This window comes from Pristis pectinata, chromosome 3 (genome assembly GCF_009764475.1).
Source record: "Pristis pectinata isolate sPriPec2 chromosome 3, sPriPec2.1.pri, whole genome shotgun sequence".
Lineage (NCBI taxonomy): Eukaryota > Metazoa > Chordata > Chondrichthyes > Rhinopristiformes > Pristidae > Pristis > Pristis pectinata.
The window spans coordinates 142,914,535-142,985,250 of record NC_067407.1 but is presented as its reverse complement, the minus strand read 5'-3'; the positions used below and the strand labels follow the sequence as shown (position 1 = coordinate 142,985,250).

Here is a 70,716-nt window from a genome sequence, read left to right as displayed (position 1 = left end):
TTCTGAGCCACAGAGCCAGACTCAGTGCCAGAGACCCAGCCGCTGTGGCTTTCCCCTGGTAGGTTCTTCCCCCACCCCCCACCCAATGGTATCCAAAAGGATATACTTGTTACTGAGGAAAACAGCCACAGGGGTGCCCTGCACTGTCTGCCTATCCCCTTGCCCTTCTCTGACAGTCACCCAGCTACCTGCATCCTGCAACCTGGGTGGGACCACCTTCCTGTAACTCCTGTCTATCATCTGTTTCCCAAATTATCTGGAGTTTATGCAGCTCCAGCTCCTTTATGTGGTCTCTAAGGATCTGCAGTCAGATATGCTTCTTGCTGGTGTAGTCATCAGGGACACTGGAGATCTCCCTGACCTCCCACATCCTACAAGAGAAGCAGACCACTGCCCTGACTGCCATTGCACTGCTCTACTGTGGAATAAGAGGAAGTAAAAAAAAGACCTTACCTGAACCTCACCTTGGCCTCTGCTCATCGAGGCCTCCTGAACCAAAGCCGAGTCAATGATGATAACCTGTTCTTGCCTCTGCCTTCTCTCTGAAGCCTTTTTCCCTGGAGAGCTGCTCTCACTCTCCAGACTTGGGCCACTTACTCCTCCACTTTGCACTGAAGCCTTTTGAGCCAAAGCCTCAGTCCCCCACTCTAACACTGACCCACTCCAACAATAACCTCTCTGCTTAACCCTTGCGTCTTCGATCTGGAGATCGACCACGTCCTTGGTTATCAAGAAGACCATCAATCTGCTTGAATCATTTGGCCATTAGGAGGCGTGCCTGTCCCACAGTTGTATGGAGCAGGTCCTTAACACCATCTGGACAAGACGACCCCAGTATTTGCCCACTCATTGCACTGCCCGCAAAGAAGAGTCAAATTCTGTGATTGATGTGACGACAGCTCCAGGAAAAAGTCAGCACCACACACTGGTCCACTGTCATCTGTTGAAGAGCTTTTAGAAACTTCCTATGGTATGTTTCTTATGGACACTTGCATGGGATTTGGGTGTTTATCTGGTAAACCCAGGCTAGCTGGTGCACTTCATTACTAAAGCTGGTAGACAGGAGTCTTTCTGGTGGGCGTCCACGTGAAAAACGGTGATCTTCACTCGGGCTGCCTCCCAGATCTGTTCCCAGAGTGCTTGACCCCACGGGGGCTTTCCCTGTGTCTGCTAGTTTCACCTCTGCCACCCTGTCATCCACACGGCCATCCCACTCGCCACTGCCCCAGACCCTGTGTGTCTGTGCAGCTGATGTGTTCCGTGCTGCAGCAACAGGGCGACTGCCACCAGCTCAGCCGGCGGGCTGGAACCGCCTTCTCCCTGCTGCGGGACTATCCCTGTGACTGGGTTCAGAGCAGCAGCTCTCCACCCCGAACACACCGGCAGCGGCTTTCCTGCGGCTGGAGCCATCCGTGAACCAGGCGTGGTGTCGGTCTGCTTTGGGCTACTGTTCCTACAGCATGCCCCAGGTAACAAGAGAAGGAGGTGCCGGGATGGGAGGGTTGAGGGTCCCCGTGCTATGGCTCAGGTGTGTGGGCTACATGTTCGTGCAACTTACCGACTCCCTCCGGACCATGACTTGCTCGTTCTGCAATGTCCCAATTCCACTTCACAGCAGAGGCTGGCTCTGCCCTCCCCACCCTGTGGGCAGAGCCCTCCCCCAGCACCCACATCACAATGGGGAGGTCAGGTCTCATGGTGACCTGGCTCACCTCTGGAGGATTTTGTCTCCACTGTTGCCCAGTAGCAGGCTAACAGTTGTCTTTTGAAGGGTGTGTACTCTTCAGCTGCATCGGGGAGGGTGCGGGACCAGAATCCCAGTGGAGTGTTCACCCGATTCTGTTTCTGCCACAAACTCCATCCAGCGGTGTTGTGGTGTATGGAACCTGTAACTCAAACAGCAGCCCAGGTAAACGAGGGGCAGGGCCTGGGCCCCAAACGAGGGGCTGCTCTGGGCCCCATTCAACAGCTGCCTTTACCCTTGTTACTGTGAGGTTGTAGCAGGACAGTTAGGTGTGATATGTGCTGCCTCCAGTAGCCCAATAGCCCCACAAACCCGTGTGTCTCTTGCTTATTGGTGGGGGTAGACATTTCAGCTGTCTTGTTTTGTCCTTTATCCGGGATCACTCAATTCCTGAGACCCCCCAGATACCCAGAAACGGGACTGTCTGACCTGGCCCCTGATCCTTCTGTGGGCTGACCACCCATCCTCTGTTCCTCATGTGGCTGACCGGCACGTCCAGGGCTGCACCTGCCCCCTCTTCTGTGGGTCCTCTTGGTAAGATGTCGTCAATACAGTGGGCTACCTGTATACTCTCTCACCTGGTACATACATCGAGGTCCCAGGCTATCGGTCCGTGACACAGGGTGGGGCTATGTACGTACCCCTGAGGTAACCTGGTGAAGGTGTACTGCCTGCCTTCCCATGTGAAGGCAAGTTGATCCTGTGACTGGCAACAGGGGAATTGAAGAGAATGCATTGGCCAGATCTATTGGTGTACCAACTTGCCTCCCTGCGACATTCGTTCCACTGAAGTCACCGTGTCCAGGACAACAGCAGTTGTGAAGGGGTGAGTTTATTTGGCTGCCGTCTGCTTTCCTCACTGGCCAAACAAGACTGTCGTACCCTGAGGCTGTGTGCTGATCACACCTTGTTTACATACCTCCGCTACGGTGTCTGGGAGCTCAGCATGCTCCTGGTATCCGACACTGCTTCACGCAGACCATGGCACTCGGTGGTGGTATCGTGAGAGGTTCCCCTTCACTAGTCCCACTACAACAGTTGCCTTTGGAATGCCAAATGTGAATTTTCCCAATTCAGTCTGCACTGCTTGTCCCTGCAGCACATTTATCCCAATAGTTTCCAGGTAACACAGCTATCAGGCTTCCATGGGTGGTCCCTCCCCAGTAGCCAGTCAGACCGATGTTTCTCCTGCCTCTGTTGTAGATCCCCCGAGCCCCTCTCTCCGCACCAGGGGCCCCTGACACTGGTCACTTGTAACTCAGTGTTCAGCGCCTGTATCTGACAGGATTAACTCTGTTACAACATATTGCACTTCACACCTGTACTGTTGTGAGCACCTCTGCGGGGTCAGTGTTTGCCCGGAGCAAGACCCATCCGGCATTGCAACCCGTCGAGACAGCTGGGTGATACTGTACCCATCAAGGTGATCGGGTCACAGGAATTCTTGTTTTGAGGGGTGCTGCCGCCAACACTGCCTCATCCAGGTTCATACTAGTGACTTTAGTACCATGTGGGGTGGTGGGGTGATCCAGTGGGGCCAGTGTGGAGGCGTGGCTCACCGTGGACCAGCACCATGGAGAGATCCACAGCTACTGTAACGACCTCCAATGTTACCTTTAGTGGCTGAGTGACAGAACCACTAAGAGTCATAGTTACTCCCTTACTCAATGGGATCTGGATCCTGATCCCTCAGCCTTTTCCAATCTTCCTGGCGTGCTTTTATCAGTTCACAGGCTCTGGTGGTTTGCTGGGCTTTGGCTTTGTCGGCCTGTTCCTGGGCTGACTCGGCCGATTCAGTGAAGGTGACATTTTGCTGTTCTCGGGTTGCCACTCGTGGGTCCACTGCCAGTCATGACCCAGCCCAAGGGAAGATTTTGATTTGCACCAAAGTTGCCCCTCTCTTTATACCCTTAAAACCTAACACAACTTTTCCATCCCTTGTGGTACCAGCCTGCACCACCTTATCGCTCGCCACCTTCAGCCTAGGCACATAACTTAGAAACAGAGACAGCAGGTCTGAAGGAAGACATGTTTGTCACCCTTATCTGCTCTCAAGGATGTGCATTTGTACTCCCGTGAGTTCTTAAAACATTCCCACAGTCCGAGCTGACACCGGTTTGTGTTACACACTGAGGAGGAATCAGAAATTACTTTTGGCTAATTTAACTCTTTCCTTGCAATGCACCAAATATCTTTCAAATGTAACTGTACCCACCTCTACCACTTCCTCTGGCAGTTCATTCCACATACCCACCACCCTCTGTGTGGAAAAACCTGCTCCTAAGGTCCCCTTTCCCCTCACACCTTAAACCAGTGCCCTCTACTTTAAGACTCCACTATCTGGGGAAAAGACTGTGATCATCTGTTTTATCTTCGCCCCTCATGATTTTATAAACCTCCATAAGGTCACCCTTCAGCTTCCTTCGCTCCAGGGAAATCAGTCGCGGCCCGTCCAGTCTCTCCTTATAACTCAAGCCCTCCAGTCCCGGTAACATCCTGTGAATCTTTTCTGCCCCCTCTGCAGCTTAATCACATCCTTGCTATAACTTAGTGACCAGAACTGCACACAATACTCCAAACGTGGTCTCACCAATGTTATGTACAACTGTAGCATGACATCTCAACTCTTGTACTCAGTGCCAAGGTCGATGAAGGCACACCTGCCATATGTGGCTTTCACCAATCTGTCTACTTGTGTCACTACTTTCAGGGAACTATGTACCATGTGTCTCTCTGTTCTACAATACTGCCCAGGGACCTGCCATTCACTGCAGATGTCCTGGCCTGGTGTAAGTAACTTCCCCAAAGGTATCACTTCAGACTTGTCTGAGTTAAGTTCCATCTGTCCTTCCTTCCATTCACTTTCTGACTTGATCAATATCTCACTGTAACCTTGGACAACCTTCACTGTCCTCCACACTGCCAATGTTGGTGTCATCTGCACACTTGCTAACCACACCGCCTACATTCTCATCCAAATTGTTAATACATGTGACAAACTACAGGGGTCCGAGATGATCAAAACATCATTATTCCCTCGGCTGAATACCCTAGATTCCATGACCTTCACGGTAAATACAGATGAGAAGTACTCATTTAAGACCTCACCCACCTCCTGTGGCTCCGCACATGGATGACCTATTCTTGACCTAGTTATCCATTTGCTCTTAATGTAGTTATGGGATCTCTTATTTTCTCTGATTTTCTTGGTCACTGCAGAATTCCCTTGAATTGTCACACTGGATTTGACAAGGCCCATCTTTGTAGGAGCTTCAAACCTCTGTGTATTGGCTGATCATGTCACAGCTACTTCCTTACGTTCTAGTCATTGACCAAGCCACTTGTAATCAGCAGTGGGAGGTAGTGATTTCAGTTGGCAGTGTTCAGTGACTCTCCTGGTTTCATTGCTTTGACCAGAGCTGCAGTTAAACCATCAACATGGAACAGGTCTTGAGCAGGTCCCAGAACTTCAGGCTCAGCCTGCCTCCTGTGTGACTGGTGGAGCTTTGGCCACTGGAGGCTGCTCATCCTCCTCAGTGAGTGGAGGCAGTCACCCAACATGGCAGCTCATGTTGGAGGGTACAGTTTGCGAACAGTTGATCCCTGTGACACCCACTGGTTACGGCCCCCAGCCATAACAATCTCTTTATCCCTGCTGTGTGTTCTGCTCGTTAGCCACACCGGTATGTTATCCCCAATACAGTTTGCTCATTGCTATTTTAGTTACAGTTAGCTCATAGTTATTTAGTCATAGTGAGCTTCTGTGTGGCATCAATTGGTTTGCTGTCATCTAGGTTGTAGTGAGATACAACATTAAAACATTTCTTCGGCCCTCGATGTCCGTACTGATCATCACCGACCCGTTGTCTTTCCTACTGGTTATAATCTCAAAGTGTGACAGATCTGTAAACCTGATCTCCCTCTCAGGAATCCACATCGATGCTGCTTGTTCCTATTTTTCTTCCAAGAATCTTGGAAATCAGGGCACCAATGCTCAGTACAAGAGGACATGGCTTTAAAGTAATGGGTGGGAAGTTCAAAGGAGATATCAGCGGGAGGTTTTTTACCCAGAGAGTGGTTGGGGCATGGAATGCACTGCCTGGGGTGGTGGTGGAGGCAGGTACACTGGTCAAATTCAAGAGATTACTAGATAAGCACATGGAGGAATTTAAAATAGAGGGATATGTGGGAGGAAGGGGTTAGATAGTCTTCGGCAAGGTTTAAAGGTCGACACAACATTGTGGGCCGAAGGGCCTGTATTGTGCTGTACTGGTCTATGTTATTATCACTTCTTTCGTAACTTCCAGCATCCTGACGTCAGGCTATAGTTCCTTGGTTCCTCTGTCTGCTTTTATTACATAGTGGTGTTACATATGTCACTTTCCGATCTGTGGGATCTGGTCTGGAGTTTTGGAAGATATCCACCGATCCATCCATTATCTCCATAGCCACCTCAAAACCCCAGGAAACAAACAGAACAGTACAGCACAAGAACAGGCCTTTCAGCCCATGATATCCCTCTACCATGATACTACTTCGAACTAATCCCAACTCCCTGCTTGTGGTCCGTATTCCTCCACTCCCTGCCTGTTCATGGGCTGTCCAAATGTCTCCTAAACGTTGCTGTGGTATCTGCTTCCATGCAGCGTGTTCCAGGCACCTACCACCCTCTGTGTAAAGCAAAAGCACCCGATTTGCACCATGCCCCACATTACCTCCAATACTTTGTCCCTCCCTGCCTGCCTTTTCTCCAGCCAGACTGATACAGCTGAACTCTTGCTTTTAATGTGCATGTAAATCCTCCTTGGGTTGACTCTGACTTTACTTTCTGGTGTGACCTTCGCCTTCCTGATTTTTTTTTTTCCTTCACCTTCAGTCCTGAACTTTCTGTACCCCTGCAGTCTGTTCACTGTATCCAGAGCTCAGTGCCTCACATAATGTTCCCTTTATGCCTTTACGTCCCCTCTGCCCAACTCATCATCTCGCCCAGTTCTGGGATCATTTGATGGGAAGTTTTACACTGTATTTAATTATGTTATTTCTGACCTGGGAATGTTGGACAGGGTGGTGCAGAGAGAGATTTATTCTGTGGTTAACTTGTGTTGTCTCTGCCCTGCTGTTATGTGGTTGGACAATGTAGGGGGAACTTCACTCTGATTCGAGCCCATGCCCAAGGAGTGTGGTAGGACTGTGTGGGGGGACCTTTACAATGTATCTAATGCATACTGACCCTGCCCTGGGAGTGCGTGATGGCACAGCACAGGGCGAACTTTCTGTTTAACCCACGCTGTAATTATAATGGATTAATGTTCTGAAATTGGCTTCTCGTATCTCTAAAATGAATGCACAAGTTGATGTGGATGGATGATGTTTGAAAAAGTACGCTGATCCATTTTTCATTTGAATTTTAATTTCTGTGATATTATCTTCAGCTGACAGTTGTTTTGGGGGAATTTCCTGTCGATGACGACGCTGGGAACAGGCCTACAGCATGGCCCACCATCAGTGGAGCACGTCCCACTGCTGAGAGAAGTGTCATCCTTCACTTTGAACCAACCTACTGAGGTTTATTTGTTCACTTTCCATTGAGTCGTCGAAGGGTCAGAGTCTAGGTTCCAGGTCCTGGGAAGCTCTCGGAGCAGAGATAGTTGGTTTGTGTCACCGGGGTTTCCAGGGAGAAACGGAGATGCTGTGGGAGGAAGGTTGGGGGTTTATAGGATTTGATATTGTGCTATGTGTGGAGGGAGGGGCAGTGTGTGGATCTGATCTGTGATGGGGAGAGGCCATGAGCTGTGAGAGGAGAAGCGGTAATGGAGTGTGCCTGTGGCCAGCGGGAGGGGATTTGGTGGTTGGGGAGCGGTGGGGGGGGTGGTGTGCCCGTGGGCCAAGATTCAGTGGGGAGGCAGCGATGGGGGAGCGCACCTGTGGACGGTGATCCAGTGGGGGGGGGGGGTGTGCCCATGGGTGGCGATCCAGTGGGTGGACAGTGGTGGGGTGGGTGTGTCTGTGGGCTGGGATTTGGTGGGCGGCACCCAGGGGGGAGCGTGCCTGTGGGAGGGGATTCAATGAGTTTGTGATGGGAGCAGGAATCCATGGGCTATGGGAGGGAGCTGTGGTAGAGGCCAATGTGGGCTTCGAGCCAGTGGGTGGGCAGGGTCGGTGATGAGCTCAAAAAATGTGAACCATTTTGGAGTTTGTTCATCTTTTGGGACAGCATTGGCTTGAATTCTCACAAATATTCAGAGTCACAGCACTACAGCACAGAAACAGGCCCTTTGGCCCATCTAGACCATGCCGACCTGATATTCTGCCTAGTCCCATCTACCTGAACCCGGACCATATCCCTCCAAACCCCTCCCGTCCATGCACCTATCCAAACTTCTCTTAAATGTTACAATTGAACCCACATCCACCACTTCCGCTGGCAGCTCATTCCACAGTCGCACCACCCTCTGAGTGAAGAAGTTTCCCCCTCAGATTCCCCTTAAATATTTCACCTTTCACCCTAAACCTATGACCTCTAGTTCTAGTCTCACCTAACCTTGGGGCAAAAAGCTTGCATGCATTCACCCTGTCTATACCCTTCATCACTTTGTATAAGATCTACCCTCATTCTCCTGCACTCCAGAGGACATCCTCAAGAGACGGTGTCTCAAGAAGGTGACATCCATCATTAAGAACTCTCACCACCCGGGACATGCCCTCTTCACGTTACTACCATTGGGGAGGAGGTACAGGAGCCTGAAGACCCACACTCAATGATTCAGGAACAGCTGCTTCTCCTCTGCCATCAGATTTCTGAACAGTCCGTGAACACTACCAGTTTCCTGAATGATCTGGAGATCATCCAGCTCCAGTTCCCTAATGTGGTCAGTCAGGAGCTGCAGTTGGATACACTTCTTGCTGGTGTAGTCATCGGTGACACTGGAGGTCTCCCTGACTTCCCACATCCTACAAGAGGAGCACACCACTGCCCTGACTGCCACTTCACTGCTCTACTGTGGAATAAGAGAAAAACAAAGACCTCACCTCAACCTCGCCGAGGTCTCTGGAACCAAAGCCGAGTCAATGATAACAATAAAATAAAAACCTTGCCTGTTCACCGGATCTGGGTGAGGGAATGTCAAATGTCGTGGGACTGAGCATAAGAACGAAAGTAGTAGACCATTCGGCCCTTCACGCCTGCTCTGCCGTTTAGGGTATCTCCTGCGGTAACCCCTTATTCCTTGATTCCCCCAATAGATGAACATATCTGTCTTGGCCGCACTCTGTGCTATAATCATCCCAGCCCTCATGAGTGAAGAATTCTAAAGATGCAACATATCCTGGGTGAAAGTATTTCTTCTCTCGGTCTGGTGTCTTTTCCGAAGGGCGGTGGGAGCTGAGTCTTTGAGTGTTTTTAAGGCAGAGGTCGATGGATTCTTGGCAGGCAGGGTGTGAAAGGTTGCGGTGGGCATACAAACATGCTGCAGGCACTCTCAGTCTGCTGGAGGAACTCAGCGGCTCGAGCAGCATGGTGACATCTCGGGTCGACACCCTGCATCAGGATGGATACCTCCTCATACCAACCCCTGGACCATGACCCCACCAAGGAACATCAGGCTGCCATCTCCTGCATTGTCACAGATCCCATCACATCAGGGATCTCCCCTCCGTACCAGTTCCTCCAGCAGATTGTGTGTTGCTCCCCATCCCCATCTCATGTGTCCCCCAGTGACAATGCAGAGTTGAGTTTTGGTAAGATCAGCCATGTTCTCATCCAATGACAGTACAGGATTGAGGGGCTGAGTGGCCAGCTCCCACTACAAGTTCTTTGCTCACATGTTTGCAGGCCAGCACACAGGACTGTGACTCCAGGTTCTGAGTATGTGGCCACAGAAAGCATCAACTCTGCCACTACCAAGTTTGGCCCCAGAGGAATGTTGCGTGTTTCAATGAGCACTTCTCATTTCTCTCGAGTACGAGCCAGAGTGGCTTAACTTCTCCCCATAGGGTGAATCACAAATCCCAGGAATCAATGTTTCATCATGAAAACAGACCCTTTGTCTCAACTCTTCCACGTTGATCAGGATGTCTCTCTGTGTTTGGCCCATATCCCTCTAAACCTTTCCTATCCATGTACCTGTCCAAGTAACATTTAAACATTGTAACTGTACCCACCTCTACCGCTTCCGCTGGCAGTTTGTCCCACACATCCACCACACTCTGTGTGAAAAACCTGCCCCTCAGGTCCCCTTTAAATCACTCCTCTTGCACCTTAAACCTGTGCCCTCTAGTTTTAGACTCCCTTACCTTGGGGAAAAGTCTGTGACCATCCACCTTATCTACACCCCTTATGATTTTATAAACCTCTGTAAGGTCACCCCTCAGCCTCTTATGCTGCAGGTCCCAGCCGATCCAGTCTCTCCTTGTAACTCAAGCCCTCCAGTCCTGGTAACATCCTAGTGAATCTTGACTGCCCCCTCTCCAGCTTAGTGACATCCCTCTTGTAGTATGGCGAGCAGAACTGCACACAGTAGTCCAAGTGCGGCCCAACCAATGGCTTGTACAACTTAACATGAAGTCGCAGCTCCTGTACTCAATCCCTCAGCCACTGAAGATGAGCATGCCCTCCACCTCTTTCACCTCACCATCACCATCCTATAGTTCTCTGGCCTGTTCTTGCAGCACTTCTTAAAAGCAAAATTTTACCCATGCTCCAGTCTTCTGGTACCTCACCCGTGGCTAATGAAGATACGGTTAACTTTGCCAGATCCCCAGAAATCTTCTCCTTTGCTTCCCATAATATCCTAGGATACACCTGGTCAGGCCCCAGGGATTTCTCCACCGTTAGGTGGTTCAAGACTACTGACCCCTTATAGAATCATAGAACACTACAGCACAGAAACAGGCCCTTCGGCCCATCGAGTCTGTGCCGGCCCGGTTTTCTGCCTAGTCCCATCTGCCTGGACCAAGAACATCGCCCTCTAAACCCCTCTCATCCATGTATCTATCCAAACCTCTCTTAAATGTTACAGTTGAACCCACATCCACCACTTCTGCTGGCAGCTCGTTCCACACTCATACCACCCTCTGAGTGAAGAAGTTCCCCCTCAGATTCCCCTTAAATATTTCACCTTTCACCCTAAACCTATGACCTCTAGTTCTAGTCTCACCTAACCTTAGGGTGAATGCATGCAGGCTTTTTCCCCTGTCTATACCCCTCATAATTTGTATACCTCTATAAGATCTCCCCTCATTCTCCTGCACTCCAGGGAATAAAGTCCCAACCTATTCAACCTTTCCATATAACTCAGGTCCTTAAGTCCCGGCAACGTCCGTGTAAATTTTCTCTGCACTCTTTCAAGCTCATTGATATCTTCCCTGTAGGTAGGTGACTAGAAATGCACACAATGCTCTAAATACGGCCTCACCAATGTCTTGTACAATATGCCAACTCCTGTACTCAATGCCCTGATTTATGAAGGCCAAACAGTACCAAAAGTTCTCTTTACAATCCTATTTACCTGTGACGCCACTTTCAAGGAATTATGGATCTCACAAGGTCAGAGGGGACAACTTGTAAAGCCCTGAGGATTTATCCACTTTAATGCACCTCAAGACAACCAGCACCTCCTCTTCCATAATTCGATACGGTCCATGAACTCACTACTCTTTTGCCTCAGTTCTATAGTCTCTGTGTCTGTCTCCAGAGTAAATACAGTTGCAAAACATTCATTTAAGATCTCCTCCATCTCTTTCGGCTCCACACGTAGATGACCACGCTGATCTTCAAGTGGACCAATTTTGTCCCTTGCTATCCTTTTGCTCTTAATGTTGCTATAGAAACCTTTGAGATTCTCTTTCACCCTGTCTGCTAGAGCAACCTCATCCCCTTTTTGCCCTCCTGATTTCTCTCTCCAGTGCTCTCTTGCATTTCTTATACTCCTCAAGCGCCTCATTTGATCCTAACTGCCTGTACCTGATATGCACCTCCTTCTATTTCTTTACCAGGGCCTCAATATCCCTCGATAACCAAGGTTCCCTAAACCTGTTAGCCTTGCCTTTTATTCTACCAGGAACATACAGATTCTGTACTCTCAGTATTTCACTTTTGAAAGCCTCCCACTTACCAAGCATCTCTTTGCTGGAAAACAGCCTATTCCAATCCACACCTGCCAGATCCCTTCTGATGCCTTCAAAGCTGGCCTTACTCCAATTTAGAATCTCAACCCGAGGACCAGTCCTATCCTTAGAACCATAGAACACTACAGCACAGAAAATAGGCCATTTGGCCCTTCTAGTCTGTGCTGAAATGTTATTCCGCTAGTCCCATTGACCTGCACCCAGTCCATAACCCTCCAGACCTCTCCCGTCCATGTATCTATCCAATTTATTCTTAAAACTCGAGTGAGCCTGCATTTACCACGTCAGATGGCAGCCCGTTCCACACTCCCACCACTCTCTGAATGAAGAAGTTCCCCCTAATGTTCCCCCTAAACCTTTCCCCTTTCACCCTAAAGCCATGTCCTCTCGTACTTGAGAGCCTACTCGCATTTACTCTGTCTATACCCCTCATAATTTTGTAAACCTCTATCAAATCTCCCCTCATTCTTCTGCGCTCCAAGGAATAAAGTCCTAACCTGTTCAATCTTTCCCTGTAACTCAACTCCTGAAGACCCGGCAACATTCTAGTAAATCTCCTCTGCACTCTTTCAATCTTACTGATATCCTTCCTATAGTTAGGTGACCAGAAGTGCACACAACACTCCAATTTTGGCCTCACCAATGTCTTATACAACCTCACCATAACATCCCAACTCCTATACTCAATACTTTGATTTATAAATGCCAGGATGCCAAAAGCCTTCTTTACAGCCCTGTCTACCTGTGACGCCACTTTCATGGAATTATGTATCTGAACTCCCAGATCCCTTTGTTCCTCCGCACTCCTCAGTGCCCTACCATTTACTGTGTATGTCCTCCCTTGATTTGTCCTTCCAAAATGCAACACCTCACACTTGTCTGCATTAAATTCCATCTGCCATTTTCTGGCCCATTCTTCCAGTTGGTCCAGATCCCTCTGCAAGCTCTGAAAGCCTTCCTCGCTGTCCACCACACCTCCAATCTTAGTGTCATCAGCAAACTTACTGATCCAATTTACCACGTTATCATCTAGATCATTGATATAGACAACAAACAACACTGGCCCCAGCACCGATCCCTGAGGCACACCACTAGTCACAGGCCTCCAGTCTGAGAAACAATCATCCACAACCACTCTCTGTCTTCTCCCACACAGCCAATTTCAAATCCAGTTTACAACCTTTCCATGGATACCTAGTGTCTGAACCTTATGAACTAACTTCCCATGTGGGACCTTGTCAAAGGTCTTACTGAAGTCCATGTAGACAACATCCACAGCCTTTCCTTCATCTACTTTCTTGGTAACCTCCTTGAAAAATTCTACAAGATTTGCTAAACATGATCCAGCACGCACAAAGCCATGCTGACTACACTTAATCAGCCCTTGGTTGTCCAAATACTTGTATATCTGATCTCTCAGAACACCTTCCAATAATTTACCCACTACTGATGTCAGGCTCACTGGCCTGTAATTACCTAGTTTACTTTCAGATCCTTTTTTAAACAATTGAACAATATGAGCTACCCTCCAGTCCTCCAGCACCGCACCCGTGGCTAAGGACATTTTAAAGTACATTTTAATCCTTCTCCCTGATTATCTTGAAACTAATGGAATTATGATCACTAGATCCAAAGTGTTCCCCTACACACACTTCTGTCACCTGCCCTGTTTCGTTCCCTAAGAGGAGATCCAGTATCGTGCTCTCTCTAGTTGGGACGGCTACATATTGATTAAGGAAACTTTCCTGAACACATTTGACACACTCTATCCCATCCAATCCCTTTACAGTATGGGAATCCTGGTCAATATGTGGAAAGTTAAAATCACCTACTATCATAACCTTATGTTTCTTACAACTGTCTGCTCTCTATAACCGTCTTCTATCTCTCCCCCTTATCCTGGGTAATATGGATATGTTTCAGGATAACACTGTTCCCTCTCTTAAACTCACCACCTTGCATGTGCTTCTCTATGGTAAATACTGACAAAGTATTCATTGAAGAACCCACCTATTTCCCATGTCTCCAGTGTAAATTACAACACTGAATCTGGTGAACTTGGTATTGGTTTATTATTGTCACTTGTACCGAGGTACAGTGAAAAGCTTGTCTTGCATCCTGATCGTACAGGTCAATTCATTACACAGTGCATTGTGGTAGTACACGGTAAAAACCATAACAGAATACAGAGTAAAGTGTCACAGCTGCAGAGGAAGTGCAGTGCAGGCAGACAATAAGGTGAAGGTCACAACAAGACCTTCATCCATTTCCAGTGTATCCATCCCGAGATATGGATACAGAATAGTCAAGCTACAGTCTCACCCACAGTAAGATGTCTTCACCTGTGGACTCAAATACCGTTGCAATAAAAGTCAACGTCCCCTTTACCTTACTAATTGCTTGCTGTACCTGGGTGCTCACTTTCAATAATTGCTGTACAAACATACCAAGGTTCCCCTGAAGATCAGCACCTTCCATAGAACCATAGAACAATACAGCACAATACAAGCCCTTCGGCCCACCATGTTGTGCCAACCTTTAAACCTCACCTAAGACCAACTAACCCCTTCCTCCCACATATCCCTCATTTTAAATTCCTCCATATGCTTATCTAACAATCTCCTGAACTTGACCAACGTATCAGCCTCCACCACCACCCCAGGCAGCGCATTCCATGCCCCAACCACTCTCTGGGTAAAAAACCTCCCTCTGATTTCTCCCTCAAACTTCCCACCCATTACTTTAAAGCCATGCCCTCTTGTATTGAGCATTGGTGCCCTGGGAAAGAGGCGCTGGCTGTCCACTCTATCTATTCGTCTTAATATTTTATACACCTCTATCATGTCTCCCCTCATCCTCCTTCTCTCTAATGAGTAAAGCCCTAGCTCCTTTAGTGTCTCCTCATAATCCATACTCTCTAATCCAGGCAGAATCCTGGTAAATCTCCTCTGCACCCTTTCCAACGCCTCCACATCCTTCCTATAATGAGGCGACCAGAACTGGACACAGTACTCTAAGTGTGGTCTAACCAGAGTTTTGTAAAGCTGCATCATTACCTCTCATTTTTTTTCTTTTTTTAAATAAAAGTTATTTATTTCAATTCATACAGAGACATACTATTTCGAAGGGTAAATTTTTTCTTTTAAAACAAAGTAACATGAATGGACAGTAGAAGTATCAAAACAACAAATGAGTTCTCAAAAATGCCTTTGGTTGCCAGAGGTTGACTCTGTGGTTAAGAAGGCATATGGTGTATTGTCCTTCATCAATTGGGGAATTGAATTTAGGAGCCGTGAGGTATGGCTGCAGCTATATAGGTCCCTGGTCAGACCCCACTTGGAGAACCATGCTCAGTTCTGGTCACCTCACTACAGGAAGGATGTGGAAGCCATAGAGAGGGTGCAGAGGAGATTTACAAGGATGCTGCCTGGAATGCGGAGCATGCCTTATGAAAGCAGGTTGAGGGAACTTGGCCTTTTCTCCCTGGAGCGACAGAGGATGAGGGGGGACCTGATAGAGGTGTATAAGATGATGAGATGCATTGATTGTGTGGATGGTCAGAGGCTTTTTCCCAGGGCTGAAATTGTTGCCACAAGAGGACACAGGTTTAAGGTGCTGGGAAGTAGGTACAGAGGAGATGTCAGGGGTAAGTTCTTTACTCAGAAAGTGGTGAGTGCGTGGAACGGGCTGCCGGCAACGGTGGTGGAGACGGATACGATAGGGTCTTTCAAGAGACTGTTAGATAGGTACATGGAGCTGAGTAAAATAGAGGGCTATGGGTAAGAAAGGTAATTTCTAAGGTGGGGACACGTTTGGCACAGCTTTATGGGCCGAAGGACCTGAATTGTGCTGTAGGTTTTCTATGTTTCTAAAAACAAAGTTCCAACACCAAAAAGTCTTCAATGGGAATTTTACAAAAATGCACAAGGGAAAAATAATACAAATTTCCAGATATATCACAAAAAGCCAATGTGAAGGAAATTCAATAATTAAATGGGTTCAGTTCCAATGAATCCAAAAAACGGCAGATTCCAGAATCGCATCCCAGATATCTCCCTTTTAGGAGTATTGTTTGGCCTTTCTCAAAAGGCATTACTGGATCAAGACGGGAGTAACGGGGAGAGCAAAGATAGACTGGGAAGAGACAGGTAAGGACCGATGGGCAGACATCTCCTAAACAAGTGGAATTATGTTTTTTTTTCATTAAAAAGGTGCATGTTGGCGAATTATATGGTGAAAGTTGTGGAACACTTTAATAAAAACATCTGCAACAATAGAACACTAAATATTCTGTGATTTCCATTACTTACAAAAATGATAAGACATTCTCTCTTCTCTCCTCTTCCATCGGGTAGAAGATACAGGAGCCTGAGGGCACGTCCCACCAGACTTAAGGACAGCTTCTACCCCACTGTGATAAGACTATTGAACGGTTCCCTTATACAATGAGATGGACTCTGACCTCACGATCTACCTTGTTGTGACCTTGCACCTTATTGCACTGCACTTTCTCTGTAGCTGTGACACTTTACTCTGTACTGCTGTTGTTTTTACCTGTACTACCTCAATGCACTCTGTACTAACTCAATGTAACTGCACTGTGTAACGAATTGACCTGTACGATCAGTTCGCAAGACAAGTTTTTCACTGAATCTCGGTACAAGTGACAATAATAAACCAACACCAACACCAGTAAGGCCAGCACCAACATTTTAAATAGATAACTCTTCAAACTCCAACACCCTTCCCAAATCTGAATTATGTCAACAAATAGATTAAAACTATATTTTTTTACAGTATGTCCCACAGCATTATTGAAGGCCTGGATGTCTTCCCTGCCCACGGTACTACATCATGTTCTAGTGGATGAATTAAGGGAGACTTAGCTGCAACCCTCCAAGTCAAGTGGTTTCATGAGCAGACAGGACACTTGGTGAGTCTTATATATAAAGAAATTGTGCTGGGCACATAATTTGACAAGTTGCCAGTGTAGCAATACTTGGGTACTGGCTGAATCTGTAACAGGTTATCCTCCTGATACCCTATTTAAATAGGCAATAATTGACAATATTGTTCCCTTCCTACGTAATATGCATCCTGACTGGAACATAGAACATAGAACATAGAACAATTACAGCACAATTCAGGCCCTTCAGCCCACAAAGCTGTGCCGAATATGTCCCTACCCTAGAAATTACTAGGCTTACCCATAGCCCTCTATTTTACTCAGCTCCATATATCGATCTAACAGTCTCTTGAAAGACCCTATCGTATCCGCCTCCACCACCGTTGCCAGCAGCCCGTTCCATGCACTCACCACTCTCTGAGTAAAAAACTTACCCCTGACATCTCCTCTATATCTACACCCCAGCACCTTAAACCTATGTCCTCTTGTGGCCACCATTTCAGCCCTGGGGAAAAGCCTCTGACTATCTACCCTATCAATACCTCTCATCATCTTATACACCTCTATCAGGTCCCCCCTCATCCTCCGTCTCTCCAAGGAGAAAAGGCCGAGTTCCCTCAACCTGCTTTCATAAGGCATGCTCCACATTCCAGGCAGCATCCTTGTAAATCTCCTCTGCACCCTCTCTATGGCTTCCACACCTTTCTTGTAGTGAGGCGACCAGAACTGAGCACAATAAAAATTACTTTCTCCTGCCGTGTTCATGAATTATGTGTACAGCACAGTTCTGACTTGAGAGTGAAACCACTTCTGTCTATACTAGAATGTGGATTCAATTTATTTATTTCAAGTAAGCTAACTTGCTGCTGTGTACAGGGAGCTGCTCTGTTACCTGAGATCACCTTGATTTCTTATTTTCTCACTGGGATGCACAACTTAAAAAAGATGCATTTGAAGAATGTACATTTTCTCTTTCCTAAAAAGGGGGAATGACTTTGCACGTCCTCATTCCGCAATGATCCAAGTGTCATAATAAATTAGTCAGGCAGTACTGGATCGGGACACCCAGCAGCATTTTACTGGCAATTTGCTTCATAACATTTGCTAATGAAGCCACAGCAGGTGCTCATATCCAGGAATATTAACCAGCAATCCTTAAGGGAGTAACATGCCTTTACTGAGAGAGGAACTCTGACTCCCATTTACTTTTTACAACTCTGTACTGTAGTCCTGTTAGGGTCAAGACACACCGGATTCAAAGCATAGAATATAAATGCATGGGTAGATATCTATGTGGCAATGATGTTTAACAAAAAGTGGACATCAAGCTATACTGCTGCAGCAGAAATATCTTGTCATTTCTCTGTTTATGTAACAAGCATTCCACAGTCTGAGCATTCAGTCCCCGAACACACACACTCCTCAGGGTCACAATGGATATCAACAGTCTGAAAACTGCATACAACTGTCTCTCATTTCAAAAGCCAGGCACGGACAATGTGGCATTTACATTTCCTCGGAATCCCCTCCACCACCCAGTCTCCAAAAGCACAATCAGTTTTTCTAAAAAGACAAAGCTCGCTGGTATAAGCAGTTAGGAAAATAGCTCTGAGTTACCAAAAGAGGCAACCTGTTTGCCTGTAAACATTGGTATTGGTATTGGTTTGTTATTGTCACTTGTACCGAGGTACAGTGAAAAACTTGTCTTACAAACCAATCGTACAAGTCAATTCATTACACAGTGCAGTTACATTGGGTTAGTACAGAAAGCATTGATGTAGTACAGGTAAAAACAATAACAGTACAGAGTGAAGTGCTACAGCTACAGAGAAAGTGCAGTGCAATAAGGTGCAAGGTCACAACAAGGTAGATCGTGAGGTCAGAGTCCATCTCATTGTATAAGGGAACTGTTCTATAGTCTTATCACAGTGGGGTAGAAGCTGTCCTTAAGTCTGGTGGTCCATGTCTTCAGGCTCCTGTATCTTCTACCCGATGGAAGAGGAGAGAAGAGAGAATGTCCCGGGTGGGTGGGGTCTTTGATTATGCTGGCTGCTTCGCCAAGACAATGAGAGGTAAAGACAGAGTCCAAGGAGGGGAGGCTGGTGTCCGTAATGTGCTGGGCTGTGTCCACAGCTCTCTGCAGTTTCTTGCTGTCCTGGGCAGAGCAATTGCCGTACCAAGCTGTGATACATCCAGATAGGATGCTTTCTATGGTGCATCGATAAAAGTTGTTGCGATTCAAAGAGGACAAACCAAATTTCTTTAGCCTCCTGAGGAAGTAGAGGCATTGGTGAGCTTTCTTGGCTGTGGCGTCTACGTGATTTGACCAGGACAGGCTGTTGGTGAGGTTCACTCCCAGGAACTTGAAGCTCTCGACCCTCTCGACCTCAGCACCATTGATGTAGACAGGTGCATGTACACCGCCCCCTTCCCTGAAGTCAATGACCAGCTCTTTAGTTTTGTTGACATTGAGGGAAAGGTTGTTGTCATGACACCATTCCACTAAGCTCTCTATCTCCTTCCTGTAGTCGACTCATCACTGTTTGAGATACGGCCTACAATGGTGGTATCATCTGCAAACTTGTAGATGGAGTTAGAGCAGAATCTGGCCACACAGTCATGAGTGTATAGGGAGTAGAGTAGAGGGCTGAGGACGCAGCCTTGTGGGGCACCAGTGTTGAGAATAATCGTGCCGGAGGTATTGCTGCCTATCCTCACTGATTGCGGTCTGTTTGTTAGAAAGTCAAGGATCCAGTTACAGAGGGAGGTGTTGAGTCTTAGGTCTTGGAGTTTGGTGACAAGCTTACTTGTGATTATTGTATTGAAGGCAGAGCTGTAGTCAATAAACAATAGTCTAATGTAGGTGTCTTTACTGTCCAGATGCTCCAGAGCTGAGTGTAGGACCGGGGAGACGGCATCCGCTGTAGACCTGTTTCGGTGATAGGCGAATTGCAATGGGTCCAGGTTGTCTGGTAGGCTGGAGTTGATGCGAGCCATGACCAACCTCTCAAAATGTGATTGACCCGCTAAGGGAAAAGTCCACAGTTTCTCAGTTATGCTCCTGCACTATTCGTCGCTGCCTGAGCAAAGCCTTCAGGTGCCACTTGCCTGGGGGCAGCATGTGTGGCCCATTGTAAACACACAGCACTGTAATGTTGTCAGCATTAGGTTAGGTTCTGCAACAGCTTGGGTGTGATAAAAAAAGTACTGAGAGGTGTCTTCTTTGCAAGCAGTACACACCACCATTTCAAACACCCTCCTCTCATTGGTGGGATCCATTCCCTGATTTATTTAATCTACAACACGAAAGGGGCATCTGTTTAATTCGTGTAGTGCCATCAGATAGAGCATTGTAGAAAGGCTTCGCTCCCCACCACACTGGTGATGTTGGGTGAGCTCATGTTGCTGAATGCTGCTGCGAAACTTTACTTAAATTCAGATACCATACTTGTCATATTCCTCCTCATTGTCTGTGTGGAGGTCAACTTCACCTGCACACTGCATGTGAATCTATCATTCATGTGTCTATCTAAGAGTCTCTTGAATATCTCTAATGTATCTGCCCCCACAACCTCAGCTTCCTTCATCCCAGGACACCCAGCCCCTGATCTGCTCTTGTAGCCATGGTGCTGCTCCAGCTGAGTTCCTGGTTATTGGTGGTCCCCAGAATGCTGATGGTGGGCAAGTTGGCAACGTGGCACTGTTGCGGTCAAGGGTAGCCATTGAGAGTCTTTCCTGTTGGGGATGATCATTATCAGGCATCTGGCATTTTTTGGGACACAAATGTTCCTTGCCACCCATCAGCCCGTGCCTGAACATTGCCCAGGTCTTGCTGCATGCAGACAGGGGCCACTTCACTGACTGAGGAGTTGTGAAAGGAATTGAACATTGTGCAGTGATCAGCGGACATTCCCATCCTCACCTCATGATGGAAGGACCTGTTGCAAAGTGGGTGACCTCACACTTTTCCACCTTATGCCATCTGCCATGTCCTCACCCAATCACTTAACTTGTCCGTCTTCCCTTGAACCCACTCTGCATCCTCACAGCCCATAGTTCTGCCTAGCTGGCAAAGTTAAGGATAAAACACTTGGCCACCTCACTCAAATCATCCCTGATCCCTGCAGCCCCCTCCCCCAGTGACCTCCTTCATTCATGGTCTCTGTTTTCTGTCTGTTCGCCTCTCCTCAGCCCAGACCAGCAGCAGTACAACACTGTTCCTAGCTTCGTCACTTCCTCAACTACATCAATCGGGTGGGTAAGACATAACCTGCCCCACACAAAGCCATGCTGACTGACCCTAATAAGGTCCCTAATCCCTAATAAGCAGGGTTATTGACAGCATTTACGATGTCAAGATGAACACTTGAATCACCTAGGCATAGAGGGCTACGGACCAAGTGCTGGGAGATGGGATTAATAGGGAAGGGTACCCACAGGTCAGCATGGATGAGTTGGGATGAATGGCCCAGTGAGTGGGCGGGGAGTGAGGGAAGGACCCAGTGAGTGGATGGGGAGAGAGGGAAGGTCCCAGTGAGTGGGCAGGGAGTGGGGGAAGGTCCCAGTGAGTGAATGGGGAGCACAGCAAACATCACCCAGATGCTGAACGGTTGGGATTTCTGTGTGGACAGATAGAGAATCATCAGAGTTTTATTGCATGTCGTTTTCAGGTAAGGAGACCAAAAGTGTACACTGTACTCACCAACATCCTGCACAACTGCTGTTGGACAATTTTAGTCTTTGTGTAGTAATCATACTTCCTTCTGACATGGGAGGCCATTCAGCTCACCGAGTCCATACTGGCTCTCTGAAGCATCCCATCAATCCCATTGCCCATCACGTTACTGTAACCCATTCTCCCACACAGGCCCATGGACTCCTCCCTGAAGCTCCCACCACTCACCTCCGTTAGGGCCAATGTACAGCAGCCAATTAACCCACTAACCCACACATCTTGGGATGTGGCAGGAAACCAGGGCACCCGGGGGAAACCCATGTGGTCACGGGGAGAACGTGCAAACTCCACACAGACCGTGCCAGAGGACAGGATTGGACCCGGGTCTCTGGAGCTGTGAGGCAGCAGTGCAGCCCTCTCTCCCAACATGTCACTTACCTTGGAATCACAGGAGACTACAGATGGTGGAATCTGGAGCCAGAAACCGCTAGAGGAACTCCGGGTCAGGCAGCATCTCTCACACTCCTAGGTACTGCTTCACTTGAATGTTAGCTTTTGTACACACACCCAGGTCCCTGTAACATCGACGCTGCCCAGTCTCCCACCAGTTAACACACCCTGCTGATCCTCTCTGCACCAGAGTGGGTGTCCCCACATTCCCCACATTATATTCCAGCTGCCACGTCCTCACCCACTCACTCCGCTTGTCCACATCCCCCTGAAGCCTCTCTACATCCTCCCCTCTACCCACAGCCCCGCCCAGCTTAGTATGGTCCGCCAACTTGGGAATGTGACATTGGGCTCCCTCAGCCGATTGTAGCTGGAGATTGTGAATATCTGGGGCACCCACTAGTCACAGCCAGGCCAACCGTTCCTGAAAATGTTCCTCTTATTCCCACGCTTTGCTTTCCATCCACAAACCGATTCTCAGTCATTTCCATGTATCATCCCCAGCTTCACCTTGCTGAACTACCTCCCGTGTGAGACCATATTGAAAGCCTGATGAGCCAGCTTCAATTGCCCATCTCTAACTGCCCATGAGAAGGTGGTGGTGAGCTGCCTTCTTGACCCGCTGCAGTCCCTGAGGTGTGAGTACACCCATAGTGCTGCTGGGGAGGGAGGTCCTCGTCCCTGACCCAGCGACGGTGAAGGAACGGCGATATATTCCCAAGTCAGGATGGTGTGCGGCTTGGGGGGCAACTTCCAGGGGTGGTGTTCCCATATTTTTGTTGCCCTTGTCCTTCTAGCTGGTAGAGGTGGTGGGTTTGGAAGGTTCTGTCCAGGAGTCTTGGTGAGTTGCTGCAGTGCACCCCGTAGATGGTGCAGACTGCTGCTGCTGTGTGTCGGTCGTGGGTTCTCCCTCTCCCTCCTTGCTCAAATACTGGACATTTGCTACCCTCCAATCCACATTATGAAAGAGGAAGTGCTGGTGGTCTGAAAGCACATAAAGCTGGATAAATCCCTAGGGCTTGACCAAGTTTATCCTCTGTCACTGTGGGAAGCCAGAGAAGAAATTGCTGGGCCCCTGGTGGAGATACTTGTATCATCGTTAGCCGTTGGTGAGGTACTGGAAGATCGGAGGGTGGCTAATGTGGTGCCTTTGTTAAGAAGGGCTGCAAGGACAAGCCAGGGAACTGCAGGCCAGTGAACCTAACATCAGTGGTGGGAACCTCACTGGAGGCCGTTCTGAGAGACAGGATCTACCTGCGTTTGGAAAGGCAGGGACTGATCAGGGATGGTCACCATGGCATTGTGTGTGGGAAATTGTGCCTCACGAATATGTTACTTTGAAGAGGTGAAGAAGAGGATTGACGAGGGCAGGGTAGTAGATGTTGTCAAGGTCCCACATGGTAGGCTGGTCCAGAAGGTGAGATCACATGGGATCCAGGGTGAGCCAGCCAATTGGATACAAACTTGGCTTTGTGGAAGGAGGCAGAGGGTGGGAGCGGAGGGGTGTTGTTCAGATCGGAGAACTGTGACCAGTGGTGTGCCGCAGGGATCGGGGCTGGGTCCACTGTTGTTTGTCATCTATGTTAACGATTTGGGTGAGAATGTAGCTGGCATGATTAATAAGTTTGAAGATGACAACAAAATTGGCAGTGTGGTGGGCAGTGAAGAAAGTTGTCCCAGATTACAATGGGATCAGGATTAACTGGAGAAGTGGGTTAAGGAACGGCGGATGGAATTTACATCAGGCAAGTGTCAGGTGATGCACTTTGGGAAGTTAAACCAGGGTAGGATGCACACTGTAAATGACAGGGCCACGGGGAGTGTTGTAGAACAGGTACAAAGTTCCCAGGGTGGTGAAGAAGGTGTTTGGCACACTTGCCTTCATCTGTCAGAGCACTGAGTACAAGAGTTGAGACATCTTGTTACAACTGTACAAAACATAAGATAAGATATCTTTATTAGTCACATGTACATCGAAAAGCACAGTGAAATGCATCTTTTGCATAGAGTGTTCTGGGGGCAGCCCACAAGTGTCGCCACGCTTCTGGCACCAACATAGCATGCCCACAACTTCCTAACCCATACGACTTTGGAATGTGGGAGGAAACCGGAGCACCCGGAGGAAACCCACGCAGACACGGGGAGAACATACAAACTCCTCACAGACAGTGGCCGGAATTGAACCCGGGTCGCTGGTGCTGTAATAGCGTTACGTTAACCGCTACACGACCGTGCCAGTCACACTTGCAGTATTGTGCACTGTTCTGACCAACACACTATGGAAGGATGCCGCTAAGCTGGAGAGGCACCAAGGATATTGCAGGTAATGGAGGGCTTGAGTTATAAGTAGAACTGCGACAGGCTGGGACTGTTTTCCCTGGAGCGAGGGAGGCTGAGCTCATAGAGGTTTATAAAATCGTGAGGGGCGTAGATACGGCAGAGACACGAGACTGAAAATGCTGTAACCTGAAGCAATAAACAATTTGCTGGAGGAACTCACCTGGTCAAGCAGCACCTGGGGAGTTGGGGGGGGTGGGGGGAAGGAACTGTTACGTTTTGGGTTGAACCCCTGAGTCACTGTTGCTCCTTACATAAGGTGGACGGTCACAATCTTTCTCCAAGGTGGAGGAATCTAAAACTCGAGGGTACAGGTTTAAGGTGAGAGGGGAACGATTTAAAGGGGACCTGAGGGGCAAGTTTTTCACACAGAGGGTGGTGGGTGTGTGGAACGAGCTGCCAGAGGAAGTGGGAGAGGCGGGTACAGTTACAGTGTTTAGAAGGCACTTGGACAGGTACATGGATAGGAAAGGTTTAGAAGGATGTGGGCCAAACGCAGGCAAATGAGACTAACTCAAGTGGGCACCTTGGCTGGCATGGACCAGGTGGGCTGAAGGGCCTGTTTCCTCTATAACTCTATGACTCCAAGCTTTCCAGAATCAATAAAATTCTGAAAAATGATCAATGCATTCGTTATCATGGTTGTCATCACACAAAACTCTGGGATGTAAATCATTGAGTCCTTGGAGTTCATCACATCTCAGGCTTACCAGCTTTTTGAGTACTTTATTTACATTAATCCTAATTTCCCTCAGCTCCTCATTCTCGCTGGACCCTCAGTTGCCTAGTATTTCGGGCAGGTTTTGTGTGTCTTCTTCCATGAAAACACACACAAAGTATTTGTCAGTTCCTCTGCCATTTCCTTATCCGCCTCTGGAAATTCTCCCATTCCTTCCCGTTGGGAACAAACATCTGCCTTCATTTATATCTACCCACTCCCCCCACTGGACCATGACTCTGCCACTGAGCTCATCTCCTCAGGAAATGGAGTGCTTGGAGTGTGAAGTCAACGGACAACGTCACCCTGCTGAAGATTCTTCACTTTGCACTTATTTGGTGAGCTGGCTGTTGGAGGCTCAGAGTGTAGGTTTCAGGCTCCTGGGGAGCTCTTCCAGTGGACGTAGATCGGAGATGATTGGTTTGTGTCACTGGGATTTCCAGGGAACAGCACAGAGGACGGTAGAATACACATCTGATATGGAATGAAAGTTGAGAGTTTTAAGCATTTGATTTGCGGTTTAGTACTAAACCAATAATGAACCACTTTTCCTGTTGGGATTTTGTGCCTTAAAGGTGGCCATTGCCTGTCTACTGTCACACCTATCAATGCACCCTCCCAATCAACCACAACCAATTCCTTCACACCAAGTTTCCTCTGTGCAGATTTAAGATCCGTTTCACTTTCAAACTCGATGTAAAATTCTATCATTTTATGATCACTCTTCCCCAAAGACCCCTTTGCAATAAGGTGATTAACCCACCCTTTTCACTGCACCGTACTAAATCCATAATGGCCTTGCCCCTCGTAGGTTCCTAAACCCTCTGATCTACATTCCACAACTTTGTCTTTCTGACTCCTGCTGATTTGCCTTACCCAGCCTGTTTGTTGGCTGAGTCCCTGTGATATTACCCCTGTTACATACACCTCTAATTTCCTGATTAATGCCCTGCCCACTATTACAACTACTATTTTGTGACCTATAAAATAACTCTTACTAATGTTTCTGCTGTTTGCTCCACCCGAACTGATTCTAGTTCTACACCATGATCTATTAACCCACGATCATGTGTCACTACAGCACTGATCACCTCCGTTGTTGAGAGCTCTGCACCAGCCCCTACTCGTTGTTGCCTCTCCTTCCTCTACGTCGAATACTCTGGAATATTCAATCATTCTGCAGCCAGATTTCTGTAAACTACATGTTCATGACTTTACGCTGCTTGTCTACCACTGCAGATGAAGTTTACAGGGTTTAGAAATCCAAACAGCCAAACTATCAAACAAATTGATACAGGAGACACTGTGTTACAGCAGTTCAGTTAATGGAAATTTGCCATGATGGGATTTGTAAATCATCACTGAAAATCTGAGATATGGAATAAAACTTCCCTCTCACAGAATTTAATCTGGATGTATCACGCCTTGGTACGGCAACTGCTCTGCCCAGGACCGCAAGAAACTGCAGAGAGTTGTGGACACAGTTCAGCACATCACAGACACCAGCCTCCCCTCCTTGGACTCTGCCTTTACCTCTCGCTGTCTTGGTGAAGCAGCCAGCATAATCAAAGACCCCACCCACCTGGGACATTCTCTCTTCTCTCCTCTTCCATCAGGTAGAAGATAAGGTACGATAAGATATCTTTATTAGTCACACGTACATCAAAACACACAGTGAAATGCATCTTTTGCGTAGAGTGTTCTGGGGGCAGCCCGCAAGTGTCACCACACTTCCGGCGCCAACATAGCACGCCCATATGCCTTTAGGAATATGGGAGGAAACTGGAGCACCCGGAGGAAACCCACGCAGATACGGGGAGAATATACAAACTCCTTACAGACAGTGGCCAGAATTGAACCCAGGTAGCTGGCACTGTAAAGTGTTACGCTAACTGCTACACTACCGTGCCTGCACCTAGAACAAGACACAGGAGGCTGAGGGCACGTACCACCAGACTTAAGGACAGCTTCTACCCCACTGTGATAAGACTATTGAACGGTTCCCTTATACAATGAGATGGATTCTGACCTCACGATCTACCTTGTTGTGACCTTGCACCTTATTGCACTGCACTTTCTCTGTAGCTGTGACACTTTACTCTGTACTATTACTGTTTTTATCTGTACTACATCAATGCACTCTGTACTAACTCAACGTAACTGCACTGTGTAATGAATTGACCTGTACGATTAGTTTGCAAGACAAGTTTTTCACTGTACCTCGGTACAAGTGACAATAATAAACCAATACCAATACCGATACCAATTAAAAAAAACAAACAAATAAATACTTTTTTTCTACTTGCATTTCTTGATGGATGTGCAGACAATGTGGCTTTGCGTTATGGAAAATCACAATCCGGATGGTTTTCTAGGAACACAAACCCTCCTCCCCAGTAACTCGGGAGTTGCCTGTATTTAAAATGAGATCTCCCCGTCCCCCCTAACTCCTCACTCGGGCCCTGCTCACTGCACTGTAGGGTGGTGGAGGGAGGGATATAGAACAAAGTGATGGATAGGGTTTGATGGACAAGATATAAGAACAAGATGTTGGAGGGAGGGATATAAGAACAAGGGGAGAACATTCAACCCCTTGAGCCTGCACCCAGTCCAATTTCACGTCCCTGCCCCATCACGTTGCTCTGCCTTCAATGACCTGTCCATCTCAGATGTTTATTTAACTGACTAAGCATCTACTGCCCCCTGTGGGTTCTTCCCCCAATCACCCATAGCCAATTCTTTCACACTCATGTGGTTTGCTATGTTTAGATTTAAGATCAGTTTCACTTTCAAACTGGAGGTAAAATCCTATCATTTCAGTGATCACTCTTCCCCAAAGACCCCTTTGCAACATGATTACTAACCCACCCTCTTCACTGCACAACACCAACTTTCTATCACTATCCACTTCTATTACTGTTTGTCTTCCTTCTCTCTCTCCTCTTTCTCTCTCCCCCTCTCACTACTCAGACCACCTACGGTTTTGTCCAAATCGTTTATATATATCTCACACACAACAGGTCCCAGCACCGATCCCTGCGGAACACCACTGGTCACAGACCTCCAGCCAGGAAAACACCTTTCCTTTCTTTTTCAATTTTTTTATTAGTTTTCAAATTAATACAGATTGATATATAACATCAATGTTTGTACATGTAATACACAGAGATCAGGAGAATAATCATGGCATAGATAATCATAAAGAACAATAAAATATAAAAAATCTGTAGATCCAACGACCTCTTCGTAAATGAATATAGTATAAAAGAAAGGAAAGAAAAAGATTTATTATATAAATTTAAAAAAAACCCAAATCAATAAAAATGAATTATAAACAATATAACCTAAACAAAAATAACTTTTAAAAAGAAAAACAAACAACAAAAAAAGAAAAAAAGAACTGGGCTAAAATTTCTCAGTAGAAACAGAGCAATATTATGTCGTCAAGTCCGTTCCTCCAAGTTGGAAAGTTATTGAAAGGGGATCTACATCATGTGAAAATATTGAATAAATGGATGCCAAATATCTTCAAATTTAAGCGAAGGATCAACAGGACCACTCCTAATCTTTTCCAAGTTTAAACATGATATAGTTTGAGAGAAGCATTGAAAAGTAGTAGGGGGTATTGGATCCTTCCATTTAAGCAAAATGGATCATTTGGCCATTAATGTAACAAAGGCAATCATACGGTTAGCGGAAGGAGATAAATGGCCAGACTCTATCCTTGGTAAACCAAAAATTGCAGTGATAGGGTGAGGTTGTAAATCAATCTTCAATACATTTGAAATAATGTTAAAAATGTCTTTCCAATATTTTTCCAGAAGAGGACAGGACCAAAACATGTGTGTCAAAGAAGCCACATTCGATTTACATCTGTCACATATAGGATTTATATGTTGATAAAAACGGGCTAGCTTATCTTTTGACATATGGGTCCTGTGAACTACCTTAAACGTATCAAAGAGTGTTCTGGCACACATTGAAGATTGTATTAACTAAATGAAGAATTTTCTTCCAAGTCTCTGTAGGTATAGATGTCTGGAGTTCACTTTCTCATTCATTCTTAATTTTGTCCAATGATTCTGGACGTATTTTCATAATTAAATCATAAATTATTGCTATCAAGCCCTTCTGATAAGGATTAAGACCTAAAATTTTTTGTAGTTTCAATTTTGTAAGGTGTCGGAAAAGAAGGTATAGTAAGTTTTTTAAAAAATTTCTAATCTGTAAATCTCAAAAAAAGTGTAATCTTGGCAAATTATATTTATTAGACAATTGTACAAAAGATGAAAAACAGTTATCAATGAATAAATCACGAAAACATACTATTCCCTTCTCTTTCCATATGGGAAAAGCTGAGTCAACTCTGGATGGATGAAAGAAAAAATTAGATTGAATGGGACTTGACAGGTTAAATTTATTCAATTCAAAAAATTTACGAAATTGAAACCATATTCGTGTTGTATGTTTAACAATTGGGTTAGTCGTATGTTTACTTAATTTGGTAAGTGCAAAAGGGAGTGAAGCTCCTAAAATAGAGACTAATAAAAATTCAAGAACTGATTGGTGCTCAAGGTATACCTATTTGGGGCATTGAATTACATCAAAATCTTGCATCCAAAAAATTAAATATCTGATATTGATTGCCCAATAATATAATCTAAAGTTAGGCAAGGCCAAACCACCATCCTTTTTTAGTTTTTGTAAATATTTCTTACTTAACCTTGGGTTTTTATTCTGCCAAATATATGAAAGAATTTTAGAATCAATAGTGTCAAAAAAAAGATTTCGGGACAAAAGTTGGAATCGCTTGAAATAAATATAAAAATTTTGGTAAAATATTCATCTTAACCGCGTTAATTTGGCCTACCAATGATAAAGACAGTGGAGACCACTTAGTAAATAATTGTTTAACATGGTCAATTAAAGGCAATAGATTAGCTTTAAATAAGTCCTTATGTTTCTTGATAATTTTAACATCTAAATACATAAAATAGTCAGTCACCAATCTAAAAGGTAATTGCCTGTAAATTGGGGTTTGCATATTCAATGGAAAAAGTTCACTCTTATTAAGATTTAATCTATAGCCATAAAAAACACTAAACTGATCTAATAGTGATAGTACTGCGGGGATAGGTTCGTCTGGATTAGAAATATAAAGTAACAGGTCATCTGCGTAGAAAGATATCTTGTGAATCTTCTGTCCGCGAGTAATGCCACGTCCATTTGAAGAGTCCCGAAGTGCAATAGCCAAGGGTTCTAAAGCAATATCAAATAATAGAGAGCTTAACGGGCAGCCTTGTCTAGTACCTCGAAAAAGCCTAAACAAAGTAGATCTTTGATTATTAGTAAGTATTGAAGCCATAGGTGCATAATAAATCATTTTAATCGCAGATATAAATTTAGGGTTAAAATTAAATTTTTGAAGTGTGGTGAATAGATATTCCCATTTGACTCTGTCAAACACCTTTTCAGCATCTAGTGAAACAACACATTCTGGAATTTGGGATGAAGGGGTATATATAATATTCCTTAATTTCCTAATGTTAAAATGTAAATAATGATTCTGAATAAATCCTGTCTGGTCTTCAGAGATAATTTGTGGGAGAACCTTCTCCAGTCTAAAGGCCAATATTTTGGAAAATATTTTGGAATCTACATTTAATAAAGAAATAGGTCCATAAGATGCACAATCAGTGGGATCTTTATCCTTTTTAAGAATTAAAGAAATAGTTGCTTCATAGAAAGATTGTGGTAGTTTACCCACTGATAGGGCATCTTTAAAAATTTTGGCTAACCAGGGAACAAGAATATCAGAAAAGGATTTTAAAAATTCAGCTGTGTATCCATCAGGGTCAGGTGCTTTACCCGAATTCATTGAAAATATTACTTTCTTTATTTCTTCCTCCGAAATGGGAGCATCTAATGTAAAACGTTCACTTAAAGATAGTTGGGGAATCTTCAGATCTCTTAAAAATTCATACATTGATGTAGGATCCTCAGGGGATTCTGATTGGTATAAAGAAGAATAAAATTCTTGAAAGCATTTGTTGATTTGAACAGGATCTATCGTGTAGGTACCATCTGGTTTACGAATTTTATTAATCTGATGTTTAGATATAGTAGCTTTCAATTGGTTGGCCAATAATTTACCAGATTTGTCACCATGTATATAAAATTGACTTTTGGTTTTAAGTAGTAGATTTTCAATTGAAGATGTTAATAATAAACTATGTTGTAATTGGAGTTCTGTTCTCTTTTTAAAAAGCTCCAGATTCGGAGTATCAGAATATATTTTATCAATTTCTTTAATCTTGTCAGCTAATGTACGTATTTCATTATTAGTTGGATTTTTCAAACCAGTGGAATATGAAATAACTTGACCATGGATATATGCTTTAAAAGTATCCCATACTATCCCACTGGAAATTTTTTCAGTAAAATTAGTTAAAAAGAAAAATGAAATCTGTTCTTTTATAAACTGGACAAAATCTGAGTCTTGTAATAGTGAAGGGTTAAATCGCCATTGTCTGACATCAAAGGATACATCTGCTAATTTAATTGATAAACTCAATGGTGCATGATCAGAAATGGTAATTGCATTATATTTACAGTTTATAATAAGTGGAGATAAAAAATAATCAATCCTCGAGTAATTATGGTAAACATGAGAAAAGAATGAAAATTCTTTATCATATGGATGTGGAAATCTCCAAACATCTAAAATTACGGATTCAGCTAAAAAGGAATTAATAAAGACAACGGATTTGTTTGGAAGAGCAGGATTGACACAGATCTATCCATTGAAGGGTTTAGACAACTGTTAAAATCTCCACCCATAATCAGAGTGTATTCATTTAAATTAGGAAAAAATGCAAACAGATGTTTAAAAAATTCAGGGTGATCTGCATTGGGTGCATAAACATTCACCATAACAACTTTTTTATTATGAAGTAAACTGGTAATTAATAAAAATCTGCCATTTGGGTCTGATATTGTCTCATGATGAACAAACGAAATTGAGGAGTCTCTAAAAATAGAAACTCCTTTCACCTTTGCTTGTGAATTTGAATGGAACTGTTGACCCCTCCAAAATCTAAAAAAACGTTGATTATCTTTCTTCCTGGTGTGAGTCTCCTGAACGAAAATGATCTGAGCATTTAATCTGTGAAAAACTTTAAAAATCTTCCTGCGTTTAAGCGGATTGTTTAAGCTGTTAACATTCCATGAAATAAAATTAATCGTCTTATCCATTTTAACAGATTAAAAAACATATGGTACATAAAGGGTTAATCTTGGTATTTCTGAGTCTTACCAACAGGAAGAAGTAAAAAAATATTCAAAGAGGAAACGGATGTGACGACAATTTAGTAAAAACACCTCTCCACCACTGCCCTCTGTCTTCCATGGCCAAGCCAATGTTAGGTCCAATGTACCAGCTCGCCGTGGATCCCATGCGACTGAAGCTTCTGGAGCAGCTCACCATGAGGGAGTTTGTCAAATGCTTTCATGTAGACAACGTCCACCGCCCTATCCTCATCGATTATTCGTTATCGCTTCCACTTTGTGAGGTGGGAGCTCCCCCACACAAAGCCATGTTGACCTTTCTGAATAAGTCCATGCTTTTCCATATGCCAGTAGATCCTATCCCTAAGGATTTTCTCCAGTAATTTCCCAACCACTGACATGAGGCTCTCCTGGTTTGTCCCTGTTGCCCTTCCTAAACAAAGGAACAACATTGTCCCTTCTCCAGTCTTCTGGCACCTCACCCGTGGCTGAAGAGACAGTCAAAGCCTCAGTAATCTCCTCGCTGCTTCCCTCAGTATCCTGGGATAGATCTCATCAGGCCCTGGGGACTTGTCCACCGTAACATTTTTTCAAGACACCAGCACCTCCTCCTTAAGATTGACTGCCCTATGATATCAATGCACCTCTCCCTAATACCCACATCCTTCTCCTTGATGAATACCAATGCAAAGTACTCATGAGGACCTCACTCTCCTCCTTTGGCTCCACACATAAATTCCCTCCTTTGTCCTCGAGTGGACCTACCCTTTTCCTAGCCACCCTCCTGCTCCTCAAATACATATAAAATGCCTTGGGATTCTCCTTAATCCTACTCGCCAAGGACATTTCGTGTCCCCTTTTGGCCTCCCTGCTATCTTTATATTCCTCAAGGACCCTGTCTGATTTCAGTTTCCTCAACTCTACATGGGCTACCTTTTACTTTTAACAAAACTTACAATATCACTTGTCATCCAGGGTTCCCCAACCTTGCCGTCCTGATCTTTCATCCGCACTGGAACATGTCGGTTTGGAACTCGCACCAGCTGGACGTGAAAAACCGGCCACACGTCAGATGTAAATTTGCCCTCAAACAGCCGCACCTGATCTTCTTTCTGCAGCTCCGACCAAACACTGTTGGAATTTGGCCTCCCCTAATTTACCACTTTCCCCCAAAGTCCCGTCTTATCCACAACTATCAGAAAACTTGCAAAGTTAGGATCACTGTTCCCAAAATGCTCTCCCACTGAAACTTCAATCACCTGGCCAGGCTCATTCCCCAATACAAGTCCCCTTCCCTGGTAGGACTATATTGTTTCAAGAAACCCTCCTGAATGCACCTAACAAATCCTACCCCATCTAAGCCCCTGACACTAAGGAAGTTCAAACAATAACCCTGCTGATTTTACACCTTTCAATGATCTACCTACATATCTGTTCCTCTGTCTCCTGCTGGCTGTTGGGAGGCCGATAGATTATCCCCATCAGAGTGACTGCACCTTTCCCATTTCTGAGCTCTGCTACACTGTCTCAGTGGATGAGCCCTCCAGTGTGTCCTCTCTGTGTACTGCTGGGACATTCTCCCTGATCTGTAGTGCAACCCCTCCACCTCTTTTACCTCTCTCTATCTCTTCTGAAACATCGAAACCCTGGAACTTTGAGCTGCCAGTCATAGAAAATAGAACCTGGAACAGTACAGCACAGGAACAGGCCCTTCGGCCCACAACGTTGTGCTGAACTAATTAAACTAGTAATTAAATACCTAACTAATCTAATCCCTTCTGCCCACACAATGTCCACATCCCTCCATTCCCTGCACAACCACGTGCCTTTTAAACACCTGTCCCTCTCTCAACCATCTCTGTAATGGCCACCACATCATAGTTCCAGCCACTGATCTAGGGTCCTCCTCAATCCCTCCACTTGTTGACCTGTTGCTCTGGTTCCCACCCCCACTCACTAGTTTAAACCGTCCTGAAGAGCACCAGCGAACCTCCCTATGAGGATATCGGTTCCTCTCCAGTTCAGGTGCAACTCGTCCCACCTGCCCTGGGAGAGAACCCAATGATCTATGTACCTGAAGCCCTCCCTCCTGCACCATCTCCTTAGCCACGCGTCAAACTGCGCTATCTTCTTACTTCTTGCCTCACTGGTACGTGGCACGGGGAGTAATCCTGAGATCACCACCTGGAAGTCCTGCTTTTTAACTTTTGACCTAACTCCTTAAATTCTCTTTGGGATTGGTTTATTATTGTCACTTGTACTGAGGTACAGTGCAAAACTTGTCTTGCAAACTGATTGTACAGGTCAATTCATTACACAGTGCATTGAGGTAGTACAGGGTAAAGTGAGAGATAAGATAAGATATCTTTATTAGTCGCATGTACATCGAAACACAGTGAAATACATCTTTTGCATAAGAGTATTCTGGGGCAGCCTGCAAGAATACATAAAACAATAACAGAATACAGAATAAAGTGTTACAGCTACAGAGAATGTGCAGTGCAGGCAGACAATAAGGTGCAAGGTCATAACGAGGTGGATTGTGAGGTCCAGAGTCGAAACCGTTCTTATCACCGTGGGATAGAAGCTGTCCTTGAGCCTGGTGGTATGTGCCCTCAGGCTCCTGTACCTTCTGCCTGATGGGAGGGGGGGAGAAGAGAGAATGTCTGGGCTGAGTAGGGTCTTTGATTATGTTGGCTGCTTTACCGAGACGGCGAGAAGTATAGACTGGAGGGGAGGCTGGTTTCTGTGATGTGCTGAGCCGTGTCAGAGTTTAGTGATGAGTTTGCTTGGAATTATCGTACTGAAGGCAGAGCTGTAGTCAATAAACAATAGTCTAACGTAGGTGTCTTTACTATCCAGATGCTCCAGAGCTGAGTGTAGGGCCAGGGAGATGGCATCCACTGTAGACCTGTTTCAGCGATAGGTGAATTGCAAGGGGTCCAGGTTGTCTGGGAGGCTGGAGTTGATGTGTGCCATGACCAACCTCTCAAAGCACTTCATGATGGTGGATGTCAGAGCCACTGGGCTGTAGTCATTAAGGCACGTTACCTTGTTTTTCTTCAGTACTGGGATGATAGTGGTCTTCTTAAAACAGGTGGGAACCTCAGATTGAAACAGGGAGAGGTTAAATATGTCTGGAAACAATTAAAAATGTTTGCAGGACCTCGTCACCCTTCCTACCTATGTCATAGGTACCAACATGGACCACAACCTCTGGCTGCTCACCCTCCCCTTTAGCAATGCCCTGTGCCCGCTCCGAGACATCCTTGACCGTGGCACCAGGGAGGCAACACACTGTCCTGGAGTCTGACTCATGGCCACGGAAACCCCTCTACCCCCCTATCAGTACTGCTCACCTCCACTTTGCCCTGTCCTGCTGTACAACAGAGCCGGTAGTGGTGCCTCTGATCTGGCTGCTGCATTCCCCTGAGAGGCCGTTCCTGTTTCCCTGCTGGGTGGCTGTGGGCTCACATCAATTGTGTTGCCCCTGAAATCTCCTGGTGAGGCTTCATCAGCCACGGTCAGTGCGGAAGTGGGAGTTGTTGAGGAACAGATTCCGTCTGTCCTGAGATCTACGGTGGAACTGAAATCAGAAGTGTGAGGTTTTCGCAGCCACACTGTGACCACAGCTTCAACCAGCTCCACCATCAGAACCAGTCCAACAGCCCACTGCTGCACCCACACACTCTCCCACACCTCGTCCTCAAACCAACATGTTGTCCGCTCCGACACGTGTCCCTTTTGGCTGGTTTGGGGAGTTGACCATCAGGTTAATGCCTCCCCTGGGGTCAGTGTTGGGTGAGCGATGGGTGCCCGTTATGGTGGAGATGTTACAGCTACAGACAAGGAACCAGTGAGACATGTTCTCGTACAGCACAGAAACAGGTCATTCGGCCCAACACAGCCATTCCACCCAATATACCTGTCTACACTGATCCCACTTATCCTGTAGCCTTCTCTGCCTTGACGATTCAGGTGCTTCTCCAGATGCTTCAGAAACATTGTAAAAGTCTCTGCATCCACCAACCCCTCAGGCAACACACTCCACACTCAAGCCCAACTCTGGGTGAAAACTCCCCCTCAGATCCCCTTAACTCTCCTCTTTCTCAGCTTAAACCGATGCTCTCTTTTTTTAGGCACCCCTACCATGGGAAAATGATTCTGACTCCCTCATAATTTTGTAAACCTCTATCATCGCCCCTCAGCCTCCTCTGCTCCAGGGAGAACAGACCCAGTTTCTCTATTTTCTTCTCATATCGGAAACGCTCCATCCCAGGCATCACCCTGGTGAATCTCCTCTGCGCCCTCTCCAGTGCAGTCATATCTTCCCTATAGACTGGTCACCAATATCTTCGTGTCCTCTCTAGCCACAGGCAAGGTTGCAGAGGACTGGTGAGTAGCTAATGTTGTTCCGTTGTTCAAGAAGGGAAATAGGGATAATCCTGGAAACTATAGACTGTCCACTGTAACCCTCTGTCCCCTGGTATCTTGGAACATAGAACATAGAACACTACAGCACAGTACAGGCCCTTCAGCCCACAATGTTGTGCTGACATTTTATCCTGCTCTAAGATCTATCTCTTTCTTCCCACATAGCCCCCTATTTTTCTATCATTCACGTGGCTATCTAAGAGTATCTTAAATGTCCCTAATGTATCTGCCCCCACAACCTCTGCCAGCAGTGCGTTCCACGCACCCACCACTCTCTGTGTAAAAAACTTACCCCTGACATCCCCCTTATACCTTCCTCCAATCACCTTAAAATTATGTCCCCTCGTGTTAGCCATTGTCGCCCTGGGAAAAAGTCTCTGACTGTCCACTCGATCTATGCCTCCTATCATCTTGTCACCTCTATCAAATCACCTCTCATCCTCCTTCTCTCCAAAGAGAAAAGCCCCAGCTCACAACCTATCCTCATAAGACAAGTTCTCCAATCCAGGGAGCATCCTGGTAAATCTCCTCTGCACCCTCTCTAAAGCTTCCACATCTTTTCTATAATGAGGTGACCAGAACTGAACACAATACTCCAAGTGTGGTCTGACCAGAGTTCTATAGAGCTTCATCATCACCTTGTGGTTCTTGAAATCAATACCCCAACTAATGAAGGCCAACACTCCGTACGCCTTCTTAACAACCCTATTGACCTATGGATGTGGACCCCACGATCCCTCTGTTCCTCCACACTGCTAAGAGTCCTGCCATTAACCTTGTATTCTGCCTTCGAATTCAATCTCCCGAAGTGCATCACTTCACACTTTATCGGGTTGAACTCCACCTGCCACTTCTCAGCCCAGGTCTGCATTCTATCAATATCCTGTTGTAATCTACAGCAACCTTCAACATTGACTGTTAACTGACTGCAGAAGCAACATCTTCTCCCCACTGCTCCACTCCCCTTTACCCCATGAGCTTCTATCTCAATGACAAGCTGATTATACAACATTTTACTGAGCCCCAATCCTGGTGTATCACCCTAATACCACACACTCTCATTGTGTGGCATGTTAACAAAGGCTCTCTTCAAGCCCCAAACACCCTTAGATATTTTTCCAGTTACTACCTCAAAAGATGCCAAAAGATTTGTCATCACGATCCTTCATTCATAAATCCACATCGACTCTGCCCAATCCCATTGCAATTTTCTGAGTGTTACCACTGCCTTCTCAGTGGTTTCCGGCACTTTTCCACTATGGACAACAGGTGAACAGGTCTGTAGGGTAAAACTAGGTGACCATGGGGATCAGCTGTAAACCAGGTTATCTGGTCAGTGAGTGGGAGCAGTCGGAGAGGGAGAATGTAGACAAAGGAACCTAGACAAATGGATGTAGGAGCTGTGAAATGCAGAGCAGGAGGACATGCCCAGCAGGTCAGGCTGGGAACGTCCTCCACTCCCAGAGGGAAAAAAGGAAAATAAAGCAATCACGCTGAGCCACTGTCACAGATGGATGACGGAGACAGACAGAGAAACCAAGTTACCTGAAGTTGTAGAGTCCAGATGGTGCAATGTGCCCAGAGAGAAGATGAAGTGCTGTTCCTCAGGAGGTCACAGACCGATGGGTCAGAGTAGGAGCGGGATGGGGAATTGAAGTGGCAGGAAGCACTGGGTCACCCCTGCGGACTGAGCTCAGGGGCTCCTCAAGCAATGCCCTGATCTGCGTTTGGTTTCTCCGGTACTGAGGAGACCGCACTGTGAACACTGAACACAGTGTGCCAGACTGGAAGGAGTGTATGTTAATCGCTATTGGAGTCCCTACATGGTGGGAAGGGATGAGGTGACGAGACAGGTTGCATTGACTGTGGTTGAGGGAAAGTGCTGTAAGATGGCGGGTGCGTGCTGGGGATGGAAGAGTGGACCAGGGAGTCACAGAGGGAACCGTCCCCGCAAAATGCTGAAAGGGAGGAGACGGGAAGGCGAGTCTAGTGGTGGGATCCGTTTGAAGGTGGCAGAAACAGTGGAGGATGAGATTCATGAATGTGGAGGGTGGTGGGGAGGAAGGAGAGAACCAGGTTCAGTTCCGGAGGGGCAGTGAGAGGGAGGGGGGGAGGAAGGAGAGGACCACGTTCCCGTTCTGTTCCGGAGGGGCGGAGGATGGTGAGGAGGAAGGAGAGGACCAGGTTCTGTTCCGGAGAGGCGGGGAGGTGGGGGGAAGGAGGTGGTGAGAGCAGAGACACAGGAAACGAAGGAGATGTGGTCAAGGGCTTGGTTAACGATGGTGGAGGGGAAGCCACGGTTCACAAAGAAGGAAGACATTTCAGAGGTACCTGTTCGGAAAGTCTTGTCATTGGAGCAAATGCGACGGAGACGGAGACTCCCTGCAACTTGACTGTAAGTGCAGTTTATAACCAGCAGCAGTCTCTGATTTAACCCTTTCCTCTACCGAGGCTGCTGCTTCTCCCCAGAGTTACATTGGTGCACTGTGTCCTGCCTGACCTCGGTAACATTGACTGTTAGATAAACTTTCTATGCACCCAGCCTTCCTGCAGCTGTATCTCAATCCACATTCCTGACCACAGAATTCAGCTGTCTGAAAGCCCCTCCAACAGGGCACTGTTGGTCCTGCCGAGAGTTCCTCTTCAGCCCTTCTGTCACATTAGGCAACCCTTCCTCTGCGGGTTATGCTCCCAACCACAGAAGGTTTCAAGGCCACTCCAGAGCTTTGAGTACATACCCCTCAGTGCAGCGCTAAGGACTGCATTGTCATTGGCACTGTTTTTCAATAGAGCTATGGGGGGCGGGTGTGAGGTGTGAGGTGTGCAATACACGATTAACCCTTGCACACCAGTGTAACACAGGCAGTGCACAGATTTCCTGTTCCTGCTGATTGGAATATGCAGCCCTGCCAGCACTCGCCCTGCCAGGCTCCATCCATAGGAGGCAACAGCAAGCTGCCTTCTTGAACCACTTGAAGCAGCTTTGGCACAACTGAGTAACCAGGGAGCTGGGTCAACCTCAGGGAGGAGCCTGGAGTCACGCACAGGCCAGACCCGGGAAGGACGGCAGATTCCCTCCCCTGCAGGACATCAGTGAACAGATGGGCTTTGACAACAGTCCTGTGGGTTCACAGACACCACTAATTTTTCTTTTAATGGAACTATTTGAACTTAAATTCCACAGATGTGTCTGTAGTTGGAGTTGAACTGTGTCTTCAGGTCAGAATAACAGAATGGTGCAGGACACAACATGGCCATTCAGCCCAACATACTTATACTCTTTTCCAGGTCTCCAGACTGTAATAAAGTAAGGCAGCCACAATAGCATCCTATGAGGCCGCTGGGTTTCGAACTGCACCTTGCCGGCTTCCACTGTGATGAGCTGACAGGACTGCCCAAACAACCCAGGGTTGCAACCCATCTTGTTATCTATTTACTCAACTGCAGTTGTGGGAGCTTGCTGTGTACATTGGCTGCTGTGTTCCCTGCATGACGATGACAGCTGCACTCTCCTTCAGAACCAGAATCAGAGCCAGGGTTATCATCACTGACGCATGTCGGGAAATGTGTTGTTTTGCGGCAGCAGTACAGTGCAAGGCAAAAATTACTGTTACCAAAAAATAAATAAATAGTGCAAAAGAGGAAGAACGAGGTAGTGTTCATGAGTTCATGGACCGTTCAGAAATCTGATGGCGGAGGGGAAGAAGCTGTTCCTGAATCATTAAGTGTGGGTCTTCAGGCTCCTGTACCTCCTCCCCATGGTAGTAACAAGAAGAGGGCATGTCCCAGGTGGTGAGGGTCCTTAGTGATGGATGCTGCCTTCTTGAGGCACCATCTCTGAAGATGTCCTCGATGATGGGGAGGGTTGTGCCTGTGATGGAGCTGGCTGAGTCTACAACCCTCTGTAGCCTCTTGCGATCATGTGCATTGGAGCCTCCATACCAGGCGGTGATACAACCAGTCAGGATGCTCTCCACTGTACATCTGTAGAAATTTGCAAGAGTTTTTGGTGACGTACCAAATCTCCTCAAACTCCTAACAAAGTACAGCCGCTGGTGTGCCTTCTTCCTGATTGCATCAATGTGTTGGGCCCGGGATAGATCCTCTGAGATGTTGACGCCCAGCAACTTGAAGCTGCTCACCCTTTCCACTGCTGACCCCTCAGTGAGGACCGGTGTGTGTTCTCCCGACGTCCCCTTCCTGAAGTCCGCAATCAATTCCTTGGTCTTGCTGACGATGAGTGCGAGGTTGTTGTTGCGACACCACTCAACCAGCTGATCTATCTCACACCTGTACGCCTCCTCATCGTCATCTGAGATTCTGCCAACAACAGTGGTGTCATCGGTGAATTTATAGATGACGTTTGAGCTGTGCCCAGCCACACTGTCATGAGCGTAGAGAAAGTAATGCAGTGGGCTAAGCACGCATCCTTGAGGTGCACCTGTGTTGATTGTCAGCGAGGAGATGTCACTGCCGATCCACACTGACTGTGGTCTCCTGATAAGGAAGTCGAGGATCCAGTTGCAGAGGGAGGTACAGAGGCCCAGGTTTTGAAGCTTGTTGATTAGTACTGAGGGGATGATGGTGTTGAACGCTGAGCTGTAATCAATAAACAGCAGCCTGACGTACGTTTTGCTGTTGTCTAGGTGCTCCAAAGCTGAGTGAAGTACTCTCACTGGGTGTAGTCCCTGAAAGGTGCTGTAGAAATGAAAAGATTTTGATCAATGCAGGAGGATCTAGGAAAGAGCGATCATATGAACAGAAGACTTAGATTAAGCAAAGGCCACTCCAAAGGAAAAAGTCATTTGGAGAAAAAGGTTTAGAGGAAATGAGACCAGGTTTGGGCCAGGGAAAGTGGAGGCAAAACTGTAACCGAATGGGTGCAGATGTTTCAGGTTCAAGTTTATTGCCAGAGGCAGACATACCCAGGGTATAAACGCCAGGGAGATTAGCTTTTTGCAGCAACAGCACAGGACTTAACAAGATGAGAACAAACATAAACTTAAATTAACATAAGTGATACATACACACGTACAAAAAAACAACAAAATAAACAGAAGGACGTTAGTGCAATATGGAAGGGAGAAACACAGTCCGAGGTGGAGTTGGGGTTTTCAGGTGGGTTCAAGAACCCGACGGCAGTGAACCTTGAGGTGTGGGGTCTTCAGGCTCCTGTACCTCCTGCCTGATGGCAGCATCGAGAAGAGGGCACGGCCGGGATGTTGGGGGTCCCTGGTGATGGATGTTGCCTTCCTGAGACATCGCCTCTTGTTGATGTCCTCGATGGTGGGGAGAGGTGTCCCCGTGATGGAACTGGCTGTCCCACTGCGCTCTGTGGCCACTTGGAGATCCCACACCAGGTCGTGATACAACCTGTCAGAATGCCTTCAGTTAGTTACTGTCTCGGAACATTCCCCTGTGAGGGGACCACTGGGTGGTTCTGGACTCCAACACAGCTCTGACCGGGTACAACAGCCGAGTCCCCCACAGAGAACGTCAGTGGAAGAGGTGGAGTTTGTGACAATCTGTTACTCAGGACAAGCATTCGCAATACTCCCAGATTATTAACTAAAGTTAACTGCCACAGCTGTGGTGGGATTTGAAATCCAGTCCTGGGATAGTTGGCCCAGTAACTCAACCACTGCACCTGTGTATTGCCTGTTAGTGATCTGGATGTGGGTGTAGAGGGCACACAAAACCACGAGTCACAGTAAACCTTCAGGAGGACAGTCATGGGTGGGCAGAGAGGTGGCAGATGAAATTTAATGCTGAGGAATGTAAATTTTGGTTGGAAGAATGAGATATCAACCAGAGAACTCAATTCTAAGGGGCTACAAGAATGGAGAGGTGTTGGGGCAACTGTGTAACATTGACTGAGAGTGGGTGGGGCTTGTTGAGAAGCAGAAGGTGTGGGAGAGGTTGACAAGAATGATTCCAGGGTTGACGGACTTTGGACAGACTGTACTCCCTGGGACAGATGGGGTGTGAGGGGATCTAACGGGGGGTGGGGGGGGGGGTGGGATTCATGAAGGAGAGAGAGCGAGAGAGAGAGCGAGAGAGAAAGCAAGAGAGAGAGAGAGAGAGAGAGAGAGAGAGAGAGAGAGAGAGAGAGAGAGAGAGAGAGAGAGAGAGAGAGAGAGAGAGAGAGAGAGAGAGAGAGAGAGAGAGAGAGAGAGAGAGAGAGAGAGAGAGAGAGAGAGAGGGAAGCAGTTCCCACTGGCAGAGGGGTCATGAACCAGAGACAACTAGAGGTAACGTTTCAGGTTGAAGACCCTTTGCCAGGACTGGGAAGAGAGAGAACAAACGTTAACCCTGTTTCTCTCCCCACAGACGCTGCCTGACCTGCTGAGAGTTTCCAGCAATTTCTTGTTTTGAATTAGAGCAAGGAGAGGAAGCTGCTGAGGTCAGGAGGGCCATGGCTGTGAAAGAGTTAATGCTGTCAGAGGGATGAGCTGTGGTGTCTCAGGGTCAGGGCGTACTGTGTGGGTGGCTGACTCCCCTTCCGTGAAGCTCATTCCATTGGCTGTCTCTTGCCAAGCTGGCTGATTGCTCGGGCTGGTTAATCTTTACACTTGGAGGAAAAGGGAGAGACAGGGGTGGGTGAGGAAGGGGAACAGTCGGCTGGTTTGCTGTTCAAAGGTTGGTGCGCTGAAGTTCCAGCAATCTTGTGCAGAGCTGGAGGTAACCTTTGTCCGTCGCTGCGGGATGTGGGAGCAGTGTCTGCACCCATGCCCTTCCTTGTCACACAGGGCTGCCGCTTGCCCCTGAGGAGAAGGTTTGGACTGGGTCACCAGCCACGCCGGCCAACGTCTGTGAGTGCACACAGGGCTGGCGATCGGGGCACCGTCCAGCGGCTGCAGGAGGAAGGGGAGCAGGAGGTGGGGAGGGGTTGGGAGGGGCCGGAGTCGGAACAAAGCCGGATGTGTGTCAGGTCGGTTGGCGGAGAAAGGGGTGGGACAGAAGTTTATCACTTCGTTCAAGCTGGTTCCATCGCTCTGAAGGAACGTCGGCATAGGTGGATCGGCCGAGGCGGCAGTACCCAGAGAACGAGGCCATGCCGAGGGACACTGATGTCCATAGAACCATAGAACATAGAACAGTACAGCACAAAATGTTGTACTGATCTTTAAACCTCGCCTGACTATCTAACCCCTTCCTCCCACATATCCCTGTATTTTAAATTCCTCCATATGCTTATCTAATAATCTCTTGAATTTGACCAATGTACCTGCCTCCACCACCACCCCAGGCAGCGCATTCCATGCCCCAACCACTCTCTGGGTGAAAAACCTCCGTCTGATGCCTACATTGAACTTCCCACCCATTACCTTAAAGCCATGTCCTCTTGTATTGAGCATTGGTGCCCTGGGAAAAAGGTGCTGGCTGTCCACTCTATCTATTCCTCTTAATATTTTGTACACCTCTATCATATCTCCTCTCACCCTCCTTCTCTCTAAAGAGTAAAGCCCTAGCTCCTTTAGTCTCTCCATAATCCATACTCTCTAATCCAGGCAGCATCCTGGTAAATCTCCTCTGCACCCTTTCCAACACCTCCACATCCTTCCTATAATGAGGCGACCAGAATCAGACACAGTACGCTAAGTGTGGTCTAACCAGAGTTTTGCAAAGCTGCACCATTACTTCGCGGCTCTTAAACTTGATCCCACGACTTATGAAAGCCAACATCCCATAAGCTTTCTTAACTACCCTATCCACCTGTGAGGCAAATTTCAGGGATCTGTCGTCGAGGTTCAGTGGAGGTCGAGGGCTGCAGGCCCCTGCGCCACCCCCTCCCTCACCCCACAACCCCACACTAGGGCAGTCAGGAGAATGACCATCCTTCCTTATGAAGTGAGGCCATTCAGGCCATTGTGTCTATGCCATCTCACACAGCAATCCTGTAACCTATTCTCCCCATATCCCTTGGAATTGGTTTATTATTGTCACTTGTACTGAGGTACAGTGAAAAACTTGTCTTGCAAACCGATCGTACAGATCAATTCATTACACAGTGCATTGAGGTGGTACAGGGTAAAACAATACAGAATGCAGAATAAAGTGTTACAGTTACAGAGAAAGTGCAGTGCAGGCAGACAATAAGGTGCAAGGTCATAACGAGGTAGATTGTGAGGTCAAGAGTCCATTTTATCGTACTAGGGAACCGTTCAATAGTCTTATAACAGTGAGATAGAAGCTGTTCTTGAGCCCGATGGTAAGTGCTTTCAGGCTTTTGTATCTTCTGCCCGATGGAAGAGGAGAGAAGAGAGAATGACCCGGGTGGGTGGGGTCTTTGATTATGCTGGCTGCTTCACCAAGGCAGCGAGAGGTAAAGACAGAGTCCATGGAGGGGAGGCTGGTTTCCATGACACGCTGAGCTGTGTCCACAACTCTCTGCAGTTTCTTGCGGTCTCAGGCAGAGCGGTTGCCGTACCAAGCCGTGGTGCATCCAGATAGGATGCTTTCTATGGTGCATCGATAAAAGTTGGTGAGTGTCAAAGGGGACATGCCAAATTTCTTCCTATCAATTCTTCATCTCATTCCCATAAACTCCCTGCAGATTCTACCCCTCACCCCCACACACTGGGGGCAATTTCCAGCAGCCAATTAACCCACCGACCCTGCACATCGTTGGGACATGGGAGGGAACCAGAGCACCCAGGGAAACGTAAAACTCCACACAGGGAGCGCTGGAGGTCATTTGCAGCTGCATAAAACTTCGGTTAGGCCACATTCAGAGTATTGCATTCAGTTCTGCTCGCCCCATTACAGGAAGGATGTGGAGACTGTGGAGACGGTGCAGAAGGTCGACCAGGATGCTGCCTGGATTAGAGAGTATTAATTACAAGGAGAAGTTGGCCAAACTTGGGTTGTTTTCTCTGGAGCAGTGGAGTCTGAGGGGAGACCCAATAGAGGCTTATAAAATTACGAGAGGCACAGATAGACAGTCAGTGTCCTCTTCCCAGAGTTGAAATGTCTGATACTAGAGCATGCATTTAACATGAGAGGGAGAAGGTTTAAAGGAGATGTGCAGGGGAAGCTTTTTTACACACAGAGTGTTGAGAGCCTGGAACGAGCTGCCAGGTGTCGTGGTGGAGGCAGAGACAATACTGGTGTTAAAGAGGCTTTTAGATAGATCCATCAATGTGCAGGGAATGGAGGGATATAGATCATGTGCAGGCAGAAGGGGTCTAGTTTAACTTGGCATCGTGTTCAGCACAGACATGGTGGGCCGAAGGGCCTGTCCCTGTGCTGTGCTAGTCTGTGGTCTGTGTTCTATGTCAGGATTGAACTAGGGTCACTGGAACTGTGAAGCAGTGTCTCTACCCCCTGCACCACTGTTTCTGAGCTCTTAAACAGCTGCTGTCAATAAAGGCAAAGTGAGAACAACTGAAAACAAGGATGGCTCACTAGGGAACTTTCCAGAACAAATCCTTTTGAACCTAAGCCTGTGGCTGACACCCCAGAGGGCCCACCCCACCTGGATGAGTTGTACCAACCTATTGGACAGTTGGTCCGAGGCAGCTCAGTAACTCCCACGCAAGGCCAACTCCCACTCAACAATCCCACCGCTCCAGGTCCATGTCCCACAAATGTTCCCTGCTGTTGGTGGTCCCCTCTCCCTCCCCCAACCCCAGACACAAACTTCGAGGGAAGGGGTTCGTCCGGACGTGTGTGAAACCACGACACCTTTTCCCACCTGTGAGACGCTGGAGGAGCCCACCCAGGGGCAATACCACCACATCCCTCGGTCCAAATGGTCAGGCCGCGTTGGAGTACTGCGGGACTTCTGGTCGCCCTGCTTTACGTCATTAAGCTGGAAAGAGTGAGAGAAGATTTACGAGGATGTTGCCAGGACTGGAGGGCCAGAGTTATGGAGAGAGGTTGGCCAGGCTGGGTCTGCATTGCTTGGAGTGTAGGAGACTGAGGGGTAACCTTATAGAGGTGTATAAAATCATGAGAGGCATGGATGCACACAGTCTTTTTTCCTAGGGTTGGGGATCAAGAACTAGAGGGCACAGGTTTAAGGTGAGAGGGGAGAGATTTAGTAGGAACCTGAGGGGAATGTTTTCACACAGAGGGTGGTGTGTGTGTGGAACGAGCTGCCAGAGGAAGTGGGTGAGGCAAGAAGCACTTGGATAGGTACATGGAGAGGAGGAATTTAGGAGGATATGAGTCAAACGCAGGCAAAAGGCAGGCACCTTGGTCAGCACAGATGAGTTGGGCCTAAGGGTCTGTTTCTGTGACTGTGACTTTAAATGTGAAGAGCCCTCTCACGGTGCTGAAACAGGGTGTGAATTACGCTGCCTTCTGGATAGAACTTGCCCCTGCTCAGTGCTCCTTGGGTTAATCGACGCGCCTCTTCCTGAACTTGGTATTTCCCATACTAGTGACGGGAAGACCAACTAAAGCCATGCGTGCTTGGCCCTGTGTTTCAGATGCGTTAACAACGCCTCCTCATGGCTCCGCCTTTGATTCTGGGTGCAGAGACCTGGTCCATGAGCGGTGGGACCCACGTGGTGAGCCTGGACCTGGTCTATGCCCTGAGCCTCCTGCTCCTCATCCTGCTCCTGGTCTCCTGTGGGAACTGCATGAGGTAGGTCACCAGCGACCATGGCATAGCCAGACTGTGTAACGTATGCAGGGCAGTGTGCTGGGGATGTATACATGCACAGGGCACAGTGTAATGCTCACAGGTCACTGCGCTCAGATGACCTCCAATTGACCCCTCATCCCCACCTCCCTCAGCTGATGAACCACTACTAAGACAAGACAAGATATCTCTATTAGTCACATGTACATCGAAACACACAGTGAGATGCATCTTTTATGTAGAGTGTTCTGGGGGCAGCCCGCAAGTGTCGCCACGCTTCCGGCGCCAACATAGCACGCCCACAACTTCCTAACCCGTACGTCTTTGGAATGTGGGAGGAAACCGGAGCACCCGGAGGAAACCCACACAGACACGGGGAGAACGTACAAACTCCTTACAGACAGCTGGATTTGAACCCAGGTTGCTGGCGCTGTAAAGCCTTACGCTAACCACTACACTACCGTGCCTGCCCACGTTGGACAACAACTGGAAGAAACACTGAGAGCAGCAAGGACACAGGACGTCCCCTGGGTGGGGACTTCAGTGTCCATCACTGGGTGAGTTGGTAGCCCCACCACTGACTGATCAGGCCGTGTTCTGAAGGACGGAGCTGCCAGACTGGGTCTACGGCAGGTAGTGAGTGACCAACACCAACTGGACCTTTTCCTCACCAGTCTCCCTGTGACAGATGCATCTGTCCGTGGCAGCAGTGGTAGAGGTGACCACCACACAGTCCCAGAGGAGACAAAGTCCCGTCTTCACACTGAGGACACCCTCCATCATGTTGTGAGGCTCTACAGTTGTGCTGAATGGGACGGACTCAGAACAGATCCCACAGCTCAGACCACGGTCTCCGTGAAACACTGTGAACCATCAGCAGCAGCAGATACGATCCCCCCACATCCTGTAACCTCCTGTCCTGACGTATCCCTCGCTCCCTGTTACTGTCAGGGCAGGGGATCCACCCTGGGTCAGTGAGGGGGGCAGGAACACATGTTGGGGTCCCAGCTCAGTGAGGTTACAAGATCAGATTAGTCACATGTACATCGAAACACACAGTGAGATGCATCTTTAGCGTAGAGTGTTCTGGGGGCAGCCCGCAAGTGTCGCCATGCTTCTGGCGCCAACATAGCATGTCCACAACTTCCTAACCCGTCTGTCTTTGGAATGTGGGAGGAAACCGGAGCACCCGGAGGAAACCCACGCAGACACGGGGAGAACATACAAACTCCATACAGACAGCGGCCGGAATTGAACCCCAATCGCTGGTGCTGTAATAACGTTACACTAACCGCTACACTACCATGACAGTAGGTGGGCCCGACGGCAGGAACAGTAGGCGGTGGTCAGAGGGGGGCGATCCCACAACCCACGGGTCAGACCACAGCCCTGCAGTCCCACCACATCCGGCCGGCAACGGTGGTGGACAATGAACCAGCTGACAGGGGGAGAGGCTCCGAGAACATCCCCACCCTCACTGATGTCGGGGTCTGGTGTGTGGGTGTTGGAGACTCACAGGAGCATTCTGTGGAGTGGCTGATCCATCCCAACATCCTTCTGGGATCCCCAACGTCACAGGAGCTGGTCTCCAGCCAATCCGATTCCCTCCACATGATGTCGGGAACAGGCTGAGAGCCCTGGATACAGGAAAGGTCCCGGGACCAGACAACCTCCCAGCTGTGGGACTGAAGCCCAGTGGCCAGAGCCAGCTGTGCCTCACACGAGCTGCTCCAGACCAGTTACGGTGGTATCGCCCTGACAACGCGGAGAACTGCCCAGCTGTGTCCCGTTCACAAGAGACGTCACAAATCCAAACCTGCTACCACCCAATGTCTGGTTTCAATCATAGAACATAGAACATAGAACAGTACAGCACAGTACGGGCCCTATATGCTTATCCCTATTCTATGTATCCCTCTCTCTACTTCACCTCCCACAACACTCCATTTTTCTTTCATCCATATGTCTATCTTAGGAGTCTCTTAAATGACCCCATCGTATCAGCCCCTACCATACCCCACACCCCCCAGCAGTGCGTTCCAGGCACCCACTACTCTCTGTGTAAAAAACCTGCCTCTGACATCTCCCCTGAACTTTCCTCCACGCACCTTAAACAGGCAACCTCTAGTATTGGCCATTACTGCCCTGGGAAAAAGATGCTGGCTGTCCACTCCGTCTGTGCCTCTCATATACCTCTATCAGGTCTCCTCTCATCCTCCGTCTCTCCAAGGAGAAAAGCCCTAACTTGCTCAGCCTCTCCTCATAAGACATGCTCTCCAACCAAGGTAACATCCTGGTAAATCTCCTCTGCACCCTCTCCAAAGCTTCCTTCCTGTAATGTGGCAACCAGAATTGAATACAATACTCCACATGTGGTCTAACCAGGGTCTTATAGAGCTGCAACATTACCTTGCAGCTCTTGAACTCAATCCCCTGACTAATGAAGGTCAGCACTCCATACGCATTTTTAACCATCCTATCAACTTGCGCGGCAACTTTGAGGAATCAATGTACTTGGACTCCAAGATCCTTCTGTTCCTCCACACTGTTAAGAATCCTGTCATTAACCATGTACTCTGCCTTCAAGTTAGATCTTCCAAAGTGTATCACTTCACACTTCTCCGGATTGAACTCCATCTGCCACTTCTCTACGCAGCTCTGCATCCTGTCTATATCCCGTTGCAACCTACGACAACCTTCTACACTATCTACTACACCACCAACCTTCGTGTCATCTGCAAACTTACCAACCCATCCCTCCACTTCTTCATCCAACTTACTTATAAAAATCATAAAGAGCAGGGGTCCCAGAACAGATGCCTGCGGAACACCACTAGCCACTGACCTCCAGGTCAAATACTCCCCTTCAACAATCGCCCTCTGCCTTCTGTGGGCAAGCCAATTCCAAATCTACTCAGCCAAGTTTCCATGGATCCCATACCTCATGACCTGCTGGATGAGCCTACCATGGGGAACCTTGTCAAATGCCTTTGCTGAAATCCATATATACCACATCCATTGCTCTACCTTCATCAATCAGTCTTGTCACTTCCTCGAAAAACTCTGTTAGGCTCGTGAGGCACAACTTGCCCTTCACAAACCCATGCTGACTATCCCTTATAAGACTATGTGTCTTCAAATGCTCATAAATCCTGTCCCTAAGAATCCTCTCCAATAGTTTGCCCACCACTGATGTAAGACTCACTGGTCTATAATTCCCAGGATTATCCCTGTTACCTTTCTTGAACAAGGGAACAACATTTGCCATCCTCCAATCCTCCGGTACCACTCCTGTGGCCAAGGAGGACTCAAAGATCATCGTTAACACTCCAGCAACCTCTTCCTTTGCTTCCTATAGTAACCTAAGGTATATCCTGTCTGACCCTGGGGACTTATCTACCCTAATGTTTTTTAGTAGCTCCAACACTGCTTCTTTCTTAACCTCGACATGCTTCAACACATTTGCCTGTTCTATGCTAACCTCACATTTGTCTAAGTCCCTCTCCCTGGTGAACACTGAAGCAAAGTATTCATTCAGGACCTTCCCTACCTCCTTCACCTCCAGACACATTTTTCCCCCCTTATCCCCGAGTGATCCTACCCTCACCCTAGTCATCCTCTTGTTCCTCACATACGTGTAGAACGCCTTAGGGTTTTCCTTAACTCTACTTGCCAAGGCCTTCTCATGTCCCCTTCTGGCTCTCCTGAGTCCCTTCTTAAGCTCCTTCCCGGCTACCTTATAACTTTCAAGGGCCCTGACTGATCTTTGCTTCCTAAACCTTAAATGTACTTGCTCTTGACTAAACCTTCCACCTCTCTTGTCAACCGTGGTTCCTTCACCACACCATCCTTTCCTTGTCTCAGTGGGACAAAACTATCCAGAACCCCATGCAAGTGGTCCCTGAAGAACCTCCATTTTCTGTGGTGCATTTACCAGAGAACATCTGTTCCCAGTTTATGCTCCCAAGTTCCTGCCTAATACCATCATAATCTGCTCTCCCCAAATTAAATACTTTCCCATATTGTCTGCTCCTATCCTTGTCCATGGCTATGCTAAAGGTCAGGGTTGTGGTCACTGTCTCCGAAATGCTCGCCCACCTGACCAGGTTCATTGCCTAGTACAAGGTCCAGTAAGTCCTATCCTCTGGTCGGCCTGTCCGCATACTGTGTCAGGAATCCTTCCTGTACACGCTGAACAAACTCTGCCCCATCTAAATCTTTTGCACTAAGGAGGTGCCAATCACTATTGGGAAAGTTGAAGTCTCCCATGACAACAACCCTGCTATCTTTGCACCTTTCCAAAATCTGCCTATTTGTCTGCCTCTCAGTGTCCTGGTGGCTATTAGGAGGCCTACAGAATACTCCTAATAGAGTGATCGCTCCCTTCCTGTTTCTGACTTCCACCCACACTGACTCAGTGGACGATCCCTCCACAGCGTCCTCCGTTCCTACAGCTGTGATATTATCTCTGATTAGCAATGCCACACCCCCACCCCTTCTACCTCCTTCCCTATATCTTTGGAAACATCTAAACCCCGGAACATCCAGCAGTCAATCCTGCCCTTGTGACAGCCAAGTCTCTGTAATGGCCACAACATCGTAATTCCATGTACCGACCCATGCTCTGAGTTTATCACCCTTATTCTTAAATATATTTTGCATTAAGGTAAACACATTTCAACCAATACAACTGACTGCGTTTATGCCCCGTCCCCTGCCTGTCCTTCCTCACAGTCTCTCCATACACTGTATCTACTTCTACCCTAACTGATCCATCATCTGACCTCACACTCTGGTTCCCATTCCCCTGCCAACCTAGTTTAAACCCTCCCCAACAGCTCCAGCAAACCTGCCCCCAAGGACACTGGTCCCCCTCCAGTGCAGGTGTAACCCATCCCTTTTGTACAGGTCGTACCTTCCCCAGAAGAGATCTCAGTGATCCACAAATCTGAAACCCTGCCCCCTGCACCAACTCCTCAGCCACACATTCATCTGCCAAATCATCCTATTCTTACCCTCACTGGCACGTGGCACAGGCAGCAGTCCAGAGATTACTGCCCTTGAGGTCCTGCTTTTTAGCTTCCTACCCAACTCCCTATATTCCCTCTTCAGGACCTCATCTCTTTTCCTACCTATGTCATTGGTACCAATATGTACCACGACCTCTGGCTGTTCACCCTCCCCCTTCAGAATGCTGTGGATTCGATCCGAGACATCCCTGACCCGGCACCTGGGAGGCAACATACCATCTGGGAATCTCATTCTTGTCCACAGAATCTCCTGTCTGTCCCCCTGACCAATGAATCCTCTATCACTACCATACTCTCTCCCCATCTTCCCTTCTGAGCCACAGAGCTAGACTCTGCACCAGAGACCCAGCTGCTGTGGCTCTCCACTGGTGATTCTTTGACCACCCCACCACCCCCTCCAACAGCATCCAAAACGATATACCTGTTATCAAGGGAAACGGTCACCGGGGTGTCCTGTACCGACTGCCTGTTCCTTTTCCCTCCCCTGACGGTCACCCAACTACCCACATTCCCCACCCTGGATGTAACTGCCTCCTGGTAACTCCTATCCATCATCTCCTCAGCTTTCCAAATGATCCGGAGTCCATCCAGCTGCAGCTCCAGCTCCCTAACGCGGTCTGTAAGGAGCTGCAGTTGGACGCACTTCCTGCAGGTGTCGTCCTCAGGGACACTGGAGGTCTCCCTGACTTCCCACATCCTACAGGAGGAGCAGACTCCTGCCCTGACTGCCATTCCCACTGTTCCATACCAAGAAAATAACAAATAACAGAGAAAGAAAGAGGGGCTGCCAGAAGCCTCCACTCACCTACATCACGTCTTCACACTGATGTTTCTTGAGCCAAAGCCTCAGCTCCCCACTCCAACACCATCCACTCCTCTTGAACCAAAGCCTCAGCTCCCCACTCCAACACTGTCCATTCACACAACGGCCGCACCAAAATGGCCTCTCGACTTGACCCTAACTTCTTTTTATAGGCAGCTGCTGCCTAATTATCCAATTAGCTAATCAACAGGCCCATCAACTCACCACAGCAACAGCAACAAGAACTACAACAACGGGCCTACCTTTTTAAACTGCTTCCCTCTCTCATTCACTCTCATTCTCGTGGTACTTACCATGGCAACGAGATGTCCCTCTCCCGTGCTCATACCAACTCACCACAGCGCAGGGAGAGACGTGGAAGGTGTCATTGACAGAGCTAACAAGTGACATCAAGGCAGCATGAGATGGAGTGTAGCATCAATGGGCATCAAGGGGACACACCCTGGTGGGTGGTGTCAGACCTCACACAGAGGGAGGGCGGTGTGGGTGTTGGAGGTTGATCTTCCCTGTCCCAAGACATCACTGCAGGAGTCCCTCAGGGCAGTGTCCTGGGCCCAACCATAGAACCATAGAAAACTACAGCGCAGAAAACAGGCCCTCCTAGTCTGTGCCGAAACATTATTCTGCTAGTCCCATTTACCTGCCCCCAGCCCATACCCCTCCAGACCTCTCTCGTCCATGTATCTATCCAATTTACTCTTAAAAGTTAAGAGCGAGCCCGCACTTACCACATCAGATGGCAGCCCGTTCCACACTCCCACCACTCTTTGAGTGAAGAAGTTCCCTCTAATGTTCCCCCTGAACCTTTCCCCTTTCACCCTAAAGCCATGTCCTCTCGTACTTATCTCTCCTAATCTAGGTGGAAAGAGCCTACTCGCATTTACTCTGTCTATACCCCTCATCATTTTGTAAACCCTGTCCTGTAAACCATCCTCAGCTGCTTCATCAGTGACCTTCCTTCCATCATGAGGTCAGACATGGGGATGTTCACCGATGGTTGTGCAATGTTCAGTACCAGTGACACCTCCTCAGCATGGAGAGGGAGAACACTTGACGTGCTGTGGTTGTTACGTTGTTGATAGCGAGGAGGGTGGTCTTAGGTTACAGAATGATATCGATCAGCTGGTAAGTTGGGCAGGGCAGTGGCAGGTGGTATTGGTATTGGTTTATTATTGTCACTCGTACCGTGGTACAATGAAAAACTTGTCTTGCAAACCGATCGTACAGGTCAATTCATTACACAGTGCATTGAGGTAGTACAGGGTAAAACAACACAGAATGTGTCACAGTTACAGAGAAAGTGCAGTGCAGGCAGACGATAAGGTGCAGGGTTAGATAAGCATAAGGAGGAATTTAAGATAGGGGGATATGTGGGAGGAAGGGGTTAGATAGTCTTAGGTGTGGTTTGAAGGTCGGCACAACATGGTGGGCCGAAGGGCCTCTATTGTGCTGTATTGTTCTTATTGTTCTAAGGTCACAACGAGGTAGATTGTGAGATCGACAGTCTGTCTTATCGCACTAGGGGACCGTTCAATAGTCTTATAACAGTGGGGTAGAAGCTGTCCTTGAGCCTGGTGGTACGTGCTTTCAGGCTTTTGTATCTTCTACCCGAGGGGAGGGGGGAGAAGAGAGAATGTCCAGGATGGGTGGGGTCTTTGATTATGTTGGCTGCTTTACTGAGGCAGCGAGAAGTGTAGGCAGGGTCTATGGAGAGAAGGCTGGTTTCCGTGATGCGCTGGGCTGTGTTCACAACTCCCTGCAGTTTCTTGCGGTCCTGGGCAGAGCAGTTGCCGTACCAAGCTGTGATACATCCTGATAGGATGCTTTCTGTGCTGCATCGGGAAAAGTTGGTGAGTGTTAAAGGGGACAAACCAAATTTCTTTAGCCTCCTGAGGAAGTAGAAGCACTGGTGAGCTTTCTTGGCTGTGGCGTCTAATCCCTATAAATTGAAGGTGATACATTTTGGGAGGTTCGATAAGGGTAGGGCCTTCACTGTGAATCGTTGAGGAATATTGAGGATCAGAAAGTCCTTGGTGTACCAAGTCCAAATATCACTGAAGGTGGCAGTGCAGGTAGATAGGGTGGTGAAGGTGACATACAGGACTCTGTCCTTCATTGGCTGGGGCCTAGAGTAGCAGAGCACAATCATGGTACAACTGTATCAAGTATTGGTCAGGCCTCAGCCGGAGCACTTGTGTGCAATTCTGGCCACCTCACTATCGGAAGGATGTGATTCCACTTGAGAGGGTGCAAAGGAGATTCTGCAGGACGTTACCTGGAATGGAAGGCTTTACTTAGAAGGAGAGACTGGATATGCTGGGATTGTTCTCCCTGGAGCAGAGGAGGCTGACATAGGAGGGGCATAGATGGGGTGGATAGTAGTGAACCCCGGGAATTCCCTGTGCTGGAGGCTGCTGGTGGCTGGATCATTGGATATATTTAATGCAGTGATAGATAAATATTTGACAGATCGAGGAGTAGAGAGTCATGGTGAACTGGCACGGAAGAACTATATCATGTTTAAACTTGGAAAAAATTAGGAGTGATATTGTTGATCCTTCATTTAAATTTGAAGATATTTGGAGTCTATTTATTCAATATTTTCACATGATGTAGATCCCCTTTCAATAACTTTCCAACTTGGAGGAACGGACTTGACAACATAATATTGCTCTGTTTCTACTGAGAAATTTTAGCCCAGTTCTTTTTTTTCTTTTTTTTTGTTGTTTGTTTTTCTTTTTAAAAGTTTTTTTTTGTTTAGTTTATATTGTTTATAATTCTTTTTTATTGATTTGGGTTTTTTTTTAAATTTGTATAATAAATCTTTTTCTTTCCTTTCTTTTATATTATATTCATCTACTAAGAGATCGTTGGATCTACAGATTTTTTTTATATTTTATTGTTCTTTATGATTATATATGCTATGATTGTTATCCTGATCTTTGTATTACATGTATAAATATTGATGCTATATATCAATCTATATTAATTTGAAAACTAAAGATTGAAAAAGAAAGAAGAACTGAGGCCAGCGTAGATTAGCCGTGATCATATTGAATGACGGGGCAGGTTTGAAGGGCCGAGTGACCTGCTGCTGTTCCTGTTCTCTTGTGATTTTCCCAGATAGTCTGAAACTTTTCCCATAACGGAGATGTCTAAGACCAGAGGGCAGGTTTAAGGTGAAGAGTGAGGTTCTGAGGAAGAATTCTTTCCCTCAGAGGGAGGTTGGGATCAGGAACACACTGCCTGAGGGGGTAGTGGAGGCAGAGACTCCCACAATATTTAAGAAGTATCTGGACAAGCGCTTGAATCACTGAGGCAGAGATGGCTACAGATCAAGTGCTGGTAGATGGGATTGGTGTGGTTGGGTTCGTGATGGTCAGCATGGACAAGATGGGCCGAAGGGCCTGTTTCTGTGCTGTCTGACTCTGTGGCTCCACGAATCTACAACCATCCTGGACAAGGCAGCCAGCTACATCTGCAGACCACCAATTGCCCCAAGCCTTCAACCTCTCCACCGCCGGTCTACGCCGGCACTGTCTACATCACTTCAACGAGCCCCTCCCAAACCTGGGACCTCTTCCAGCAGGAAGGACAAGGGCGGTGGTGTCCGGGGCGTGGTGGCACAATGGCACAGCCAGAAGAGCTGCTGCCCACTGCTCCAGCAACCCAGGTCCCATCTTGACCCCGGGGGGATATGAGAATGCGGGGAGGGCAAACTGGGGCTGGTACAAATGGGTGCTCGATGGTCAGCATGAACAATGGGCTGAAGGACCTGTGCCCGTGCCGCTGTATGAATCTATGACCCGAGCAGCACCACCTGCAGGTTCCCCAACAAGTTGCAGTACATCCTGATTGGAAATAGGTCACTTTCCTTCATCCTGAACTCCCTTCCCAACATTGGTGTGGGAGCACCTTCACCAGAAGGACTGCAGTGGGTCAAGAAGACAGCTCACCCCCACCTTCTCCAGGGGCGGTGAGGGATGGGTGGGCGGTGCAGGGGTGTTCATTGGTATTATTGTCCAATAAACCAATTACCAATGACCGGGATACAGTGAAAAGATTTGTTTTCAAAGGTCGTATTCTGAGCAGAGGTCGGTGACCAGTGGTGTACCTCAGGGATCTGTACTGGGACCCTTACTCTTTGTGATTTTTATATACGACCTGGATGAGGAAGTGGAGGGGTGGGTTAGTAAGTTTGCGGATGACACAAAGGTTGGGGGTGTTGTGGATAGTTTGGAGGGCTGTCAGAGATTACAGCGGGACATAGATAGGATGCAGAGTTGGGCTGAGAAGTGGCAGATGCAGTTCAACCCAGATAAGTGTGAAGTGGTTCATTTTGGTAGGTCAAATATGTTGGCGGAATATAGTATTAATGGTAGAACTCTCGGCAGTGTGGAGGATCAGAGGGATCTTGGGGTCTGAGTCCATAGGACACTCAAAGCAGCTCGCAGGTTGACTGTGGTTAAGAAGGCATATGGTGTATTGTCCTTCATCAATCGTGGAATTGAATTTAGGAGCAATGATGTATTGTTGCAGCTATATAGGACCCTGGTCAGACCCCACTTGGAGTACTGTGCTCAGTTCTGGTCGCCTCACTACAGGAAAGATGTGGAAGCCATAGAGAGGGTGCAGAGGAGATTTACAAGGATGCTGCCTGGGATGCGGAGCCTGCCTTATGAAAGCAGGTTGAGGGAACTCGGCCTTTTCTCCTTGGAGCGACGGAGGATGAGAGGTGACCTGATAGAGGTGTATAAGATGATGAGAGGTATTGATTGGGTAGATAGTCAGAGGCTTTTCCCCAGGGCTGAATTGGTGGTCACAAGAGGACATAGGTTTAAGGTGCTGGGGAGTAGGTATAGAGGAGATGTCAGGGGTAAGTTTTTTACTCAGAGAGTGGTGAGTGTGTGGAATGGGCTGCCGGAAATGGTGGTGGAGGCTGATATGATAGGGTCTTTCAAGAGACTGTTAGATCGGTATATGGAGCTGAGTAAAATATTGGGCTCTGGGTAAGCCTAGTAATCTCTAAGGTAGGGACATGTTCGGCACAGCTTTGTGGGCTGAAGGGCCTGAATTGTGCTGTAATTGTTCTATGTTCTATGTTCTACATTGAGGTAGTACAAAAGGAAAACCATAACAGAATGCAGAATAAAGTGTTACAGCTACAGAGAAAGTGCAGTGCAGGCAGACAATAAGGTGCAAGGCCATAAGGAGGTAGATTGTGAGGTCAAGAGTTTATCTTATCGTAGAAGAGGTCCATTCAAGAGTTTATAAAAAGAAGATAGAAGCAAGAGTTTATAACAGGAGTCTACAAGCAAGAGTTTGCAACTGTCACGGTAGTGTAGCCGTTAGCGTAACGCTATTACAGCGTCAGCGATCCGGGTTCAATTCCCGCCGCTGTCTGTAAGGAGTTTGTACATTCTCCCCGTGTCCGCGTGGGTTTCCTCTGGGTGCTCTGGTTTCCTCCCACATTCCAAAGATGTACGGGTTAGGAAGTTGTGGGCGTGCTACGTTGGTGCCGGAAGCGTGGCGACACTTGCGGGCTGCCCCCAGAACACTCTACGCTAAAGGTGTATTTCACTGTGTGTTTTGATGTACATGTGACTAATAAAGAGATCTTATCTTATCTAACAGCGGGATAGAAGCTGTCCTTGAGCCTGGTGGTACATACTTTCAAGCCTTTGTACCTTCTGGGAGAAGAGAGAATGTCCGGGATGGGAGGGGTCTCTGATTATGCTGGCTGCTTTCCCGAGGCAGTCGGAAGTGCGGACAGAGTCCGTGGAGGGGAGGCTAGATTTTTGATAGTTTTGTAAGAAGGACACAGTGTTGGGAACTGTACAGTGGGAAGAACAAGGACGGTAGTGTCAGCTGCTTCAGGGCGATGACTGCACAGGTCTGTTGGTCCAGGTGAATCCTGCTGGACAGAATTCCCACTGGGAATTATAGTGGGAGCGCAGGAGCCACATCTGTAGGCAGGGGAACTTTCTAACATCTGCTGTTTCTCCTTCCTGTAGGAGTTCAGGTCAGTTCTCGACAGACAGCAACTACATGCAAAGTAAAGACAGCTCACAGCTGATCCGGGTGGTGAGTGAGGGGAGGAGGGGCGTGGATGGGAGACGGGAGGGGGAGGGTGTGTTCCTGCTCCCTCCTGCTCTGTCGGTGGATCTTTGGGCGTGGCTGTGGGACCTGGGGGTCAGTGAGGGACCAGACCACTGAGGCAGAGGGTAATTGGTTTATTGTTGTCACACATACCGAGATACACCGAAAAGCTTTTGTCTGTCTGCCATCCAGACAGATCATTCCGTACATCAGTACAGTGCCGTGCAGGTAGACAATAAGGTGCAAGGGCCACAACGAGGTAGATTGTGAGATTAAAAGTTCATCTTTAAAGTGTAAGAAGCCCCTTCAAGTGTCTACTAACAATGGGATAGAAGCTGTCCCTGAGCCTGGTGGAACGTGTTCTCAGGGTATTATATCATCTACCTGATGGGAGGGGGGAAAAGAGAGAATGACCCGGGTGGGTGGGGTCTTTGATTATACTGGCTGCTTCACCAAGGCAGTGGGAACCAAGAGTTCCATGGACGGGAGGCTGGTTTCTGTGATGCATTGAGCTGTGTCCACAGCTCCCTGCAGTTTCTTATGATCCTGGGCAGGGCAGTTGCCATACCAAGCCGTGATGCATCTAGATAGGATGCTTTCTGTGGTGCATGGATAAAAGTTGGTCAGGGTCAAAGGGGGTGTGCCAAATTTCCTTAGCCTCCTGAGTAAGGGTGCAACTTGGGGAGTGTCTGAGGATGTGGACCCTGCAGCGTCCAGCCCAACCTGAGGAGGAAAGTGCAGTTTACCTTCCGTTGGGATGGGGTGGAGTGGATGTGGGGAGTTACACCAAGGCTGAACGATAATCAGATGTTCTGTCCTCTCTCCAGACACAGCTAGACGATGTTCAATATCCAAAGATCATCTGCAAGCCGACGTTAAGAGGTACAAGCAAGGGTTGTTTATTCAGATGAGATGTGGGCAAGGCCACGACGTGCCTCTCCCTCACTGCCCTCAAGGACGAGTTGCATCCTTGTGGTGAAGGGGCTCCTGAAGGACCGGCGATATATTTCCAAGTAGGGATAGAATGAAACTGGGAGGGGAACCTGCAGGTGGTGGTGTTCCCCTGCACCCGCTGCCCCTGTCCCTGGGGGGAGAGGTGGTGGGTTTGGGAGGTGCTGTCGGAGTAGCCTGGGTGACTTGTACAGACGGTGCTCACTGCAGTCTCTGTGTGCCGGTGGTGGAGGGAGGGGGTGTGTAGGGGTGGATGGGGTGCCGATCAAGCGACTGTCCTGGGTGGTGTCGAGCTTCCTGGGAGTTGTTGGGGCCGCACTCCAAGTGTGGAGTGTTCCATCACACTCCTGACCTGTGCTGTGTAGATGGGGGAAAGGCGTTGGGGTGTCAGGAGGTGAGTCACTGACCACAGGATCCCCAGCCTCTGACCTGCTCCTGTAGTTACAAGGCTGGCCCAACAGTTTCTGGTCGATGGTGACCCCAGGATGTTGATGGTGGGGGACCTGGTGAAGGGAATGTCACTGAATGTCAAGGGGAGCTGGTCAGGCACTCTGTGTTAGAGATGGTGACATTTTACAGGGGTCAGTAGTGAAGGATGTGAGTCTAGTATTCAGGTGGGGGGTGTGGAGAGATTGGTGTGAGCCCAGTCCTGGTTTGTTGGAATTGTTTTCCCGTTGGTACAAACCCACGCAGAGTGTGGAGTCAACAGATGCCGGCAATCTGGGAGGACTGAGCTGGAACCTGGTTCATTGCCTTGTTCAGTGATTTGTAGCTGTCAGCACCAGTGATATCATTTCCTCTTTCCTGTTGACATTAGTTGTCAGGTCACTGCCTCTGTGTGTGCGTGCGTGCACGCGCGTGTGTGTGTGTGTGTGTGTGCGTGCGTGCACGCGCGTGTGTGTGTGTGCGTGCGTGCACGTGTGTGTGTGTGTGTGTGCGTGTGTGCACGCACGTGTGTGTGTGTGCATGCGTGCACGCGCGTGTGTGTGTGTGCGCGTGTGTGTGTGTGCGTGCGTGCACGCGTGTGTGTGTGTGCGTGCGTGCACGCATGTGTGTGTGTGTGTGTGTGCGTGCGTGCACGCGTGTGTGTGTGTGTGTGTGTGTGTGCCTGATGTGCGTGTATGTGTGTGTCTGGTGTGCGTGTGTGTGTCTGGTGTGCATGTGTGTTTGTGTGTGAGTGTGTGTGTGTTTGTGTGTGAGTGTGTGTGTGTTTGTGTGTGAATGTGTGTGTGTGTGTGTGTGTTTAGTGTGTGTGTCTGGTGTGTGTGTGCGTTTATTGATCCAGGTCGGGCTCACAAGACAGACACAGTGAGTCACTGTTGTAGCTGTGATACCTCACGTCCTCACTCCTGTGATGTTTGCCCCAGCCGTCTCGGGAAGGATGAGCTCTGTCGATAACCCCTGAGCTGTCAGCCTCAGGGGCCAGAGGAGCTGTGGTTAGCCCGAGTTACATCATATTCACACTGACTCACTGGGAAGCTGTCACTGCTTCCAAAGCATGTGACGCTCACAACTTGTTTCAACATCTGATCAGCAGCCAGCAGCCTTCCCCTGTCCCCAGCTGACACTGAGGACACTTATGAGTAACTCCCTCAAGATCAGGGTGCTTGCCCTGTTTCTGCCCTGCTCTACCCCAAGTTCCACAGTGCAATTGTCAATAGCCTGCTCATTTATCACACTGCTATGTCTGAGAGGCGGCTGTGTTTCCTATAACAGTGACTGTGGTTTGGACACACACACACACACACACACACACACACACACACACACACACACACACACACACACACACACACACACACACACGTCAGTTTGAAAGGGGACTTGGTGTGTCCTGAAATTGGCCAACGTGCTGTATATGCTGAAATGAAACTGGAACATGCTGGAACTAGAACATGCTTTTATCGATTCACCATAGAAAGCATCCTATCCGGATGTATCACAGCTTGGTACGGCAACAGAGTAGTCCAGGACCGCAAGAAACTGCAGAGAGTTGTGGACACAGCCCAGCGCATCACGGCCACCAGCCCCTCACCTCCTTGGACTCTGTCTTTACCTCTCGCTGTCTTGGTGAAGCAGCCAGCATAATCAAAGACCCCACCCACCCGGGACATTCTCTCTTCTCTCCTCTTCCATCGGGTAGAAGATACAGGAGCCTGAGGGCACGTACCACCAGACTTAAGGACAGCTTCTACCCCACTGTGATAAGACTATTGAACATTTCCCTTATACAAATGAGATGGACTATGACCTCACGATCTACCTTGTTGTGACCTTGCACCTTATTGCACTGCACTTTCTCTGTAGCTGTGACACTTTACTCTGTACTGTTACTGTTTTCACCTGCACTACATCAATGCACTCTGTACTGACTCAAAGTAACTGCACTGTGTAATGAATTGACCTGTACCATCGGTTTGTAAGACAAGCTTTTCACTGTACCTCGGTACAAGTGACAATAACAAACCAATACCAAATACTCAGTGGTTCAGGCAGGGTCTGAGGAGAGTGAACATCTGCTCGTGTTTCACACTGATGATCTTTTACCAGAACTGACATCAACTGGGGAGGCAGGTTATCTGAAATGGTTCAATGCAGGGAACGTTGGAGTGTTGGAATACCGTGCTCCACGTCTCGGAGTTGGACACATAAATGCTAGAAATGCCTCAGATGTCCAGAATCTGCAGTTTTTTGTACCTCAAGCACTTCTTCTTTTCTCGCCTGTGTTCTGATGGAGTCATACAGCACGGAAACAGGCCCTTCAGCCCAACTCGTCCATGCTGAGCGCACTTGCTCCTCCTATCAGCATCCCCTCCCCATCCGGCTCCACCTACTACCTGTCTGCCCCCATCCCACACCTCGTACTGCTGTACACAGGCAGTCTCTCCTCCTCCCCCTCAGTCCTGATGCAGGGCCTTGATCCGAAATGTAGAACATCCCTCTGCCTCCCCAGATGCCGCCTGACCTGTTGAGTTCCTCCAGCAGTTTGCTTTTGTTCTAGATTTCAGCGTAAAGCACGGAACAGTGCAGCACAGGGTCAGGCCCTTCGGCCCGCCATGTCTGTGCTGAACTCGACACCAAATTAAACTAAAGCCCTTCTGTCTGCACATGATCAATATCCCTCCATTCCCTCTTAAACCCCACTATTGTACCTGCCTCTACCACCATCTCTGGCAGCCCCTTCCAGGCACCCACCACTCTCTGTGTAAAAACTCTGCCCCGCACATCTCCTTTGAACTTTGCCCCCCTCACATTAAACGCATGTCCTCTAGTATATGATATTTCTACCCTGGGAAAAAGCTTCTGTGTGCACCCTTTGCATCCGCAGTCTCTTTCGTTTTCCAGCATTTTCTAGTTCTGGTGAAAAGCCTTTGACCTAACACACGAGCTCTGTTTCTCTCCACACAGAAGCTGACCGACCGGCTGAGCATTTCTTTGTTTCCCTGCCCAGGTTTCCAGTAACTCTGCTGTGGTTAAGTGATCGATTTGTTCAGTCGTTTGTTGCCAGGGCCTCTGGTTTAAATTGTAGGTTGTAAATTGGTTTATTATTGTCACTTGTACAGAGGTACAGTGAAAAACTTGTCTTGCAAACTAATCATACAGGTCAATTCATTACACAGTGCATTGAGGTAGTACAGGGTAAAACAATAACAGAATATGGAGTAAAGCGTCACAGCTACAGAGGAAGTGCAGTGCAGGCAGATAATAAGGTGTAAGTCCATAACGAGGTAGATTGTGAGGTCAAGAGTCCATCTCATCGTACTAGGGAACCGTTCAATAGTCTTATAACGGTGGGATAGAAGCTGTCCTTGAGCCTGGTGGTACGTGCTTTCAGGCTTTTGTATCTTCTGCCCGATGGGAGGGGGGAGAAAAGAGAATATCCGGGGTGGGTGGGGTCTTTGATTATGCTGGCTGCTTTACCGAGGCAGCGGGAGGGAGGCCGGTGTCTGTGATGCACTGAGCTGCAGTTTCTCGCGGTCTCAGGCAGAGCAGTTGCCGTACCAAGCCTTGATGCATCCAGATAGGATGCTTTCTATGGTGTATCGATAAAAGTTGGTGAGGGTCAAAGGGGACACGCCAAATTTCTTTAGCCTCCTGAGGAAGTAGAGGCGTCCTGGTGAGCTGTCCTGGCCGTGGCGTCTCCGTGGTTTGCTCACTGGGTCCTGTAGTCCTGCCGGATTCGTGTTTCTATCACCTTCCCTCTTCCCCCAACTCTCAGCAGGTTCCCTCCACTCACGGAAAGTAAGCTGGCAGAACGACATGCATGTGACTGGTTCTCCACCTCCTGGATCTGCCCAACAGAGCAGGGCACTCCCAGAGATTCCCGGAGGCCCTGCCTGCCAGGAAGATTCGGATGGAAAGGGCGACCCCGTATACCAGACGGCCAGTGAGCTGGCAGCACCATGCCAGTGCATGGAGGAGGAGCCCATGGACCAACCCTACGCCGCCTCCAGCCAGTTTGGTGTGGAGACACCCACGGCAGAGCTCGTCATTGAGGATGAGGCTGGTGGGGAGGAGGACAGGAGGTCCGGGAAAGTGACAGCCGTGTATGCTCGAGTCAGCAAGAAGCTGAAGAATCCACCAGGCTCGGAGCCTCCGCTCCCTTCCTCAGCTCCTGGGAACCTGGAGCCGGAGGATCTGCCTCCACCCGTCCCTGAGAAACTCTTCGGCGATGGAGACATTATGGTCAGTGAGTCACCAGGTAACCAGGTGAGAAAGAAACTGGTTCAGCAGGACACTCCTGCACTCCCTTGGGTTAGGTGAAGGAGAGGTGAGCCAAGCAACACACAGAGACAATACTGGGTGTACATGGTGGCCACACAGTTAAATATGGCGGTGAGGAAGGTGTTGTACGTTCTAGTCAGCAAGAAGCTGAAGAACCCACCAGGCTCGGATGGGTTGCCTTCCGAGGCAACCCTCGGAACCGAGGCAACTTGCCTCATTGGTCAGCGAACTGAGTATAAAGGTCAGGAAGTCATGTTACTCTGGTCAGGCTGCACTGTGTGTGGTTCTGGTGGCTCCATTATAGGAAGGATGTGGCTACTTTGGAGAGGGTGCAGAAGAGGTTTACCAGGATGCTGCCTGGATTAGAGGGCATGTGTTATAAGGAGATGTTGGGCAAACTTCAGTTGTTTTCTCTGGAGCGGCAGAGGCTGAGGGGAGGCCTGATGGAGGTTTATAAAATTATGAGGGGCAGAGATAGGGTAAACAGTCAGTATCTTTTCCCCAGGGTAGAAATGTCTGATACTAGAGGGCACAGCTTTAAGGTGAAAGAGGGAAAGTTCAAAGGAGATGTGCAGGGCAGGTTTTTGCACAGAGAGAGTTGGGTGCCTGGAACAGGCTGATGGGATGGTGGTGGAGACAGATATGATTGGGGCTCTTAGATAGGCACATGAACGTGCTGAGAATGGAGGGATGTGGACATGCACAGGCAGAAGGGATTAGTTTAGTTAGATGTTTAATTACTAATTTAATTAGTTCAGCACAACATGGTGGGTGGAAGGGCCTGTTCCTGTGCTGTACTGTTCTGTGTTCTGTGTTCCGTGTTCTATGTCTATCTAGGGTCCAGGCACTGTGGTATCCACAGTGGTGACAGATGTCACGTGGTGCTGCCGCCTGGACCAACTGTGTTGCATCAAGCTGTGCACTTGGTCGCTTTGACGGACATGGTGTTGGTTGTGATAAGATCACATCCCACACTTTTCCTCAGAAGGAGGGTCCATGAGTCCTCCTGCCGATTCCACCTTTCCCAGCTCCAGTACTGACCCCTGATGCATCAGTCACGCCTACAGGGACAGAGCAGAGGGAGCTTCACTCTGTGTCTGACCCCAGGAGTGTGTGATGGGACAGTGTGGAGGGAGCTTCACGTTGTGTCTGACCCCGGGAGTGTGTGATGGGACAGTGTGGAGGGAGCTTCACGTTGTGTCTGACCCTGGGAGTGTGTGATGGGACAGTGTGGAGGGAGCCTCACTATGTGCCTGACCCCGGGAGTGTGTGATGGGACGGTGTGGAGGGACCCTCACTCTGTGCCTGACCCCTGCTGTCCCTGCCTTGGGAATACACTATCCTGGCCCTGGGCTGATTGAAATGTCCGATGGTTCTCAATGAGTTGGATGTCACGCCCTTCAATGTCGCTGGTTTCACCGGCCCGTGAGGAGTGAGGTCCTGCCTCTCACGGTGAGGGCTTGGTGGCTCAGACGGAAGCGAGGGGTGGGTTAACCCGGGCTGTCAGAACCGGGGGAGCTGCCGGGGACCCAGAGCTGGGGTGTGTGTCCCTGTGTCCTGCCCTGCCACCCAACCTGTCCCCTTCCTTTCCAGAGATGGGAGCAGTCTGGGAGCCAGATGACCGAGGACCCCTCCCCAGAGGAGGGTGCGCCGGAGGAGGGTGCGTATGCTGACCCCGTCCAGGATGGATGCAGCGGGTGAACATGCACAGCACCAGGAGCGGACGGGCTGCCGCTGACACTCCTCTGAAGAGTCAACCCTTCAGCATGCGGCCAGCAGCTCTGTGGGACCACACCTCTCCCTCGGACGGGTCGGGCCACCTGTCTCCACTCACCTCGGCACAGCGAGGACACCAACCAACAGCTTCCTGTAGGCTCCAGCTCACACCCCTTCTCACCTCCACCACGTCACACTGTAACGGGGTGCGTAGGGCAAGGTGGGCGTCCAAACCCTTCAATGCTGCTTCCCTGCGGGGGTTGGCACCGGTGAGAAGATCCCCAGCTCTCGGTTTCTGCTGCGGAGGAGATCACCCACATGTAGCTGACTGCTTCACGTTGTTCTGTGGACAATGAGCACTCACAGTTTCTGCACATCGCAACTTGCTGTAACCCGTGGGACTGGGTGGTTCGTAGCTCGCCCCTGAGGTGAGGGGTTGGGCTCACGTCTAGTCACGGAGTCATAACAGCACGGAAACTGGCCCTTTGGCCCAACTGGTCCATGCTGTCCAAGGTGCCCTTCTAAACCAGTCCCATTTGCCTGGGTTTGGCCCATATCCCTCTAAACCTTCCTATCCATGTACCTGTCCAAGTACCTTTTAAATGTGGTTAATGTACAGACCACTCTCTGGGTGAAAAAGTTGCCCATCAGGTTCCTATTAAGACTCTCCCCCTCACCTTAAATCTCTGCCCTCCAATTCTTGATTCCCCAACCCTGGGAAAAAGACTGAGTGCATTCATCCTATCTATGCCCCCATGATTTTATACACCTCTATAAGGTCACCCCTCAGTCTCCGACGCTCCAATGAGAAAAGTCCCAACCTGCTCAACCTCTCTCCATAACTCAGTCCTTCGAGTCCCAGTAAGACCCTCGTAAATCTCCTCCACACTCTTTCCAGCTGAATGGCATCTTTCCTGTAGCAGGGTGGCCAAAGCTGAACACAATACTCCACCTGCAGCCTCACCCTTCCTGTCTGGGCTGTGCAGGGTGAGAGTTCCAAGCAGGTCAAGCAGTACATGTGGAAGGAAAGGAGTTGTCAACCTGAAATCAGGCTGGAGGGCTTGGGGCACACAGAGAAACCGGACAGGCCGGGGCTGTTTTCCCTGGAGCGAAGGAGGCTGAGGGGTGACCTTATAGAGATTTATAAAACCATGAGAGCTGCAGATAAGGTCTTTTTTCTGGGGTAGGGAAGTCTAAAACTAGAGGGCACAGGTTTAAGGTGAGAGGGGAAAGACTTAAAGGGGACCCGAGGGGCAGGTTTTTCACTCGGAGGGTGGTGGGTGTGTGGAACGAGCTGCCAGAGGAAGTGGGAGAGGCGGGTACAGTTACAACGTTTAAAAGACATGGTTCATGGATAGGAAAGGTTTAGAGGGATATGGGTCACATGTGGGCAAATGGGACTGGCTCTGGCTGGCATGGACCGGTTGGGCCGAAGGGCCTGTTTCTGTGCTGTGTAACTTGGTGACTCTATGAACCGTCAACAATTCCTCTCCCCTCCCCCCCCCCCCACAGATGTTGCTCAACCCGCTGAGTTCCTCTAGCAGTTTGTTTTCTGCTGGGTTTATAATGGACATTAAAGTTACCACTCCACAATCAAACTGCCCCTCAACACCTTCACTCACTCTCTGGAGTGGACCCTCGTACTGTCAGGGAGTTTAGACGAACAACTGGGGGAAGGCAGGGCCTCTTTCTGTGGATTCACATGTGGCCCGTGCCACAAACAGCAGCTGCCTGCACTCCCTGTTCACTGCCCGTTACCGGTGACAAAGGCTTCCGCTGACGTGATTCCTTGCTGGAGGACTGTTCATTCTTTGACGTGTGGTGTGTGTTCAGACAGAGTTGGACTTGAAATGTCTCCTCAGACAGCAGTGACACTGAGGGGGCACACAACTCCCCCCCCCCCCCCCGCCCCACGTATCAGCGTTCTGCTGGGGGTGGAACACTGCATCCACAATGCTGATTCCCAGGGAAGTCACAGAGTCATACGGGTGGAAACAGGCCCTTCAGCCCAACTGGTCCATGCCGGCCATCAAGTACTCATCGATACCAATCCCATTTACCTGCAGCTGGTCTTTTCCTTGGCAATTCAACTGCTCATCCAGGTAGGTAAAGGCTGAGTCGTCGCTGTCGGAAGATCTGTCTTTAGGAACACCGGATGTCCCTGCAGGGGGACGTCTCTGAACATCCCGGGAGGATTTCAGGGGCGGTCCTTCCAAGAAGCCGGCAGAGGCCACCCTCCCCAGGGGAGTGGTTGCTTTGATACCCCCGATCAACATTCCCCAGAGCCCCGTTCTCTGGGGTGTTGTTCGGCCATGGAGGGACGCACACACTCTCTGGTCTGTGACCCGTCCCTTCTCCACCATCTCTCACTCTGTGTTCTCCTCTGCACCTTTTGAGATGGTGAGATCACCCCGATGACGTTCAGTGCATGCAGCAAAGGACGAGGGCTGCAGTGGAATGTCCACAGTGGTGTCCAAGTGCCAGCGATCACCAGACAGATCATCAACCACTGATCCCTCATCTGTACGGACTCGGGCGCGACTCTCCCCGAGTCCCAGACATGGTAACACCAGGAGCTGGTTTACCAGGGACAACTGGTGTCTGCACTTTAAGGCAGTCCTCTCACCTGTGGTTGGCGTAACGCTATTACAGCACCAGCGACCCGGGTTCAATTCCCACCGCTGTCCGCCTGTACGTTCTCCCCGTGCCTGCGTGGGTTTCCTCTGGGTGCTCCGGTTTCCTCTCACATTCCAAACACGTATGGGTTAGGAAGTTGTGGGCATGTTACGTCGGCGCCGGAAGTGTGGCGACACTTGCGATCTGCCCCCAGAACACTCTACGCAAAAGATGCATTTCACTGTGTGTTTCGATGTACTGTACATGTGACTAATAAAGATATCTCATCGTCACTTCCCGACCGCTCCCACACTCCCAGTCATGGATTCATGTGTTGACGGCTCTGCCCACACAGGAAGACCTGCAATGCTTGTAACCTTGGGCGATCCCGGGATCAGCTGCTCCCTCCTGTATGTCCGGCGGGTGGTGGGGAGGGTTATGCCCGTGATGGAGCTGGCTGAGTCTACAATCCTCCGCAGTCTCTGTGGTTTGTGCCTTCCGGTGATTGAGTTGACATGGCCTCACAGAGACAAGGCCGGAGCCCAGGGTATTGGTATTGGTTTATTATTGTCACTTGTACCGAGGTACAGTGAAAAGTTTGTCTTGCATACTGATCGTACAGGTCAATTCATTGCACAGTGCAGTTACATTGGGTTAGTACAGAGTGCATCGATGTAGTACAGGTAAAAACAGTAACAGTAAAGTATCACAGCTACAGGGAAAGTGCAGTGCAATAAGGTGCAAGGTCACAACAAGATAGATCGTGAGGTCAGATTCCATCTCATCGTATAAAGGAACCGTTCAATAGTCTTATCACAGTGGGGTAGAAGCTGTCCTTAAGTCTAGTGGTACGTGCCCTCAGGCTCCTGTATCTTCTACCCGATGGAAGAGGAGAGAAGGGAGAATGTCCCGGGTGGGTGGGGTCTTTGATTATGCTGGCTGCTTCACCAAGACAACGAGAGGTAAAGACAAGAGTCCAAGGAGGGGAGGCTGGTGTCCGTGACGCGCTGGGCTGTGTCCCCAACTCTCTGCAGTTTCTTGCGGTCCTGGGCAGAGCAGTTGCCGTACCAAGCCGTGATACATCCAGACAGGATGCTTTCTGCGGTGCATCAGTAAAAGTTGGTGAGGGTCGAAGGGGACAAACCGAATTTCTTTAGCCTCCTGAGGAAGTAGAGGCGCTGGTGAGCTTTCTTGGCCGTCAGTGGGAGTGAACAGCAGCCAATAGCAGCCCTGCCTCCCCTTTCCCCACTCAGCAGAGGCAATGATGCTGCTTGTGTGGAGTTTACACAGCACAGAAACAGGCCCTTTGCCCACCCAGTCCATGCCGACCATCCAAGTGCCCATCCACTCTAATCCTATTTCTTCCTATCACATTCCCGTCAACTCTTCCTGATTCACCCACACGCTGGGGACAACTTACAACGGACAACTAACCCACTGACCCCGCACGTCTTCGGGATGTGGGAGGAAACCGGAGCACCCGGGGGAA

The 70,716-nt window shown here is 48.4% G+C and overlaps 1 protein-coding gene across 6 annotated transcripts; it reads left to right on the top strand.

Annotated features, from left to right (window-relative positions):
• The first annotated feature begins 38,925 nt into the window (after positions 1-38,925).
• LOC127568696 (uncharacterized) lies at positions 38,926-69,520 on the top strand. Of its 6 annotated transcripts, none has more exons than XM_052012740.1 (6): positions 38,926-39,071; positions 47,113-47,270; positions 59,135-59,204; positions 60,047-60,101; positions 64,390-64,880; positions 66,489-69,520. In XM_052012740.1, the coding sequence occupies exons 2-6, from the start codon at positions 47,134-47,136 to the stop codon at positions 66,594-66,596; spliced, it is 861 nt and encodes a 286-aa protein (XP_051868700.1). In that variant the 5' UTR covers positions 38,926-39,071; positions 47,113-47,133; the 3' UTR covers positions 66,597-69,520. The 6 variants fall into 6 exon arrangements, with proteins under 6 accessions (XP_051868700.1, XP_051868701.1, XP_051868702.1 ...); XM_052012741.1 differs by lacking the exon at positions 38,926-39,071 and adding an exon at positions 43,176-43,315; XM_052012742.1 differs by lacking the exon at positions 38,926-39,071 and adding an exon at positions 43,288-43,357.
• Positions 69,521-70,716: the final 1,196 nt, after the last annotated feature.

What these genes read in the sequence shown, in the direction of transcription:
- LOC127568696 (XM_052012740.1), top strand. Translation starts at nt 47,134, where the DNA reads ATGGCTCCGCCTTTGATTCTGGGTGCAGAGACCTGGTCCATGAGCGGT. An exon ending in GCTCACAGCTGATCCGGGTG is followed by an intron (nt 59,205 to 60,046) that starts GTGAGTGAGGGG and finishes TCCTCTCTCCAG; the next exon opens with ACACAGCTAGACGATGTTCA. An exon ending in CTGCAAGCCGACGTTAAGAG is followed by an intron (nt 60,102 to 64,389) that starts GTACAAGCAAGG and finishes CCCAACTCTCAG; the next exon opens with CAGGTTCCCTCCACTCACGG.